Source organism: Dipodomys spectabilis, unplaced genomic scaffold, assembly GCF_019054845.1.
Source record: "Dipodomys spectabilis isolate Male_0828 unplaced genomic scaffold, ASM1905484v1 ptg000096l, whole genome shotgun sequence".
NCBI classification, from domain to species: domain Eukaryota; kingdom Metazoa; phylum Chordata; class Mammalia; order Rodentia; family Heteromyidae; genus Dipodomys; species Dipodomys spectabilis.
The window spans coordinates 28,066,592-28,127,539 of record NW_024870773.1 but is presented as its reverse complement, the minus strand read 5'-3'; the positions used below and the strand labels follow the sequence as shown (position 1 = coordinate 28,127,539).

At 45.2% G+C, this 60,948-nt stretch overlaps 2 protein-coding genes across 2 annotated transcripts; one reads left to right on the top strand and one right to left on the bottom strand.

Annotated features, from left to right (window-relative positions):
• Nucleotides 1–443: 443 nt before the first annotated feature.
• Nucleotides 444–15,362, top strand: Gpr137b (G protein-coupled receptor 137B). Its single transcript, XM_042686181.1, has 7 exons — nucleotides 444–882; nucleotides 7,816–7,865; nucleotides 9,727–9,949; nucleotides 11,458–11,607; nucleotides 12,437–12,565; nucleotides 13,683–13,807; nucleotides 14,876–15,362. Exons 1-7 carry the CDS (start codon nucleotides 514–516, stop codon nucleotides 14,985–14,987), a joined length of 1,158 nt encoding a protein of 385 aa, XP_042542115.1. The 5' UTR covers nucleotides 444–513; the 3' UTR covers nucleotides 14,988–15,362.
• A 6,775-nt stretch (nucleotides 15,363–22,137) lies between these two features.
• Ero1b (endoplasmic reticulum oxidoreductase 1 beta) lies at nucleotides 22,138–58,458 on the bottom strand. Its single transcript, XM_042685908.1, has 16 exons — nucleotides 58,201–58,458; nucleotides 51,608–51,727; nucleotides 47,933–48,016; nucleotides 46,252–46,293; nucleotides 44,477–44,559; nucleotides 41,144–41,217; nucleotides 36,296–36,416; nucleotides 36,145–36,191; nucleotides 34,687–34,698; nucleotides 31,803–31,829; nucleotides 29,258–29,350; nucleotides 28,510–28,756; nucleotides 27,235–27,304; nucleotides 25,552–25,638; nucleotides 23,987–24,120; nucleotides 22,138–22,403 (listed from the first exon to the last, which is right to left on the bottom strand). The coding sequence occupies exons 1-16, from the start codon at nucleotides 58,300–58,302 to the stop codon at nucleotides 22,346–22,348; spliced, it is 1,401 nt and encodes a 466-aa protein (XP_042541842.1). The 5' UTR covers nucleotides 58,303–58,458; the 3' UTR covers nucleotides 22,138–22,345.
• Between the last annotated feature and the right edge of the window lie 2,490 nt (nucleotides 58,459–60,948).

Here is a 60,948-nt window from a genome sequence, read left to right as displayed (position 1 = left end):
GGGGCGACGCTGTGCGCGGGGCGCGCGGGTCTGAAGGGGGCGGGGCGATCTGTGTGCGGGCCCGCAGGGGGCGGGGCGATGCTGTGCGCGGGCGCGCGGGTCTGAAGGGGGCGGGGGCGATGCTGTGCGCGGGCCCGCAGGGGGCGGGGCGATGCTGTGCGCGGGCCCGCAGGGGGCGGGGCGATGCTGTGCGCGGGCCCGCAGGGGGCGGGGCGATGCTGTGCGCGGGCGCGCGGGTCTGCAGCGGGCGGAGCGGGCTTGCGCGGGCACAAGGGCCCGGCTCGCGGGGCGGGGCTGCGCGGGGCGGGCTGCGGCGGGCGCGGGCGCGCGGGCCGGGGGCGCGGCGCTGCCAATCGCAGACAAAGGCCGCCCCGTGCATCATGTGGTGCGGCGGGAGGAAGTGCGGCTTGTTTTCTCTCCTGGGCTGCGGGCGGCGGCGGCAGCGGGCGGATGGCGGGGCGCGGGGATCCCGGCGACGGCGAGCCCCGATGAGGCCCGCGCGCCCCCGGCCCGATGGCGGCGCCGCCCCGGGAGCCGGCGCGCAACGGCTCGCAGCCGCCGACGCTGACGCCGGCCGTGCCCCCCGACGTGACGCTGGGGCTCACGGCCGTCTACACCGCCTTCTACGCGCTGCTCTTCGCCTTCGTGTACGCGCAGCTGTGGCTGGCGCTGCGCCATGGCCACAAGCGGCTGAGCTACCGCAGCGTCTTCCTCTTCCTGTGCCTGCTCTGGGCCTCGCTGCGCACCGTGCTCTTCTCCTTCTACTTCCGGGACTTCGTGGCGGCCAACGCGCTCGGCCCCTTCGTCTTCTGGCTGCTCTACTGCCTGCCCGTGTGCCTGCAGTTCTTCACGCTCACGCTCATGAACCTCTACTTCGCGCAGGTGCGCGGGGGCCCGCGGGCCGGGGGGGGGGCGAGGTCCCCTCCGAGGCCGGGGCCTAGGTCCCGGGGTCCTCCGAGCCCCTTGCGGGCCCGTCTCCCGGGGACCCCCTCGGTCCCCCAGGTGTCAGGGCCGGACACTTGCGGGGCCTCAGCACGGCGCCCCGCTGCGCCCTTTCGCGTTCGGCCTGGATGCCCCGAACGCTCCCGGTTCCTCCGCCTGCCCGGCCCTGGCCCGAGCCCCGGCCTGGGGTGCCGCGCGCCGCCGGTTCCCGGGTGCGGTGGGCTGCGCTGGGCAGCGACCGGCTCGGGTCCGGGGAGAAGTTCCCACGTCTGGCCGTGGGGCCGGCTGTCCTGCCAGCGTCCACCTCCCACCAGGCGCGCCGTGTGCGCGTGCGCGTGGATGTGATGTGTGGGTGCGGGAGTGCATGTATGATGCGTGCATTATGTGGCCCGTGCATGTGTGGTGTATTGCATGTGGTGTGCGCGTGCATGTGGCATGTGTGTGCATGTGTAGTGTATGCGCATGTGGCGCCTGCGCGTGCATGTGTAGTGTGTTGCGTGTGCTGTGCATGGGCATGTGGCGTGCGCGTGTGTGCACAGGCATGGGGTATGTGCACGTGGCGCGGGCATGTGGCGCATGCGTGTGTGCACATATGGGTCGTTACGCGCATGTGGAGCCTGCGCAGGCATGTATAGTGTATCGCATTGTTGTGCGCGTGTACGTGGCGCATACGCGTGTGCACATGCATAGTTATGCACATGTGGCGCGTGCATGTGTAGTGTATCGCATTGTTGTGCGCGTGGTGTGTGAGCATATGCATAGTGCATGCGTGCGCGTGGGGCATACGCAGCTCCCCAGCTGCCGCAGGCGGGGCTGGCCCGAGGAGAGCCGAGAGAACCCGCCAGGGCTCCTCTCCTGCCGGCAGATGCGCTCCCGCGGGGGCGCCCGGCGTTCGTGGGCCGGTGGTGGCGTGGGCCCGTGGACTTAATAAACGAGGTGGTTAAAAGCGTCTCCCCGATGCCTGTCGTGAGCCGGCCCGTCCGCATCAGCGCGGCCTCTCCAGTGGAGTGGGAGCCGCGGCCTGCAAACAGGAGGAAGTGCTTTTGGTGGAAAGATAGCAAGTGTCGTGGCGAGGAGATCAGGGATGTTAAAGGAGTTGATGCGCAGGGAAGACTCTGGGTGGGTGTGCTTTCCAACAGGAGTAACGAGTGTTGTCTGTCTAGTACTACTGTGCACACACACATGCACACGCACATCCACACATGCACGCCAGTCCTGGGACTTAAACTCAGGGCCTGGGCGCTGTCCCTGAGCCTTCTTGCTCAAAGCTGGCATTCTACCACGTGCAGCTTTTTGGTGGTCAGTTGGAGAGGGCTTGGCTCTCCAGTGAGGGCCGCCCCCTGCCCCCCCCCCCCCCCATGAGCCTGATTCTACTTTGATATCTTGCAAACCGCTCTAGGCTGCCTTGTAGGGACCCTGGGCCTTGTCCTGGGGTTGCAGTGGTTGGCTGAGCATGATATAGAAATCTAGTGAGTCCGTGTCACCTCAAGAACTGGCAGTGGTCACGCGTCATGGCTTTGCCCATGTCCCCATTTTGAGGACTCAAAGGACAAATTCAGGGACTGGCATGGCTTTGTGGTTAATCCCATGTAAATCCTGAACTTAGAGCTGGATTAAAGTCTGGTGAGGGTTTTCTGCACCATCTGCTGGTTGGTGTGTAACTGCTGAGCAGGCAGACAGAGCCTCTGGCCTCCGAATGCGGCCCCATCAGCAGGTGCCTCAGCAAACTGCATTTCACCAGAGGAGAGCTTGAGGCTGGCAGAAGTTAGCACGGAACAGTCATTTCTGGCTTACAAGAATTCTGGTTCTTCAGAGGCGTGATTCAGCCCAAAGTGCCATCACCAGGGTTCTGGGCCGCTGGGAGCCCCCAGAATAGGGACCCTCAACAATGACTAACTGCCTGGGCTTGGTCTCAGCCTGAGTAAATTGGAGTTTAGAGGGAGGTAGCACTGCTCTGGGGGATGGGGGTGTAGCTGCTTGAAGGGAGGTCAAGAGTTGACTCAGGCTAGGCACCGGTGGCACATACATATAATTTTGGCTACTCTAGAGGCTGAGATCTGAGGATTGTGGTTCAAAGCTAGCTTGGGCAGGAAAAGACTATGAAACCCTTACCTCCAATTAACCACAAAAAAAAGCCAGAAGTGAGCTGTGGCTCAAGTGGTAGAGCGCTAGCCTTGAGCACAAAAAGCTCAAGGGCAGTGTCCAGGCCTTGAGTTCAAGTTCCAGGACCAAAGAGTGAAGTAAAGGCCAGTTTAGGAGAAGGTACTGAGCCTTTGTTTCAGAAACAAAAAGTAACAGGTTGGGGTCATAGTTCAAGTGGCTGAGTGCAAGGTATGTGAGGGATACATATCTGTAATTCTAGCTCCTTGGGAAGCAGAGGTGGATCTTTGCCTGGGAGCCAGTGGGAGGCCCTATCTGAAAGACAAAGTAAAAGTAACAGTAAGATCTTATCTGGAAAGCCAAGTCTCAGGGTAGAGGCATGTTAGAGCTCTTGGGTTGAGCATACAGATGTCCTTGATCCATATTGCCTGTACCCTGGAGGTGGCTCTGTCTCGATCTCTTCTCTGTCTCTGTCTCTGTCTCTCTCTCTCACACACACATACACACATGCACATTGCATGCTAGGCACCCATCTGAGTGTTTTGTCCTTATGCCTTACAACCTCTGAGGAAGTCCGGAGAACCATCCCATCTTCCAGAGCAGAAAGGAGGCTCTAAGGCGTTGATGACTTGCTCAGGGGCCTGGAGGAGGGAGGATTCACACCCACATTTCAGTGTGAGGCTTGTGTTGATGGAGTCCTATTTGAAATCTCTTACAGTGGGCAAATACACTCAGATCCTAACGCAGTACCTTCTTTTCTGAATTTTAAGATTTGAAAGCCAGCCACCGGTGGCTCACGCCTGTAATCCTAGCTACTCAGGGGGTTGAGGATCTCGGTTCAAAGCCAGCCCAGGCAGGAAAATCCGTGGGACTCTTATCTCCAGAGAAGCAGCAAAAATCTGAAAGTGGAGGTGTGGCTCAAGAGGTAGAATGCCACGAACATAAAAGCTAAGGAAGTGTGAGTCCATGACTTCAAGTCTGTGTGTGTGTGTGTGTGTGTGTGTGTGTGTGTGTGTGTGTGTGTGCACGCACACCCACAAATTTAGAGGGCTACAAGGTACATACAGGACTCAGTGAAGCAGATTTCGGATGCAGTTGGGGAGATGCGGGAGCACAGGGACGTGACTCAGATTCATGTGGGCTGATTCAAAGTGTCCATGGGACAGAGCGTCCACAGGGAGCCATGACTCAGAGGCCTTAGGCCAGGAGGTTAAAGCATTGAGAGACTTGAGCAGGGTTGGGAGCTGTCCAAGAAGTGGGTCCTGAGGCTGGACGTGGGGGAGGAGAAGGGGCAGGAGTTTGGGGGAAGGAGTGAGAGGTGGAGGATACTTTTCTCTGCTGTCACATCCTTTATGCCTGGCACGCCTCCTTGTGCTGTGTGATCTCCCATCCTGTAGGGGGCACCGTGCCCCGGCCCCAGGCCCCACCCTTGGGAAGGTGTGCATGGACTCTGTCTTCCTCCTACCCGGGTATTTTTTACATGAGGCTTCCGTCCTGTCTTTGTAAGTGACCTGTGTCAGAGACACAGTTGTGTCTTTCCACATGTCAGAGTTTGTTGAATGACAAATTCACAAGGCAACTTCAGTTTCATTGGCACTAATCTGCCAGGCACTGCTGATTGTCACCGGTAGCCACAAGCCAATTGGTAATTAGTCCCTCCTTTAACTCTCCGATCACCTGGAGGTATGTACTGCTGACAGACACATGGAGGGAGTCACCCGCCTCAGGTGCTCAGGTAAGGTATTAACAGAAATGAAGCCGGCCACAGCTGCTGGGGTGTGGTGGTGTCAGAATGCAGTGTCAGCATGTGAGGTGGTCAGCCAGTGCAGTGACTCAGGTCTGTAATCCTAGTTATTTGGGTAACTGAGGTTGGGAGGATTATGGATCCTGGCAAGCCTAAGTAGAAAAGTCCTTGAGACCCCATCTCCGTGGAAGGAGCTGGGTTTGGGGCCCAGCCTGTTATCCTAGCTTCAAGGAAGCAAAAATAAATAAAAATAGGATTTCACTCGAGGCACGCGCGTGGACAGGTGGCAAGGCCCCATCTCAAACATAACCCTGTGCTCCTGGGAGGCCGCCCCGAGCCCACGCTGGAGAGTGGGCTTCACGCTGGTGTCCTGAGTCTGGGGGCGGGGCTTGGGAGTCCGGAGCAGCACTGGAGCTTGGACGGGCCGTGTTCCCTTTGTCCTTCCACACATCGGAGCTTCTAGTGTGGACCGGGGTCAGGGGGCACGTAGTTTCCACAGCAGGGGCTGTGGAAGTGGGCAGCGTGGGCAGGGCACGGCCTGGAGTGAGCAGTGAGCTAGGTGGCTTCTCACCTTGGTGCCGGTTGAGTTCCTTTTATGGTCGGCAGGGATCCCGGGCCGGTGGTGCTTGTGTGTATACAACCGAGGTTTGCACGCTTCCCCAGTGAACCTGACCCAGCCCCTACCAGGTGGCAGTGTTTACCTGAGCTGTGGACACACAGGAGATGGCCACTGGCATGTTTTATTGATAGGCACAGAGAGGTCAGGGGGCTACTCCAATGTCACACAGCTGACCATTGGTAGAGGCCAGATTTAAGCCCTAGTGGGGCAGCTCCAGACTCACTTTTTTTTTGTTTTTCTGGTGCTAATATCTTGGGCTTGAACTCAGGGCCTGGGCACCATCCCCTCAGGCTTCTCTGCTCGGGGCTGGCGTTGTACTGCTTGAGGCTCTTTGGTCTTGAGTCTGTGCTTGGTGTTGGCAATTTTGAACTTCACACTTACTGGGAAGGTCTACCAGTTGTCTCAGCCCGCTGGCAGGACCATGCGTGTAGCAGGAGGCTGCTGTGGTGGGGACAGTGTGGTGTTCCCCAGTCTGTCTTCTTCTATGGGGCTTGGAAGGCTGGCACAGCAGTGGCGCCTCCCAGCGGATCATGTTTTGCTAGGGTGTAGGAAGCAGGATGTTACACCAAGTCTGGGTGGGGCAGTAGAGTGCTTCCTGTAGTCGCAGACCTGTATGTACCCGGGGACCACAGGGATTTCTTGTGTGGGGTGGTGAGAGGGATGTTGTGACTCCACAGATTAGTGTGGGATGATTCTGCTCGCAGCAGCCAGTGTGGCATTGGGAAAAACCAGAGCGAGCCTTGGGAACCCAGCTGGAGCTCGAGCTGGGAACAGACCAAGGCCTTGGGAGTTCAGGGGTGGGCAGTGATTTATGGAGGAGGAAGCCGAGGGTTGAGTCATGCTGGCATCAGCCAGGGGTTCTCCTGCGTCACTAGAAGGACCCTGGGTCATGGAGAGGCACCAGGGTTGGGGGATGGTGAGGGTGGGGGGGACCGTGAGGTTCGGGGGAGACGTGGGCCAGGGTCATAGGAGAGACCCAGGGGCAGCTTTAGGTTTTGAACACAAGTTCTTTCCACCTCTGTTGGACATAACTGACAAGAGTTGTGTAGGTTCAAGGTGACTCTGACATTCTGATACCTGGGAGCATCCCCTGCTAATGGACACACCCACCACAGGTGCAGCCACGCCCCTCCATGCTAATGGACACACCCACCACAGGTGCAGCCACGCCCCTCCATGCTAATGGACACACCCACCACAGGTGCAGCCACGCCCCTCCATGCTAATGGACACACCCACCACAGGTGCAGCCACACCCCTTCATGCTAATAGACACACCCACCACAGGCGTAGCCACGCCCCTCCATGCTAATAGACACACCCACCACAGGTGTAGCCACGCCCCTCCATGCTAATAGACACACCCACCACAGGCGTAGCCACGCCCCTCCATGCTAATGGCACACCCACCACAGGTGCAGCCATGCCCTTCCATGCTTATGGACAACCCATGGATTGGGGAGAGGGAAGGGGGCAGCCACGCCCCCGCTTCAAGCACCAGAACCTTTAAGATCCACCCAGCAGATTTCTGAGCTGGACATAGTATTCATTCTCACTGATCTGGAGAATCTTAGGCTAAATAAGCCAGGACAGACAAGTACTAATGTGTAGACCTTTTTTTTTTTTTTTTTTTGATGCAGGTTCTCGGGCTTGAACTCAGAGCCTGGGTACTGTCCCTGAGCTTTTTGTGCTCAAAGCTAGTGTTCAGCCACTTGAGCCACACCAGGCTGCCACATCCACCCACCCCACGCAGGCACTTCCACAGTTGTGCTGAGTTCTGAGGCCGTTGAGAAATTGCCATCTCCAACTTTTTTGGTGTGCCATTCACAGGGCTTGAACTAAGGACCTGGGCACTGCCCCTCAGCTCTTTTTGCTCAAGGCTAGTGCTCTACCACTTGAGCCACAGCTCCAGTTGCTGCTTTTTGCGGGTCAATTGGAGATACAAGTCTATGGGTTGTCCTGCCTGGGCTGGCTTTGATCCTTGATCCTCAGGTCTCCTGAGTAGCTAGGATTACAGGTGTGAATCCCAGCACCTGGCTTCAAAAGCTTTTGATTGTTTTAAATATACTGCAGAGTTTGTGGCTGGCATCGAGGACACGTAACCTTCCAACCCAGTGGGCTTGGTGCCGGTGACAAGCTGGGGACAGAGGTGGGCTATGTGTTGTAGGTTAGTACTCTCGGGTTTTGTTTTCTTTTTAATTCATTTTCAAATACATTTAAACACCCAGCTTAAATAAAACACCCCAAATACAAAAACACCCGTTTGCACAGCACAGAGCTTCCCAGATGTGGCTCTGGAGGAGGAGTGCGGTGCCCAGGGGCCTGGGCAGAGGGATTCCAGATGACCGCAGGGGTGGTGTGCAGGGTCCCCTGCACGGGACCCACCCTGCATGCTTTTCTCTCGTTGCAGGTGATTTTCAAAGCCAAGTCCAAGTATTCTCCAGAATTACTGAAATACCGGTGAGTGCCCGGCACCGTTCTCGCAGGCACCCGCTTCCTCTTCTCCTCTGCGAGCCCCACCATGGTCCTGAGTGCCAGCCTTGTCCCTGTTGCCCGGGAGGGTCAGCTCATTGAAGTACAAGGGGATCCGGGGGTTTTCCTTTTAGAGACAAAAGCTCCAAGCCCATATTAGTTGCTTTTCTTCTCCCTGTGGCCCAGTCCCTGATGTGGGCAGAGTGGAAGGGTTTATTCTGTCTCATGGTTTCAGTGAACCATGATGGACTGGAAGCGGAGAAAGGGACACAAAGGGACCAGGGATAAGTTACTGCACCAAGGAGCTGCCTGCTTCTCTGCTTCCCTCAGTGGGCCGCTTCCCCCCCTATGGGGTAAGGGTTCACAGCCTCACCAGGGAGGAAGAAGATGGGGATAATAGGGTGCATACTGTATCCAAGGGTCTTGGTAGAAGGACGAGGGTTTGGCTGGAGTACTGTGTACGCCGGGTCCCCTCTTGAAGCAGAGAGTTTAGTTGCAGTAGGAGAAGGCTGTTAATGCAGCCCAGTGCTGGTGGCTCACACCTATAATCCTAGCTATTCAGGACTGAGATCTGAGGATCTCCTGTATGAAAGAAAGTATGGGCAAAAAAGTCTGTGAGACTCTTAGCTCCCGTTAACCAACAAAAAGCCAGAAGTGGAGCTATGGTTCCAGTGGTAGAGTGCTAGTCTCGATCAAAAGTGCACATGGGTAGTACCCAGGCCCTGAGGTCAAGAGGGCTGGCATTAAAAAAAAAACAAACAAGACCCTTTTAGTCCATAATTTACTGCTCTCTGATTTGGGTTACAAACATATTCAAGTTAAACCAGTCTAGTCCAGCCTTAAGCTGGCTGTTGAGTGAGGTCTAAGTTAGGTGTAACATGGGACACTTAAGAGGATGAGCTTCCAGGTTAGAAGTCAGAGGAGACTGGGCTGACCACACACAGATGCAGCAGTGCAGGTGGCAAACAGCCAAGTAGGCAGGCAGAGACCACTTCAACCAGTGGACACAAGCTGCCCACCAGCTTGGCCCTCAGCTCTGGGGATCCACATATGGTCCGGGATTTGCAAGTGATGCCTAGATCCCCTGATACAGTGTACATACTGTGGAAAGACTTGCTACACTGTCTCACTTGGAAAATAATGACAAGAAAGAAGTCTGTCTGTTCAGGACTGAGATAATTAGAAATTAGTTTTGGAGCCAGGCACCAGTGGCTCACACCTGTAATCCTAGCTACTCGGGAGACTGAGATCTGAGGATCAGGGTTTGAAGCCAGCCAGGGCAGAAAAAAACTGTGAGCTTGTTTAAGTAGCCACCAAAAAGCCAGAAGTGGAAGTGTGGTTCAAGTGGTAGAGGGCCAGCTTTGGGTAAAATGGCCAAGCGAGAACCCCAATACTAGTACTAGGGAAAAAAAGTTTTAACCCTTAGCTGGTTGGATGTGAGTGGGGTGCAGAGCCCTAATTCTGGGGGTTGCTAACTGCATGACCTCATTCCATCTTATGCTGTTGGGTAAGTCTGTCCTGCAGTCTTACTTTCAGTAATGGAAACACTGGCCTGCACAGACTGATGTCATGGTTCTTGTACTCGGGGCAGTCAGTGTGTTCTCCGGGGAGCTGGCCCACACGTGAGGGCTTAGCACCCCCCCCCCCCCCCCCCCCCCCCCGCCCCGGGAACCTCATGGAGGATGTTCCAAGGCACAATTTGTGGACGGTACCTTGGATCTGTGACCGTCTACCGCTGAAAAGCAGCTCTTACTCTAGTAGTTAACCAAAGCATGTCACAGCTTCCTTCTAGACTACCTGCAAGGAGCATGACATGACCCTTCTCCCCTTCCTTCTCCCCACCGCTCAGGCTGCCCCTCTACCTGGCCTCGATCTTCATCAGCCTCATTTTCCTGCTGGTGAACCTGACCTGCGCGTTGCTGGTGAAGACGGGACACTGGGAGAGGAAGGTGATCGTGTCCGTGCGCGTGGCCATCAATGACACGCTCTTCGTGCTGTGTGCCATCTCGCTCTCCATCTGCCTCTACAAAATCTCCAAGATGTCCTTAGCCAACATCTACTTGGAGTCCAAGGTGAGTGGGAAGGAGGTGAGGTCCCTGCTGCGCCGCCTGCTCTCTCTCCGTCCTCTGCCGGGGGCGTTTTGTGCGTGTTGCATCCTTCGCTGAGCTTCACGTGCAAGACGTGTTCTGATGGCCCCGTGTCGTGTGCAAACCCCTGGCGGGGTTCCATCCTGGTCAGGCGCTGGCTATTTGCCCCGGATTTTAAAGCACCATTGGGGTTGTAGTGGCCACCACGCATCTAGTACTGACTCTGGCCCTGCTTCTTGATCAACTGAGGTAATCTTCATAGACCCGGGGGGGGGGGGGGGGCAGGCAGGGAAACTGAGGCATGGAGAGGTCAAGACACTTGTCACACTGCCATCAGCATCCGTGGTTGTCGATGCTCAGGTTCAAGTTCATGGCCCATGGCTTACCCCACCGTAGCAGCCTCCCAAGCCCGAGGCCTCCTGCACAGGGAGCTAGCAGGAAGCTCATCTGCTCCTCCCACAGCCATGCCCTGGCCTGTGCTCCACGGTCTCCCTTCTCCTCCCCAGAGCCACAGAGAAGGGCAAAGATGCACGCAGAGCTGCGTGGCCGGTCGCCTCCGTCCCTCACCAGCAGGTGGCGACCCGGAGCAGGGCTTGCTGAGCAGTGGGGCGCTGCCTGGCTCTTACCCCTGGGCATGGGTCGCCTCCCTCCCTCTGTGCCCCTGGTCCTCTGTGGCTCTGAAGGAGGATTTCAGGCAGCGGCGCTCAGAGTGTCCACCAGATGAAATCTGTTGAGAGCTTTGGAACCCAGAGCCCACACCGGACACTGGGCTGCAGCCCCAAAGCCCAGGAGTTAGTTGTGCAGAGTTCTTCCTCGAAAATGCTGAGGCTTTGTGCTGGCTTCTGCCTCATCCGTCTCCGAGCCCCACCTCTCCCCTGTAGAGGCCGCGCCAGCTCTTCATGGACCCCAGCTGTTCCCATGGACAGGAGGGTTAAGGCCCACATTGTCAGAATGCCCGCGGCCAGCAGGGAACGGGCAGAGCCAAGCTCCTCGCACTCGGGTAATGACTCCCACCAGCATGACTCAAAGTCCTTTCAGCTTCTTTGGTCAACATCACTATCCGTTTCTAGACAACAGAGGCCTTTCACTGAAATTGACCACTTTTATGAGGAGGGGATGTGAGTCACCAAGTTTCCACAGGCCTCCCTTCCCAAGATAAAGCTCTGGGCGGTGAGGGAGGCCCACACCCACCCGTGTCCCACCCACAGTTCTGCAAATGCACCCCAAGCCACACACCTGGAACGCATGCGCTGGAGGACAGTGGAGTTGACCAGACAAACCCCCTGACTTCCCGGATTAAATCTTGGTCTTGGGCAAAGGGCCCACTTTTTACCTGTAGTAAAGGGGTCTTCTCTAGCACAGTGCCTGCAGGAAGACAGCTGACCCCGAGGAAGGGGCGAGCACGTACGGGCCCTCAGCGCGCAGCACCAAGGGAGGGACAGGGAAGGGCCCGGTGACTTGGAGTGGCCCACCCCTGCCTCCGTCTCTTCCAGGGCTCCTCCGTGTGTCAGGTGACAGCCGTCGGGGTCACCGTCATCCTGCTGTACACCTCGCGAGCCTGCTACAACCTGGTCATCTTGTCCTTCTCTCAAATCAAGAACGCCCACTCCTTTGACTATGACTGGTACAACGTATCCGACCAGGTGAGTGGGGGCCGCGGGGCGCCTGGATGCAACGTTCGCCCCGGGGCATGGTCCATGGCGGAGGGGTAAGCCAAGCACCTTGCTCCCGTGTAGAGGTGCAGGGTGACGGCTGGCTCCATCACCGCCTCGTCAGCTGGGGCCAGGGCGGCTCTCCTTCCTGCTCACCTATTCTAAGAAACCTAGGTGTGTGTGTGCACACAGGCGCATGTGCAAATACCTCACTTCCCCATCCCCTTGAAGCTCTTGTTAAGTAGTACTTAGTGACTTCCAGTGCAGGTGCAATGGCTCATGTCTGTCATCCCAGCTACTTGGGAGGCTGAGATTTGGATCAAGACATTTTTTGGTTGTTGAAGAAAATAAAACTCAGCTTAATTTGGATATTCGGAAGCGTCAGAGGTAGGGTAAAGTAACAACATCCGTCTTTTGAGTATTTTTTCCTCCTTTTGGTTGGACATGGAACTTGAACTCAGTGTTGTCCCTGAGCTTTTGTGCTCAGGTTAGCTAGCACTCTACTACTTGAGCCACAGCTCCACTTCTGTCTTTTTTATAGTTAGAGATAAGGGTGTCTCACGGACTTACCTGTTTGAGCTGGCTTTGAACCCTGATCCTTGGATCTCAGCCTCCTGAGTAGGTGGGATTATAGGTGTGAGCCACCAGGGCCCCGCTCCTATACGGTTCTTAACCCTCCAAGGCCTGGAAAGTTTGTTAGGGGGTTTCAACATGTGCATTTTAGGGGAAAGGGGCTGTGCCATGTTGAAACTGTGTGGGTTACTCGAACATACTTCCTCTGCTCCGGTCCAGCAACTCCCTGTCCCCCTCTGGCCAACAGGCAGACCTGAAGAACCAGCTGGGCGATGCCGGCTATGTGGTGTTTGGAGTGGTGCTCTTTGTGTGGGAACTCTTGCCCACCACCTTGGTCGTTTACTTCTTCCGAGTTAGAAATCCTGCAAAGGACCTTGTAAGTACCCCGTCTCGCGTAGCAGAGGGCTTGCTCTTATCCCTGCTTCTCAGTGGAGCCTCTGCAATTGCATACAGGAACTCAGTACCAAGATGTTTCCTTGACTCCTTTTCAGGGCGATGTGTTTCCCCTTGTTTTAGAAGGAAGGGATGTGAGGTGTCTCTCGTAGTACTTGGGTGTGACTTCAGCAGGGACTCTGAGAGGCAGTCAGTCCCTGCTCCCTGCCCCATCGCTTGACATTTCAACCCAGTTGACATGAAGTGTTCTGTGGGGGGGGAGGGACAGGGTGGAGAATGCAAACCCAGGTGGAATGAGGCAGCGGCCTGAGGGCACAGCTCCACGGATGACCCCCTGCACCCCCCCCCACCCCCGCCCGAGCCAGTGCAGCCAGGACACCCTGATCTGCAGAGGCAGGAAGGCCAGGGGCGCTGGGCCGCGTGTGAACATGTTGTCCTTCCCTTGTCCTGGACCCAGATGGGAACCGACATGCTGTTTCTCCTTAGTCTCTCTGGACAATCTCTAGTGAGCCGGGAACAGCAGATGGCTGGACTGGGGTGGGTGGTGAGTCCTAGGCTGGCCTCTGGCCTTGGTGAGAAAGCTGGCAGTGGCTGGCGCTGCCCTTGCCCCGTTTGGAAGTTCTGAAGTGAGTTCAGACTGGGGGCAGAAGCAGGAGGAAAGGATCACAAGAGGGCAGAGGGTGGAAATGGGAGGAGAATCTCCCCCACACCAGCCTATCTTCTCCTTTATGAACACCCACGGTTACACAATATACCCAATAGAACCCTCTAAGTGGCACTGTAGCTCAAGTGGTAGAGCGCTCGCCTTGAGCTGAAGAGCTGAGGGACAGCGCCCAGGCCCAGAGTTCAAGCCCCACGACTGACAAAAAAAAAAAAAAAAAAAAACATCTAGTTCCAATAGAACCCTCTACTCTGGCTAACTGGGGGCATTCTCAGGGACTAAAAGCAGTCTGACAGATGGTGTCCACGCTGATAAAAGGGTATCTTAGTCCCTCTCAACCCAGAAGTGACTGTGGGGAGGCAGCAGCACCTTCCGGGGTGACCTCCCTTGTGAGGGACGCCTGCATCCCTGCAGCGCACTCACTGACCCGTCTTTGCAGTCCAGCCCAACGATGGTCCCCAGCCACGGATTCAGTCCCCGATCTTACTTCTTTGACAACCCTCGAAGATATGACAGTGACGACGACCTTGCCTGGAACATCGCACCTCAGGGACTTCAGGGAAGGTAGGACAGGCACCATCCCCCCCCCCCGCCATGGGCAGAGAACGGCACCACAACACACGTGTGGGGCTGGGGCAGCAGCCAGTCTCTGTGAAACACTCAGGAAGAAGGGACGGACCTGAGATTCCTAGAGACCTCCGCCAGCACTGTTGTGCAGAAGTGTTTCCTCAACAGTACCACAGCCGTGCCATGCAGACGGTAGTTTAAAAAGCAGTCTTTAACCAGGCACCGGTGGCTCACACCTATCATCCTGGCATCACAGGAGGCTGAGATCTGAGGATTGTGGCTTAAAGCCAGCCAGAGCAGAAAAGCCTGTGAGACTTCCTTACCTTTCGTTACCCAGCAAGAAGCCCAAGTGGAACTGTAGCTCAGGTGGTAGAGTGTACAGGTGTGCACCTTTCCCCCCCACCCCAACTTGGAAAATGTGTGTTAGTCATGGGGCTTGAGCTCAGTCAGAGCGTGGGTGCTGTCCCTGGGCTGTTTTTGCTCAAGGCTAGTTCTCTACCACTTGAGCCACAGCTCCACTTCTGGCTTTTTTTTTTGGTCATTTGTTGGAGGTAAGTCACTTAGACTTTCCTGCCTGGGCTGGCTTTGGACCGTGATCCTCAGATCTCAGCCTCCTGAGGATTACAGGTGTGAGTCACCAGTTCCCAGTCTTTCACTCACCACAGCACTGAATTTCCCATTAGCCATGCTTGCCCCTCTGAAGCAGCCCTTCCTTCACCAGCCAGCAGTGATGTAGAGCTGAGAAGGCCCCCCACGCCCACCCCCTCTGGGGTAGGGAAGGACTGAGAGAACCTTAAGGCACTGAGTGCTGTCTGTTAAAGTACCAGGTGTTCAGGCAGCCCTATACCAGCTACAATGTAGTGTTACAATGTAGTCTGTAGGGAAGAACTGCCCTGCAGAAGCTGGCTTCAGTCCTGCTCACACCACGGCCTGCTGTGGGCATGCTGCAGTCAAGGCGTGGCTGGCCTCAAGAAGCCAGCCTGGAGGACCATGTGGGGTTCACACAGACCTGCCCTCATTCTGAGTGTGCGGCTCTAAGTACTAAACTGCGTTTCTCTTCTCAAGTTTTGCTCCAGACTACTATGACTGGGGACAGCAAGCCCACAACTTCCTGGCGCCAGCAGGGGCTCTGCCACCCGATCCTGGTGCGGATCCTGACAGAGCTGGCCTCGGTTAGCGGCGCGGCAACAGCTGCTCAGAACATTCCTGTGGAGAAACTGCAGAAAGTGGGAGTGACAGCTTAAGTTTTAGGGCATTTTCCTTGAGAAACAGGACTGGTACTTGTTACAGGTTTCTAATGGCTTTATAGGACTAAGCAATACTTTAAATTGAAAATCCTTTATTTTAGTACTAATAAGTGAGCCTATTTCTGTGGGTATAATTTAAACTTTTTAAACAGACTCTGTACTTTTTATAAAGATGTATTTTATATAACTTAAGTAATAATACTAAAGTATACTAAGGTTTTTTTTCCTTCAGAATGTCATGTAGTTTGCACACTTATGCATAATTCACTTTAAAAGTATAGAATATATGGTCTAACTGTTTATTACGGCTTTGGACTCAAGTATTCCTCAAATTCTTACCTCTGAAGGTCACTGAAGGTCAGATTCTGAGCTCCACTCTGGTGGACTTTAGAAGTGGGAGTGATACCTAGAAAGCTAGGCGCACTCCAGTATTGAAAGTTAACTAGCTTGCTTTTTAGAGTTTTAACTTGTGTCAGGGTACTAATGTAGCACTCCAGTGATAACCAGCCGATCCTGTTAAAAGCACAGCTTACACTATTAAACCTCCTGTACTATTAGAGCAATTCTGCAGTTTTTGCAGCCTGGGGAGACTGAATGTGCATTACCTCAGGGCTGTGCAGGACCCTGCCTTTCCCTAATCATTGGGTTGCTACCTCCCGGAGTCCTCAAGAGGCTGAGAGGTTCCCAGAGGGCTTTAGTAGCTCTGGGGTACTAATAGCTTTTTCTGCATTCTTACTCTGTAATGGTTCTGTACCTCCTGTCGGGCTGGACGCTGTCTAGAGGGCTGTAGCACTGGTCTCCATCCGAGGGCATGCTCCACACAGCTGCTTTGTGCTGCGCTTCAGCTAAGCCAAACACAATGTCTCTGACCAGAGCACCATTCTGAAACCTCCCCTGTATAGCCTGCCACGAGGCTGGAAGCCCAGGCTTTCACACAGCAGACAACCAGGGCCTGCAGATGAAGGGTGATTCCAGGCCCCGGGGGCACAAGTCCTGCTCTTGCACTGTAGCCCGCATCACACTGCTCACTCAAGCACAGACTTGTGGACATGAGCTCCCAGGCACAAGTCCACTTGTGTTGTCTGTACCATTTAAAATCAAGATCAAAAGTTCCTTTTTTTGTGTGTGTGCCAGCCCTGGAGCTTGAACTCAGGGGCTGTTTCAGGGTGCTGTCTCTAAGCTTTTTTGCTCAAGGCTAGTGCTCTACCATTTGAGCCACACCTCCACTTCCAGCTTTTGGGTGATTTCTTACCTAGGCTGGCTTTGAACCTTTGTCCACAGATCTCAGCCTCCTGAATAGATAGGATTACAGCAGCAACAGGCTGGAATCTCAAGTTTTAAAAGAGTCATTTATGTAGAAACCTCTGCCCTGCCCAATCCCTTACCATGCCTTGCTTTCAGACCATGGAACTGTCTGGACTGCCTGTCATCTAAAAGTTACCTTTCAAGGACAGGTTTACACTGGTTATTCAGGTGGCCTAAGCAAAGTGTTGTAACATGCTTCTCTAAACTGCTAAGGAGCCCTACCATGATCACACGATCAATGTACACTGCAAGAACTTAGGCCCATGCAGCCTGTGCCAGCCTCCTGCAGCGGCCGAGAACAGCTTTATTTCTGCAGTGCAGTGTCACTGAAGTCACGCCAATTACTGTACTCACCATGTAGTATGTAAACACTATAATTCTGTTGTCTCTAGCTGGAAAACAAATGGCCAACATTAAATATTGAAGCTGCCATCCAGTATTTGTCAACTCCCATATTTTTGCCAGAAAGGATAAACTGTTCTAAGTGCTTCTCTGCCCTCTTTTATAAGAGCAATGCTGAACCCTTGCTGCTGTCCATACATCCCAGAGCCCTGGGGCTGATGTCTCCTGGCATGGGCAACTTCTTCACTCGAGAGGTGCTGCAGGATGAGCCACCTCCCATACCTGCTCTGCCAGGCAAACCAAAGTGCTCCAGTAACCCGGATGATCCTTGTCTTAAAGATTGCTCTTCCAGTAATCTGAAATTGTAAGTGCGTAGGAAAGCACAGTGTCACTCAAGTCTGGAGTTTGTGTGTGATTACTAGAAGATACATTTGTCTCTGAAGCTAAGAGTTCCAGCTGACCTGTGTGGACCACCCACTGGCACTTCTACAGTGGTACACAAGGAGCCTGAGCTGTTGGAGGTTCTATTACAGTGTCCACTGCCATCATACGTGCCAATGCTTCCTTATACCATGCTGTGGATGGCACCCAGGGCCTTATGTGTATAGGACAAGCACTCTATCACTGAGCTACATCCTCCCTTGCCAACTCTAAAATGTACCAGGAGGCATACTCTCCCAATAGTGTTCCTTGAAGGCTTTAATGAAGTATAAAAAGTTGGGCGTGGTGGCTCATGCCTGTAATCCCAGCTGTTTGGGAAGTGGAGATCACAAGACTGTAGTTTGAGGCCAGTCTGAACAAAAAGTTAGTAGGATCCCGTATTAACCCTAAGCTGGGCTCAGTAGCTGGGCTCAGTAGCTGGGCTCAGGTGTGTGGAAGTATAACTGAGAAGACAAGAGTTCCAGGACAGCACTGGTATAAATGTGAGACCCTGTTTAAAAACTAGAAGCAAACAGGTCTACAGGTCTGTAAGTGTGGCTCTGCAGTGTGGTACCAGCCTAGCAAGCACAAGGCCCTGAGTGTAAACCCCAGTGCCCCTCCCCCCACACACACACATGGCGTGGAAAGGAGGCTTTCCCAGAGCCATGAACCATGAGCATTGTACCTCAGTATCTGGTTATTAGGGGACACCAGTGTAAGCTGCATGGTGATGGGTAACTGACTCATTCACAGCTATATTCCTGGCTCCTTAGAGCAGTGTAAGAAAATGTAGACCCTCTTTGGAAGGCATCCTTTCATTTGTACTTTCTCTGCTGCCTATGGCATTACAAGTTTTGTGCTCACTGAAGGACCCCTTACTCATCAGTCTTTGACAGACATGCAACTTCAGGACAAACAAGTCAGTGGGAGAAAGGGAATAAGGATTTTACATGAAATTAAGCCTCAAATAAGTCAGAAGCACTGTGATGGAATTTGGACCACATGGGCAGGGTCAGGTATCTGTTTGACAAAATAATACCAAATTTGCCAGGCAGCATAACAGCATACATATGGAGTGGTTAGAGTGCAGTCCTCAAGAAAACATGGAGCCAGACAATTTTAGCATGCCCCATGTATCATACAAAGACAAGTATGAACAGCTAGGAAAACTGTAGAGGATCCAGATATTACCAAATAAAGCCTGTATACTTAAAGCCACAGTACTGTGCATCTGTAAGTCAACCAGAGAAAAACATGTATGAGATTTAAAAAATGATAAATGTACTCAAGGATAGTGAGGAAAAGTTGAACTGTTTAGATAATGGTATTGTAACAACTGGGGTAGTCATCTGAGAAAAGTGTTTGATCTATAAGCTATGTTATATAAAACCTAACTGTAAAAAAAAATAAAAGCTCTACAAGGCAATAGTGAACTATTCTATTCTAGATTGAGGAAGCCATTCTAAGACTAAAAATCTAGGGTAGAAAAAAAAGCACTAAAAATTGCTACAATAAAAGAAAATTGCATAGTAAAGTCATCATAAGTCCCAATGACAACAAATTGGGGAAAACCTTTTCCACTCATTACAGTTGAGGTATTAGTATCTCTAACAGCTCCTAGAAATCACTTAGAAAATGTAGAAAAATGAACAGATATGAACAAAAGCAAATACAAATGTCTCTTAAACTTTAAAAGTTGACCAATCTTATCTAATAATCATATAAACTAAAAAGCACATTGACCATTTTTCGTCTATCACAATGGCCCAAATCCAACATTTTCTAGCATCTGTGATGGTGACACTGTCACAGATTTCAGATGGCCTGTCTTGTGCAGAGAGCAGTGTATCAGTATCTTTTATTACAAATATACATGACCTTTGACTCCAAAATTCTGGGTAATTCTACAGATATGTATACACAAATGTGCAATGACATATGTTCAAGGCCTGTAAACAACTCAGATGTTAAATGACAGCTTATCAATAGGAAGGAACATTAAGAAGCCACTAAAGAAGGGAGAAGGCTATCTGGCGACATGTGAAGACTACCAAGAATATGATGTTAAATAACAAATATTGGTAGAAGATGTCATTTTGAGTTAAAGTGAGGAGAAAAAAATAAGGCTTTACATTTGTATACGATTTTCTATGTTAAGAAGTATGGATGGAAACAAACTAAGCAATTACACACAGAGCACATGTATGTGCAGGGTGGGAGACAACCAGATACAAAAGACACTCACTGTAGAACTTTTTATATCTTTTGGCTAATTTTAACCATGTAGAATGTATTACCTATTCAAAAATCAAATAAAAACAAGCATTTTAAAAGGTTATGTCTTAATTCAAATAAAAAGATACCAAAACTAGGAAATGCCACAGGTGCCATTAGGCAAAGCAGCTCTGGAGTCTGCTTTTCCTGCCTCACTCAGGTCCCCCCCCCACCTCCCCTGCTCCCCAGGAATGGAGATAGAACAGCACCTACCCTCTGGTGCTCCTGTGCAGAGAAATGAGGTGTGTACAGTCCTTCCTGTAGGGCCTCCACTGCCCACCACAGAGCAGAGAAGAAATCACCACAGTAAAATCCTCATCTCCTCAACCCAACACAAGAAAGAGGAAAACATACCAGAAAAGACTATAAATATGTACTTTAATTCACATTTTCTAGAGTCTGGTGGGTACAACAGTAAATTATTTGGAATTCCGATCAAAATCAAAGCTGTACCTGTAGGTATCACAGAATAGATGGCATAGGTTTGCATGTGGCATTTGTACAAGAAATTCCCACATCCCCATGCACTAAAGTGGATCTCTGGGTGAATAGCGGTGGTTTTTAGCTACTCCCTCCCATTTTGCAAACTGCTGGGTGGTTTCCTGTGAACTGTTCTCATGCTTCCAGCTGAAGACAATGCTGATAATGACCAAAAGGGCTATCTTGCCTTGCATAAAATGATACTAGGCAAAGTTAAAAATATGGCATAGTGCTTCATTGCAAAATTGAGTCACAATGTTCCAAGCATCTGACTGGTCCAATTTCAAAACTCAAATCTATTACTGCTCTGTCCTATCTTCCTCAAAGCCCCAAAATTGACCTAGCTACCACCAGAGAAGCCAATGAAGCATCCATCAAAGCAAAGTATTTCTGTGCTGCGCAGTACAGTTATTTCTGTCAACTACATTGTTAGGTGCATGTGGGATTTTTCATATTAGGTGATGAGACAGACAACATATCCCAAGGCACTCGGCAACCAAGACTTCCCCACAACACAACCTGCTCCAGCAGCGTCGTGCAGCCAGTGAGTGAACAGCAGTGTAATCTCAAGGACACACACTTCACCAAGCATATGCTGGTGTTAGAAATAACAATACCCCAAAGTCTACGCCACTGCCAAACAGTTTTATGGTAAAATAAAGTTAATCAGATGGATTTTAGCTTAATAACACTTCATTTATTTTCTTTGAGAAAAAAAATCCATATCTTCAAAAGAACTGTAAGTAGATTTTCAACCTTTTTTCTTAACTTCAAATTACAGTAAAGAAAAGCAACAAATGGAACTGACCAATTTGCTATCTTCTAGCAAATAGTGTTTCAATAATAATCTTGAACTGTGGGAATGGTGAAGTGACACTACTAAAAAGATCTTTAAATCAGTGAAAATACAGTGCAAAACATTCACATTTTTTTAAAACTCTGGATAAACGCTACATTAATAATTCAATGTACCAACAGCATTAGAGAACACTCGCTTTTTCAACTACTTGCCTTAGGATCACGTGCAACCTAAGAAGACAAAGTGTAGGAAGCTGCAGGTAGCCAGCCTTTTCTACTCAAGCCACGAAAACACTCTCACCAACAACGAGCAAATGCCAAGTTCAGAGAGGTTAGGGATGAGGAAAGGAAATGAAGAGCTCGAGTGAGACCTTCTTCTCCCAGACCCATCCTTGCACAAGGCAGGGAACCAATCAAATACAGCCTCCGATATGCCACGCAACCAGCAATGACACTGCCACAGCCCCCACTACGTCACGTAACCAGCAGTGAAGCACTACAGACTCTTGCACAATTAAGATGTGGTTTAAGGGCACTTATTTACTTGGGAAAAGGTGGAAGTCTAAGAAGACACTAGACTGGGACCTACATCACCTCCACACACATGGAACCCGTCAAGTTAATCCCATTAGATTCACTGACACCCTTCCTAAACATTGTTTAAATCTTGGGTTTTGAAAATGACAATTTAGGACCCAGACTCCAGTCCTCCGCTGCTCTGAGGCACATGAAGCACCACTGGTACAGGATACACTGAAGAGCCAGAGGAGGGGGAGAGGAAGTTTATGATCAGCCTGGCCTGACCCCAGAGAAAAATAATGTGGAGAGGTAGAGGATTGCATAGACTAAATCCCTAAAATTAAAATCCTTTAAAATACTTAAAAACAGCAAATTTTGGATATATGCTTTTAATTGGTATTATAAATTCATATAATCCCATACAGTTTTATTAAAAATCAATTCTTAAATAATGGTTTTTCTCTTAAAAGGATCTCACACTGTCTGCAATAGGAGAGGAAGACAGGGAGGTGATGGCAGAGTTGGGTTTTAGGTTTTAGGTAGAGAGCTGAGCACACTGTAGTGTGCACACGGGCACACATGAGTGGCCCAGCTGAGCGGGCACTAGCAGGGGGAGACACTTATCCACCTTCTCTAATGAAGGTCTTTGGGCCAAACCCAAAACAGCAACAGCAAGGAAACAACTGAGCTGAAGTTGAAGTCTTAGGGAATCTTAAGGAAACCATTGCCGTTCACTGCCAGGGCAGCATCCCAGAGGACGGACAAGCAGGGAACCAGCAGTAATCCTGCCACCCAGGCAACCTTGTGCTCCCTTTCCCACACACACCACCAACAGTGTCATCAGGAGAGAGACAACTACAGATAAAGGTAAGATCAAACCCAGCTCAAAATAGCACAATATGCAACAGATGGAAACACATGAAAATAAACACAGAATTAGTATAACTTACAAGTTTTAAAACCATATACTTCATTTATAAATATCTCTAATCGGTAATCTATTATGGGTCATAAATATTCAAGTGAGCACTGGAATTTTCTCTTAGGAGTTCAGAGTTCTTAACATCTTGGATTAGTCTTTCAGCATGTCCAAGAAGACTAACAGCTTCATAGTCCTTCGTGTCTCCAATTAGACACAGAAAAGCCTGTATTACCTGTGTTGTAGTAAGACTTTAAAATTCTGTAATTCTCTTATACTTGTAGAAAGCCTACAGGAGGAAAAAAATACTGGTAAATATAGCTAATATGTGAACATATTTTCAATTAGTGATATTATATGGCTATAATTTGTACATAAAATCTAAAATTAAAAACCTTAATACCAGACATTGAAGATTCTATTTTTAAACACGTACGTTGTAATTTCTTATTAAAAACTGACAAAGCAGGACAGATGCCAGTGTCTCATACCTATAATCCTAGCTACTTAGAAGGCTGAGATCTAGAGCATGGCCTGGGCAGAAAGGTTGGTGAGGCTCTATTTTTAAAATGCAAAGACTAGGGCTGGAGGTGGTGTAGTTCAAGTGGTGAAGTGCTAGCTGAGCAAGCTCAAGGCCCTGAGTTCAAATCCAAGAACAGTCAAAAAAGAGGCTAGGGATAAATGAGATATAATTAAGCCTGTTACACATTTTCGGTAAACTAACTAATTGATTTCTTTGGGTCTTTCTCTTTAGTCTAGATGGTTTTTCTATACTGGACTTGAACTCAAGACCTTACATTTGCTAAGCAGGTACTCTACTACTTGAATAAAGTTCTCAGTCTACATTTTAGGAAAACAAAGGCTCAAATAAATCAAGTATTCTCCCAGGACCACCCAGCCATTAGATGGCTTCTAAGCAGGAAGCCTCCTCAGTTTACAGACAGGAAGCCAGCTAGCAGAACGGGGGGGTTTGTCTGTGCTGTTCTGCTGCTGAGGGGCAGCCCAGGCCTGCTGTGGATACAGCTCCCTCGTTCTAGTGTTCTAGAGAGGACTGAAGTGACCAGGTACACTTCACAGACACGGGGAAATTGTGGTGGAATGTTTAATTCCATTTTTTTCTTTCTCAATCTCATTTTATTTAAGATTAAATATGCCTAAATAATTTCACATCTTTTTTTCATTTTAGTTCCATTTCAAATCATTTACATTTCATCCAGTTTGTCTTATGTTACCTTCCTACAGGCTGCAAGAGTGAACAAGATATTTTTTCATGAAATACAAATTAACAATGGACCTTCTATATATCCTGTGTCTCAGATTTCAACATACACAGTCATCTTTTAAATACAGGGAAGAAACACGTATAATCTTAGCTATTAAGATGGAATTGTACATACAATTAACCTTTTTTTTTTTTTTTTGGTCAGTCGTGAGGCTTGAACTCTGGGCAAGGGCACTGTCCCTGAGCTCTTCAGCTCAAGGCAAGCACTTGGGCCACAGTGATACTTCCAGTTTTTGAGTGGTTAATTGGAGATAAGAGTCTCCTGGGGACTTTACTGTCTGGGCTGGCTTCAAACCATGAGACTCAGATCTCAGCCTCCTAAGTAGCTAGGATTACAGGAGTAAGCCAAAAGTACCTGGCTTTAAAAACAACAACAACCAAAAAAAAACAACAAACTTTCTATGTAGTCCAGGCTGGCCTTGAATTGGGGGTCCCCTGGTCTCAGCTTCTAAATGCTGGGATTACAGGTGTGTTCCATGACACTGCATAATTTTATCAACAAAACAAAAGGCCTTAGCAGGGAAGGTGGCCCCTGCATCTGTTGAAACTGCAGTAGTCCACCCTTTGCTGTAGAGATAGATGGTTCTTACCTTCCAAAAGCATTTAAGAGAGCAACTATTTCCTGCCGAGTGAGTTGGAAGCCTTTCGATGGACTATTCTCTGGAAGCTTTTGGATTTCTTTTTCGGAGAATAGTATCTTCAAAGCAGTTCCTAAGCCCTGAGTCTAAAGAAAACATGAGTAATTAAGACATCAAATAGCAACTACTGTAAGATTTAAAGGAATACTTAGCCATGTGGTGATAAAGCCAGGAAGTTCACCTGAGCAGACATTCCCCATACACAATGTTAACCACCATACATTAGTGCCCTCTCCCTCACTGGAAAAGCTCCTAAGAAAACATCAATGCTCTAACACCTGTTGAGCATGTACTGTTAACAAATTACTAAAATGCCTTGTTTTAACTTTGAAAATAGCACACCAAGACCACAATGTTCATTTGTAATCTAGAAGTTTTGGCAAGGCTTGGGATCAACCCTCATGCCCCGTGCATACTATGCATACTAGGCAAGTGCTGTATTACTAAGCTGCAGCCATACCCACCCAAGACACGGCTTATAGCTCCTGGCTCTAAACACAGAGATTCCTTTCTCAATTACTAGCATCAAAGAAAAAGAACATTTTGCTTTAGTGTAAATCTATTTTTTGAAGGGGGTGCTATTACCAGTCCTGGGGGCTTAAACTCAAGGCCTGGGCACTGTCCCTGAGCTTTTTTACTCAAGGCTGGTGCTGCTCTGCTACTTAAGCCATATCTCCACTTCACAGTTTTTGGGGGTTTTTTTGGTTGTTAATTGGATGGACTTGACTGCCCGTGCTGCCTTCAAACTGTAGTCTACAGATCTTAGCCTCCCGAGTAACTAAATTGCAGGTTTGAGTCACTGGTGTGTGGCTAGTGTAAATTCTATTGAAGTAATTCTGTCTGGCTGAGTGTGGTGGCATACTGTGGAGATGGAGGCAGGAAGATCTCAAGTTCCAGGCTGGTTTGGGCTATATATCGAGACGCTGTCTCAAAGGCAAACAAAATGTAATTCTGTGTCTTGATTTTCCATAACCAAGTATAATCTAAGAAAGTAAAAGCTGAAGTATCAAATCCTTACACTGAACACTCAGGTAACTGCAGGGCTGCTATGTCTGATAACTAGGTGGCCTTTGACCCCCTAAAACAAACTCAACAGCCAACATTTCATACCGATTTGTGTAATACTTTATCTTTTTGCCATTTTTTTCCACAGAAAGGGCAATGTTCCATTTCCACATTTCTAGTACATTCCAACCTAGTATTTTGTCTTTTATAGACATACATAAAATTTTCTACTCATAACCTCTGATTTCAGAAATGAAGACTGTATAGTCTAAGATTGTACTAACATAGATACAATAAAACTAAAATTAGCACAGAATACAAACAAATCTCTCACCCATGCATCTGCAACACAGCTTAACAATGCTAACCTCTTTAATAAAACAAAAAAACTATACTTTGGATCTGCCCGTTTCTAAACTCCAATAAACAGTGAGGACATTTTTGCAAAAACTGAACTTAGCAGAAGGACTAAAGGTTAATACCAGTTGGAAAGGAAGGCAGTGCACACATACCTGTAGTTTTCCCCACAGCCTGCATTTGTCACATCCTACACAGTCCATAATGCGGGAGATATTCTTGAAATGTAACCGGAATTCCTCCTGGTAGGCAAAAACACCTTAAATCTAGTTAAGACTTTTAAAGTTAAGCTTTTGCTAAACTGTAAGAAGTTTTGAAGTTCATAAATGAATAGCTGTGTTTTTCAATAACAAAGAAAAAAATCTAAATTTGTAGAACACAAAATAGCCTATCTAAGACCATCTAAATTAACATTAGAGCCAAACCTGGTGAATCTGCCAGTAATCCCAGCACAAGGGAGGCTGAGGCAGAAGAGTCACAAGTCTGATGACAGCCTGAACTACATGATGTGATTCTACTTTAAAAATAAAAACAACCAGGGCTGTGAAGGTGGCTCAGTTGTAGCATGCTTGCCCTGCATACATGAAACCCTCGGTTTGATTCCTTGACACCACATAAGCAGAAAAAGCTGGAAGCAGGGCTATGGCTCAAGTGGTAGAGTGCTAGCCTTGAGCTGAAGAGCTAAGGAACAGTGCCCAAGCCCAGAGTTCAAGCCCCATGACCAAAAATAAATAAATGAAAACAACCACACCAGGTGCCGGTGTAATCCTAGCTACTCAGGAGGCTGAGATCTGAGGATCGCAGTTCAAAGCCAGCAGTTCAAAGCCAGCCCGGGCAGGAAAGTCTGTGAGACTCTTATTCCAGTAAACCACTAGAAAACCGGAAGTGGCACTGTGGCTCAAGTGGTAGAGCGCTTGTCTTGAGCTGTAAGAGCTGAGGGACAGCACCCAGGCCCAGAGTTCAAGCCCCACGACCTACCAAAAATAAATAAATACAACCAATATTAATGGAAATTTGTACAATTCATACTGCATGCTAAACTTGTTGAAGGGCTACTTTATGCAAAGCACCAACGAATGCACCATGGGAGCCTAAAAGTAAATTAACATGGTCATTACTTTCTGGTACTGGGGACTGAACTCAGGGCTTCTAACCCCTCAGTACAAGCCACACCCACAGTCCTTTTGCTTTTAGTTTTAGGCTTTGTTTTTTGTTTTGTCAGTCATAGGGCTTGAACTCAGGGTCTGGGCACTGTCCCTGAGCATCTTTTTGCCCAAGGCTAGCATTGTACAGTTTAAGCCACCACACCACTTCTGGTTTTCTGGTAGTTAACTGGCGAAAGGAGTCTCATGCACTTTCCTGCCAGGGCTGGCTTTGGATCATGATCCTCATATCCCAGCCTCCGGAGTAGATAGGATTACAGGCATGAGCCACTATCATCCAGCTTTTTAGTTTTTGATACAGGATCTCAATAGCTACTCTCTGCCTCCAAGTAATTGGGATTAGAAGCATGTCACCACACCCTGGGGCACTGTGGCCTTACTTTTAAGGAACTATTAAGTGCTACTCCAGCAATGGAAATCTATCTGTATACCGTGCCATATACCTCTGTTGGTTTGTTTTCTGTGAGAACTAGAACATTAATCAACCCCCTGTATCCCTCCTTATTGCCATACTTGCTTGTCACAGGTGCTCAGTCAACACTACTGACTACCATTACCATAAAATCCAATTGCACTTATTTGAAAAGTTGGAGAGTCAGGAAGAAAAGGTCCAGATGAGTAAATTAAAACATGACCAATGGTGGCCCCCACCGTGCTCCATCTCAAACTGTTTACCTTTAAAGACTTAGCCCCCTTTTTGTCTCCTGCAAACATGGACTTCTCATCGAAGTGCATAGGAAAGGACCTAGGAAACAACACAGTAAGAGTTATAGTGGAAAAGCCAGTCAGTCTATTACAGTCTTTTTTTTTTTTTTTTTTTTTTTTTTGTCGGTTGTGGGTCTTGAACTCTGGGCCTGGGCACTGTCCCTCAGCTCTTCAGCTCAACACTAGTGCTCTACTAGTTGAGCCACAGTGCCACCTCCGGTTTTCTGATGGTTTATTGGAAATAAAGAGTCTCCCGGACTTTCTTGGCCTTGAGCTGTGATCCTCAGATCTCAGCCTCCTGAATAGCTAGGATTACAGGTGTGAGCCAATGGTGCCTGGCTTCTATTACAGTCTTGATAGTACATTCTATCCCCACAAATATTTAAAATTCATTATTTACTGATAATGTAAGAAGGTGGCAAACAGTTTACATATAAAGGACTAGAGCAAGCTAAGTATGGCTTTGTATTTCCAAGATGGTAATGTTTTAAAGATAATCTAAAACAATCTGTCAAAAATAATACAACAGCCTTAACATTCTTTTAAAACAATACTCAATGTAACTTCCTGACCCAACTTCATGCTCCCGTGAACAAATAGTAAAACTAAGTTTTAGAGTGGGCATTTCCAGAGATTGCGTTCTGATTGGTGAGGTTGATGCTCCCTTACCCATCCATCCCAATGCTAAGCACACTTTAGACACCATCTAAATTCAAAAAACAGGGTGACTATAATCTGCTTAATCAGACTATAAAATTGTTTGAATTCAGGACCTGGGCACTGTCCCTGACCTCTTTACCTCTTTTGTTGAAGGCTAGCACTCTACCACTTTGAGCCATAGCTCCACTTCTGGTTTTTGAATGATTAATTGGAAATAAAGAGTCTCACAGGGATTTTTGGGGAAGCTTATCATGGGGTTGAACCCTGAGCTCCTCAGCTCAAGGCAAGCACTCTACCACTTAAGCCACAATGCCACTTCTGGTTTTCTGGTGGTTAATTGGAGATAAGAGTCTCACAGACTTTCTTGCCCAGGCTGGCTTCAAATTGTGATCCTCAGGTATCAGCCTCATGAGTAGCTAGGATTACAGGCATGAGCACTGATGCCTGGCCTTCAGGAGTATTTTTAACTGCTCTTTTGACACTGAGTCTTCTCAGTTCTGTTCTACCTTTAAATTCCCATCTTTGTTGCATGTCTAGTGCCACCTCATCTAAGCAGACTGCAGATCACTGATGGCCTGCTCTTACTTTGTATCTTGAAAGACACTCAGCAGAAGGATCTTGGTGTCTGCATCTTCTTCTGTGTTTCCAGTGTAAAGATCAACAATTGCACGCTCAAAATAGGGGGCCACTTTTGACAAAGCTCGGAGCTCAATTAGGTATAAGAAGTAAAGGTTCTTCAGTCTTCTGGGGCCTTCCCCCTTGGTTTCCACAGGATCAAAGCGGCGTTTAAATTCTTTTATATTAGGTCCCCAACTAGGTTTACCCCAGGTTTCTACAGAGAAAAAGAATACATCTTTTAGTCAAAAGGATTTTTTTGTTCTTCAGAATATGTATTTCCTAATAATTCTGATGCCATAATAAAAGGCCAATCTCCATTTTCAGATCTGGTTATCCAAATGCAGCAGTGGCACTCACTAGACACTATGTTGAAAATGAACTATACAACTTGTCGGGGAGAATGGGAGGAAAAACCTGGAGAACGCCAGGAAAGGGGTGACATTGTCCAAAAATAAATATACTTCTTTTTAAGTCAAACGAACTTTAATTTGTATCCCTAATTGATCAATAAGGACAAAGGATGAACTAATTCAGCAGTAATACTTTCTAGAAGCTATGTTGAAAATGAACTATACATCTTGGTGGTGAAGGGAGGGGAAAATGAGGAAAATGAGGCAGGGATGACATTGTTCAAAGAAATATACTCTTTACTTGACTTATGAACCCCTCTGTACATTATCTTCATAACAATTTAAAAAAAAAAAGATCTGGTTACCTTCCAAGAGGTAATTTGCACATAGATGTAAGTTGATACTGGCATGGAGACCTGATATAAGCTTATAGAAGACTCTCTTCTCCAGACACAAACCTATGAAGAAAGAAATATTGAGAGAGAGAAAAAATCATGCCCAAAGATAAAAGAAAATTTCAATAAGGAGATTTAGCATTTATATTGAAGATTCAAGAACATTATAAATAAACCCAAAGATAATGTGTGAACATCTAGCTGAAAACAGTAAGTTTCCAGCTTCAAATTGAGCGTGTTAGGTCTAAAGACCCTAGAAGCCAAAATACTATGGATGCAGTCAAAAGCTCCTCTGTTACCCAGAAACACCAGCACAGCTTTCCATGTGCAGAGGAGCACAGAAGCAAATATGGTCCTTACTTTGTCATGTCAGGAGACTTTGCCCCCTCTCTCTTCCCTCTACACATTTTCCTTTGAATCCACTTGTAGCAGAGAAAGGAGGCTATTGTTACCCTTTTGTCTCATTATTCTCTATCTCTATCTGTATGATCTACTTAAAATGATGTAACATTTGAAACACACACTAAGAACTTCCCAAAAAGGTCAAACCCTAGTACAACAAAAAAAAATGTAATAAATACAACATGATTGTTAACTATCTACTAATTAAAATCTTTGATATTTCAGGCTTAAAATTTTAATAAATTAATTTTTAAAGATGAATTTGAATTTTGTGATTATAACTCTGCATCATTCCTTATGATTTTTAGTATTTTACTTGAAAACCTAATGCATGTAAACATTTTGGTATAAACACTAGTTATATCTTTGAAGTTTAATCATTAAAGTTATGCAACTTACACTTAGGAGTTATTTTGAAAAATGGCCTAATGGTATATGCACCACAATCATTCACAGCTCACTTTAATAAGGACCAGTATACACAGAGCTCACTACTATCAATCAAATTAGAACTGTCATTAACTATCTCCACAGTTGTGACGATGAAAAGTCAGTCTCCTCTGTCACTCTGCTCACTTGCCTTCTAACACAACATGGTAAAGTAAAATTTCAAAAGAATCCTACATCCAGTAATACAAATTGTTAAAAATCCATTTCAAAGCCAGGTGCCAGTTGCTTACACCTGTAATCCTACTCAAGAGGGAAAGACCTGAAGATCATGGTTTGAAGCCAACTCAAGCAGGAACATCCATGAGATTCTTTTCTCCAGCAAAAAGCCAGAACTAGAGCTGTGGCTCAAGTGGTAGAGCAAAAAGCTCAGGAACAGTGAGTGCCCAGGCCCTGAGGTCAACCCCAGGACCAGCATACACAGCGATCCATTTCAACTTTCTATCAATAACATTTCACATTTTTAATGCTGGAAATATATAAATGCCAAAGTATCTAATATATTAGGATCTGCATTGGTGTGTTTGTAGTTGTTGTTTGGGTTTTTGCGGTCATGGAGCTTGAACTCTGGGCCTGGGCACTGTCCCTCAGCTCTTCAGCTCAAGGCTAGTTCTCTATCTCTTGAGCCATAGCATCACTTCTGGTTTTCTGAGTGGTTTATTGGAGATAAGAGTCTCACAGACTTTCTTGCCCGGGCTGGCTTTGAACTCCGATCCTCAGATCTCAGCCTCCTGAGTAGCTAGGATTACAGGTGTGAGCCACCAGCGCCCGGCTGGTGTATCTTTTTTTTTTTTGTCAGTCTTGCGGCCTGAACTCTGGGCCTGGGTGCTGTCCCTCAGTTCTTCAGCTCAAGGCTAGCACTCTTACCACTTGAGCCACAGCAACACTTTCAGCTTTTTCTGCTTATGTGGTACTGAGGAATCGAACCCAGGGCCTCATTCATGCAAGGCAAGCATTCTACCACTGAGCCACCTTCCTAGCCCTGGTGTATCTTTTAATTAGTTAAGCCTAGACTAAGTTAACATAAACAAAATGTTTACAATCATTTTAATTTATTCATTATCCCCCATTTCTTATATAAAAAGTAAATTCTTCCAAAGGAACATATCTTTTTACAAACAGACTTGGTTACTAGTCACCAAAAAAGCATTTTGGATGAGCACCACATTTACAATGAAAGACTGAGAACTGGTTAGAAAACCCAAAAACAGCAGTAGCTAGCCAAGTATTTGGATAGCATTGTAATTTTTTTTATTCCTAACGGCTTTATTGTTATTCATATATCCAGTAAATGCCATATGATACATACCATGTAATTCACCAATCTAAAGTATGTAATTCAATCATTCTATGTTCTCCCAACCCATTACCACAATTGATTTGTAGTACTTTCATTCTTCAATACCTGTAAGCAGTCACCACCACCCAACCTCACCCCACCACAAGTGTACTTTCTATGTCTATAGATTTGATGGCACTGGTGTGTGGCTGACCATTGGCCCCAACATTTTCATGCAATTATATCCTAAAATGATCGTCTAAAGTGTGTGTTTTCCTTCAAACATTGTCAAAATTACCTGTCTAGTTAACAAAAATTTACAAAAATATACTAAAAATTTTGTTTTTAAAACATAAAGCAAATAATTTAAGAAGAGAGTAGATTTACCTTCTAGCCATGTATAGAATGATTCTCCTGAGAGAGAGGAGAGAGAAGATGGGTTAAAATATTTTAAATGTTCATTTAAAACTAGAATGAGCTAGGTAAATGAAATATTATGACAAATTAAGCAATCTCTAAAAAAATGCCTTTTGCTTCAGGTGAAATGATCAAATAGGCATACAGCTCTATAAAATAAAGCCCAGAGGTAATATAAGTAATTCTAGAAAATGTTCTTCCAGATGGTATTAAAATATGTGAGGAAACCTTTTAGTCTAAACATTATGTCTTATTCATTGAAGGTTAATATTCAAAAGCAAGGGAGCATACTGTTCATATCTTTGTTTCTAGTAAACCATATACTTCAATTGCCCCAAAGAGCAAATTGACCCTAAAAATTATTTCTTTCATTTTTTTTCACTAAGCCAATAAAACTAGGTGTATTTTCTCAAATACCTAATACTAAATCTCAAAAATTAAATTTAAAAGCCCTTTATTTTGAACAAAATTCTTCAGGAAAGTAAACAAACTAAACAAAAAAAGAAGAAGAAAAAGAACCAGTCCTGCAGTTGAAGGCTGAGGAGGTATACACAGCACACAGCCTGATTTAGGCCTTCCCATGTACATACACCCAAAACACTATGCGGGGTATGATAAACAGAATTTATATTTGCTGATTAATAGACAAAGAAAACTATTACTGGCCCCAGATTGTTCTGAATGAAAAAGAGAATAAAATGGTTACTGTTCTTTCCCGGTTCCTACACTTATCTACCTTTTTCTTTATATTTAAGTAAGTTGCACAGAAGAGTTTCAATTCAACACATCAACTTATTAGTACAACATTATCTTGATCCCTTCTTATCTCTTATTGTAAATGAAGAGAGACAGACAGAACACCTGGCCAGACCCACAGAAAACCCGTAAAAGGCGTCTAGGGCTGAATTCCAGGTGTGAATTCCTTGGCTTCCTTGACTTGTCACATTCTGCAAACAACAGAAACATCTCCAGTCATCATCCAACTTACCCTTGCTAAGGATCCATATTCCCTCACTCTTTAAATACCTCAACTGGGGCTAGGAAGGTGGCTCAGTGGTAGAGCGCTTGCCTTGCATGTAGGAGGCCCTGGGTTTGATTCCTCAGCACCACATAAGCAAAAAGAAAAAAGCCGGAAGTAGCACTGTGGCTCAAGTGGTAGAGCCCTAGCCTTGAGCTGAAGAGCTGAGGGACAGTGCCCAGGCCCAGAGTTCAGGCCCCACAACCGGACTCCCGCCCCCCCCCCAAAAAAAATAACAAAAAAACAAAAAAACCTCAACTGCCAGCTAGTCCCTCTTCAATACTTTGGTCTTCCCCATCCCTTTAAAGGGCCTCTACAGTTTTTCCTATCTCCCAACATGTGTGACTTTTCCTTCCTCAGTCAGAGGCTCATGTTATTTCCTCCAGCAAGTATGCACTACCCGATTCTACTAGCCTGAATCTGCTCCTTTATTCAAAATTCATCTTGAAGGCCACCTCTTCCAGGGAGCTTTCCTAGTCACTCTAGTGCACCATGAGCCATTCCACCACTATTGAGCCAGACCATCTCCTGTGTGTAAGTCACATTAGTTGTGTTACCTTCCCTACGCTGTACTGTTGGCTCACAAGGAAGACCTGTTTTGTGCATCTTCCTCTCCTGCACAATACATATCCCGGGTCCTTGAATACAGATAAATAGGCATCCCACCAAAATAATGTTCGTTTGTTTTGTAGTACCTCTGACACATAGTCATTCAGTCACCCAAAGCAACCAATTGTTGAGAAATTGTTCTTCATCAGATTAAGTACTATATTTGATACTGTAACTTTCAAAGTTACGAATAGTCTCAAATTATCTTAACCTTGCCCCATCCATTTCCACACAATATTCAAGTAGACTATGATAAACAGAAAATTAGGATTTGGAATGTCAATCTAGTTTCTGCCCTGTCAATATATACTTGAAGAAATGCTCATAAAAGAAATAGCCATAAAGGAAGTACAAATCAAAACAACATTGAGAGTCTATCTCACTCCAGTCAGAACATTCATGATGAAGAATATACTAAAAAAATGCTGGCAAGGACACAAGGACACTTATACCCTGTTGGTGGGCCTGTAATTAGGGCAGTTACCATGGAAATCAGTATGGAATTTCATTTGTCCATCGGGAAGAAAGCAATTATGTCATTTGTGGGGAAATGAATGGATCTGGATACCATCACATTAATAAGCAAAGTAAATCAGGCCCCAAGAGACAAAGGGCACGTGTTTTCTTTCATATGTGGATCTCAGACCTAAAATATTTCATGTAAACATGGTCATATGCATATATACATGATCAAGCTGACTAAAGTAATTTTATACAAGAGTCTAAGTCCATAGTATAAACTCTTTGAACAGTTAACACTTAAACAAAAGAAATACTAGGATGTGAGAATTTGCAAGTAAAACAGGGTCTGAACAGAGGGAGGGCAGATGAATGGAGGGAAAAATGGTAGGCAAATACAGGCCTAATACTCAAGGAACAAATGTGAAAACTGACTAGGAAACTTGAGGGGATGAGTGGAGTTAGGACAGATAGGAAAGGAGGATGATGGAAGTGGTAACTCTGACTAGGTTGCATCGTGTTCATCAACTGACATGTTAAACTGTAACACTCGTACAACCATTTGAAAACAATCTTTAAATAGTCTTTATGCTTTTTACATAGAATAACTTTACATTTTAAAAACTAATCTTGTTTTCGGCCACCAGTCACTGGTAGCTATTAAAAAAAAACACACAGGCTAAGCATTTTCTTCTGATTCAAAGAGGAAAAATTAAATTGTCATAGTTGAAATGTTTCTGAAGCTAACACAAATAGAGTTCAACTCACCATCATCTTCACCTAAAAGAGAAAATAAGGAGAGATTTAGGAAACTTTTTATACAGTTCACATTTACACCTTATTAAATTTAAGATTTTACTGCTTGTTGAACTATTCATTAGATCATGAGCCCTGGTTGATATGTAGTCCTCTTACAAACAAGATTTCTTAACAAGCATATAGGCCAAAGAACACAAGACTTGCACACTTTATACAAAGCAGTAAAATCTCAGAAAGCGGGTAAAGCAAACATAGAGACCACTAGTTTCCATAGGTAATGCATACAGGAAGTCACTCCTTTAAGCAAGGTGCACACCATGCTTGGAACACAGCTTCCTCATGTAGGAGTGCATCCCTCTTTTACCCACAAGCCTGAAAGACAGCTGGTTTTGGCAGGCTGGGCTCTGGCCCCCACAGCAGCTCTGTTTTCTTTCAGTGTTGTCTGAAGGATTCTGATAGAACATTTTATGTTTGGAAAAAAGTTCTGCTGGCTTAAAACACGGTTGGGAAAACAGTGCAGAAGCCTAGCTGCTCTGATTCAGGACAGAATCCTTCCTAAACTCTGTACTATGGAACAGAGATGCAATGGTGTGGCACTGCTATTCTACTTTACTTACATAGCTTCTCCACTACTTCAATTCTGATTTTTTAAAATTGTGTATTTTTAAACACTTAAAAAGCTTCATGGCCATTGCTCACACTTGTAATTCTAGCTAGTCCATCAGACTCCAATCAACCAAAATAAACAATAAGAAGCAAACATTAATCCACCTAATTTGAAAAGGAGGAATGGGAGGGCTACACCCAGCGTTTGGCTCCTCACTGACAAAAGAACAAGGGCATCCCAGATAACCAAAGCCATGCCCTGCATACAAGCTGCACAGCAGCCACACGTGGATTGCTTTATAGTTCCTACTTTAAGCTGGATGCTGGTGGCTCACATAGTGGCTTAACCAGTAGAGTACCAGCTGTGGAATCTCAAAGCCCTGCATTCAAGCCCTGGTACCAGCACATAAACATAAAGTTCCTAAGCTTATAGACTGGCACACAGCAGGCATTCAATAGACAGTAATTATGAAAATATATGAAAATCTAGATGTCTAATCAAACCAATCTTATATTCTTTGTTAGTCAAGTTAAACAAAATAAAGTTGAAAACTTTTCCTTATAAAGTTTAATCACACAAAGATACTTTATGAAGTCTCTAAAAGCATGAATATGCATGTATATATTTAAAAACAAGGGCTGGGAAGGTGGCCAGTGGTAGAATGCTTGCCTTGAATGCATGAGGCCCTGGGTTCAATTCCTCAGCACCACATAAGCAGAAAAAGACTAAAGTGGCACTGTGGCTCAAGTGGTAGAGCGCTAGCCTTGAGCTGAAGAGCTGAGGGACAGTGCTCAGGCCCAGAGTTCAAGTCCCACGACCAACAAAATAATTAATTAAATTAATAAATAAACAAAACTCACCTCGGCTGGGTGCCAGAGGGTTCAAAGGACGATACACAGATCGAGGCCTGAAAGAACATACAACCCAAACATGAGACGGTTCAACTTATATATCATCTTTTCTACCAGAAGCAGGCATTCCCTTCCTCCTCCTCCTCCTCTTCCCTGTTACTTGAAACAGTTTTCCTCGTAGATGCTGTTCCACACTCTCCATGCTGAGGGGCCCTTGTAGCCGGTGTAGCGCTCTGGGTTCAGTAGCAAGTCGACGTACTGGGCTGCAGGGGACCGCTCATCTGTACAAGAGACAACCACATACCCAACACTGCTTTTGGTGCTAGAGAAATGCACCCTCCACTTGGAAGGGCAGGCTGCTGAACACAGATGGGACTTGATTCCTAACACCTGGGGTCCTCACACAGAGGGGACCTATCAGAACCATAACCTTTTTTTTTTTTTTTTGGGGTCCGGTCGTGGGGCCTGAACTCTGGGCCTGGGCGCTGTCCCTTAGTTCTTCAGCTCAAGGCTAGCGCTCTACCACTTGAGCACAGTGCCACTTCCGGCTTTTTTTTTTCTGCTTATGTGGTGATGAGGAATCGAACCCAGGGCCTCATGCATGCAAGGCAAGCACTCTACCACTGAGCCACCTTCCCAGCCCCACCATAACCTGTTTTAATAGTGTACTTGACACCCTCTCCACTCTTCTGTCTCTACACACCGGCATGATGCTCTCTCCCCTCCCCTCTTCCTCCTCTCGCTCTCATTTTTCAGAGTCTCACTTTTTCACCTAACAACTATAGATGCATAACACCTGTTTTATTTGGTTGTTTTGTTTTGGGTTGTGTGTTTGGTATATTTTGGCAGTCTTTTTTTGTCATTTCCCTAATACTGAGGTTGAACACAGGGCCTCACACTTGCTAGGCAGGAACTCTACCACTTGAGCCACATCCTCAGCTCTCCTTCCTTTATTTTTCAGGTAGGGTCTCATATTTTTAACCAGGGCTGGCCTCAGATTGGGATCTTAAGTACCTCTGGCATAGTTGAGATTACAAACCATCCTGCCCAGTTTACTGGTTAAGATGGGGTCTTTCAAACTTTTTGCTTGCACTAACCTCAAACCAAGCTCCTCCTATCTATACCTACTGAAGAGCTGGGAGTATGGACATATGTTACCATATTCAGTCCTTATATTTTAAGGGAACTGAAAATACCTTTAAGAGTATAATCAATCATTTCAATTTATATATTTTCTCAAGTAAAATTTACATTCCCAATGCTCTTAATGTTTGTTCCTTTAATTAATGATTTTCTTTAAAAATTTTTAGAATCCTGTAATAATTTTTCAAATCACAAAAAGGGTAGGTTTTGTTAGCCAAAGCTGTCCTATTGCAATACTGGTTCAGAAATGTTCTTGGTACACAGAAGCTTCATTTGCTTAACTGCAGATACACTGCTAGAGCAGACCAGAGTAGTTGTTAACTACACCTGCAGCTTTCACACCCCAATAGCAGGCCAGAGTAGTTGCTAACTATAGCTTCTCTACATAGCTACAGTTTTACGGCTCATTCGGATCATTCTTTTTACATCCCTACTATGCTTCCTCCCAGAGTTTTCTCTTCCTCCTCCCTCTACAAGGTTGTTGTTTCCATGATCATGTTCCTTTACCTAAAGACACAGACTTTGTTATACCTCATTCTGACAATTACTGTGCTAGATGTAGGATTTTCCCTCCACTTCAAATATACAGTTCTCACACTGAATTTCTTTTCACTACCCTGATTTAATGTCAGTGCCATGAGATCACACCACATCTTCTAGTGTGCCCTGCCTTCCTGCCCATGTGTCTCTTACAGCATAATGCAGCATAGCTCAGCTCAGTGTACAGGCTCTGTGCTCATGAGCACAGGTTGAAGATCCTACTTATATCTGCAACGAGCTCACTGCTGAAACATAATCCTCAACGGGGAGAATCTACAGTTTATAAAGTCATAGATGGTTCTGTTACACAACTAGACTTAGAAACTACTTTCTTGTTTTGTTTTGTCAATCATAGGGCTTGAACTCAGGACCTGGGCTTCCCTGAGCTCTTTTGCTCAAGGCCAGCACTCTACCATTTTGAACCACTTCTAGAAACCACAGCTTTAAAAACATTTTAAATGTATTAGTGAATATTCTTTCAGAAGAAAAAATGGAAGTCAAAATCTATCATGTGCTGGCCACTGGTGGATCATGCCTGTAACTAGCTATTCAGGAGGCTGAGATCTGAGGACTGTGATTCAAAGTTAGGCTGGGCAATTAAACACCAAAAAGCCAAAAGTGGAACTGTAACTTAAGTGGTAGAGTGCTAGCTTAGGGATAGGGCTCACACACACACACACACACATCCCAAAACACCCCAAACTTATCATACCATTTGGGCTATTTATGAACCAACTGTTTCATTTAGCAGGTCCTGGTCCTATTCTAAGCACAAAGAATACAGTAGCTATATCCTTTTACCCCCAAAATAAGCCCTTATGTAGCTAAAACCTAGTCAGAAAAAAGACAGTAAACCCACAGTATCAGGCAGGTATTGGCAGGGAAGGGGATGGATACAAAGTCTGTGAGAGTGATATGACTAGGTTTTAGGGGAACACTGGTCATCTCGGATGAGGCAACAGTGAGTGGAAACATGGAGCAAAGGAAGAAGCAAGCCAATCATAAAGGCAAATTTTAACAGAAACAGAACAGCTCACCTTGATGACTATAAACTGCTAAATTATTTAAAACTATTATATCACCTTCCATTCAAATAGAGACAATAACAAAATAGCATGCAATGTAACAGGAGAATCAGATCTTTTCTCTCATGAACTTCAAAGAACATTTAGATTTTAATTTTACCCCGTTGAAATCAGATGAGGAATAACTAAACAATGCTTCTAAACTATCTGATAGTAATGCACATAATTACAGATATACATAATGAAAACACAGATGAACACTACTTCTCAGACCGGAAGTGGTAATCTAATTAGTAAGCAGCAGGATGCATAAATTTTATTTTACAAACACAATTCTATAAATCTTACAGAATAACTATATAAATTGTTATAGGACTGGTCTTTTATAACTTAAGAAACCAATGTTTTAAAAATGGTTGTCACTATTTTATTGGTTGGTCGTGGGGTTGAACTCTGGGCCTGGGTGCTGTCCCCCTACCACTTGAGCCACAGAACCACTTCCAGCCTTTTCTGCTTATGTGGTGCTGAGGAATCGAACCCAGGGCCTCATGCATGCGAGGCAAGCACTCTACCACTGAGCCAACTTCCCAGCCCGGTTGTCACTATTTTATATGACAAATAATCTAGCAATCCATTTGTTTATAACAAGAGAACCCAGAAGTACTAGTATTTTAAGTGAAACACCCATTTTTTTATGAGTAACGCATATATTCTCAGGAATGACTTATTAATGTAAAGGCCTGTTAAAAGAGCATAATCCTCTTTTAACATGCATCAAATAATGAGAAAATAAGAAGTCACAGGGAAATGATTACAGTGTCACTCAACAGAATGAGAATACCAAGGAGAAAATAGAAGGATAAACAGTTCTGCAAGTATTCAGCACAGGTGCAATGACTTGCCCTGATAAACCTCTGGCCATTTTGAAAAATCATGATGCAGATATTTCATTAAATGCCCACTGGCATACCTGCTACTAAGACACCTCATTGGCTGTCCTACAGTAGCTCACAACATTATAATATGGATTAACAGTAAAATTCTACCTGAGAATCCTTTTTAAACCTTTAGAAAGCATTATGATCCTTGAACAGTTCAGAAAAATTCTGCTGCCCATTTTCCAATTGAGTGTGCTCAAATCCCACATTTTTCCCCATAACCCCAAATCTAACAATGCCAAGGTAAAGGTGAAGAGGTCCAGCAAATGATTTCAGCACACAGAGCACAGTTCTTCACAAATATTTTCCCATTGCCTGGTGCTGATGGTTCATGCCTGTAATCCTAGCTATTCAGAAGGCTGAGAACTGAGAATTGAAGTTTGAGGCCAGCCTGGGCAGGAAAAGTTTGAGAGCCCCTTATCTCCAATGAACCATCAAAAAGCCTGAAGTGGAGCTGTAGTTTAAGTGGTAGAGCATTAGCCTTGAGCAAAAGAGCTCATGGATAGCACCTAGGCGCCATGCAGCCCCAGGACCAGCATACATACATACATCCACACACATACAATTTTCATAGATAAAAAATTTTGAGTCAGGGCTGGGAAGGTGGCTCAATGGTAAAGTGCTTGCCTTGCATGCATGAGGTCCTGGGTTCAATTCCCCAGCACACATAAGCAAAAAGAAAAAAAGCTGGAAGTGGTACTGTGGCTCAAGTGGTAGAGCGCTAGCCTTGAGCTGAAGTGCTGAGAGACAGCGCCCAGGCCCAGAGTTCAGACCCCATGACCGGACCCAAAAAAAAAAATTTGAGTCACTGCAATTTTATTCTGTGACAAGTGGTTCTTATCTGCTGGCAATATTCTGCTTCTGTATCCTTCTAGGGGAATGACTCTTGGAAGAGTCAATTCATTCAGGGCATCTTTATACGAATTTGTTGAAAACTTTAGCAAATTCCAGTGCAAGAATTTTTATAGTTATGTTCACAGAGCTTTAGCCACGTGGCTTCAACGGAAGGTCTGCAGGAGACGGCAGATGACGGTGGGAAGAACACACATGTGGACACAGCTCCAGGACTAACACCTGCCTCAGCCTCCTGTTATCATGTGATCTTGAGCAAGTTATTTAGCCTTTTCAGACTCATTTTTCTCAGATATGAATAATACACACCTACCAAGATAGCTGTAAAGACTAGAAATAATTTATTTAAGGCACTTACATAGGGTCTCAAACACAGGCTCTTATTAAATGCTATTATGCACATAAGGTATACATCACAAAATCCAGTGTTAAAGCTGAAACTCAGATTATAATTTCACAGATTTAAGTGTCTTATAAAAGTGTTAAGGTTAAAATAATTATATTTATTACCATCAAGTTCACAAAAGTGATCCTGTGAATCATCGTAGCGTGCCCAGTCAATGAAAGCTTCTTTGCTTTCATTACTGTGGGAAAGAGGAATAAAAAAAGAAATTATTAAATTTGGGGTTGAGACTGTTAACAGTGCATTTTAGTGTAATGAAAATAGATCATTTCAGTAATTGTAACCACTCTGTACAGTATTTTCACAATAATAAAAAAAAGAAAATAGATCATTTGAGGTCACATTCTTATTACATAATGGCTCAAGTTCTATTATTTGTGGTTACATGAAGGAACCATATGAAAAGATATTAATTTCCAGCCAGCGTTGATGGATCACATCTGTAATTCTAGCTATTCAAGAATCTGAGACCTAAGATTTGTGGTTCAAACCCAGCGTAGGCAGGAAAGGCCATGAAACTCTTATCTCCAATTAACCACCAGAAAAACCAGAAGTGGCACCATGGCTAAAAGTGGTACAGCACTAGCCTTGAGCAAAAGAGTCCTTCACCTTGAGCAAAAGAGCTCAGGGACAGCACCTAGGCCCTGAGTTCAAGCTCCACACTGACAACAACAAAAAAAAAGATATTAATTTCCAGTGATTTATATTTCTTAATTAAATTGATTAACTCTGGTTTGGTAATTATTTTGACATTATTTAAACACAAAAATCAAGCGATCTTTTTCAACTGACTTAAATATTGTAACTATTACATTCTTCCTGGAGGAATTCAATTAATTTTAAGAATTTAAATTGCTTCTATTATTAAAGGACCCTAGACAGACAGCAGGAATTGCCTTTAAAAAAAAGTAGTACTGGGCTGGGAAGGTGGCTCAGTGGTAGAGCGCTTGCCTTGCATGCCTGAGGCCCTGGGTTCGATTTCTGAGCACCACATAAGCAAAAAGAAAAAAGCTGGAAATGGCGCTGTGGCTCAAGTGGTAGAGCGCTAGCCTTGAGCTGAAGAGCTGAGGGACAGCACCCAGGCCCAGAGTTCAGGCCCCACAACCGGACCCCCCCCCCAAAAAAAAGTAGTACTATACTACCACTGAGCCTCATACCCTTTTTTTTTTTTTTTTTGTGGTACTGGGGTTTGTACTCAGAGCCTGAGCACTGTTCCTTAAGCTCTGCCACTTGAGCCACTTCTCTACTTCCATATTTTTTTCCTGGTTTATTGGAGATAAGAGTCTTATGGAATTTTCTGCCCAGGCTGGCTTTGAACCACAATCTTCAGATCTCAACCTCCTGAGTAGCTAGGATTATAGGCCTAAGCCACAAGTCCCCAGATTTTTTTTTAGATAGTCTCATTTCCTGTACAAGTGTGTACCTAGACTTCCACCATTCTATTGTAGTCTTCATGTTGTTACTGAGATAATAGGCATATGCCAACTTCCTTTATTAAGATGGACTCATAGACTTTTTGGACAGGCTTGTCTGAACTGTAACCTTCTCAATCTCTACCTCCTGTGTAGCTTTAAATGATACCACACACAACTACAGATTGAGAATGTGTCTTGTGAATTTTTCTGCCTGGGCTGGTCTTGAACCAGTCTTCCCATTCTCAGCCTTCCAAGTAATCAGGGTTATAGGCATGAGCCATAGGTAACATGGCTGCAAACTAGAAATCATCCTACTTCTTCTTGAATATTGGAATTACCTGACAAGAACCTGAAAAGAACTACATTTCTGGAGCATAATCAGCATGAAGTACTTATTTGAACTGTATGTCTGTGATCTCCCAATAATATTTGCTAGTCACATCAAAATCCATTTCTTTTTTTTTTGGTTGGTCGTGGGGCTTGAACTCTGGGCCTGGGCGCTGTCCCTCAGCTCTTCAGCTCAAGGCGAGCGCTCTACCACTTGAGCTACAGCGCCACTTCCGGTTTTGTGATGGTTTATTGGAGGTCTCTCCTGCCCGGGCTGGCTTTGAACCGTGATCCTCAGATCTCAGCCTCCTGAGTAGCTAGGATTACAGGCGTGAGCCACCAGCGCCCGGCCAAAATCCATTTCATCATAGAGTTATCATTTAATCTTGCACTTGACAAAATCTATGACCAAGATCTCTAACTTGAAGAACTGTTAAGAAACAACTATATTCACGATCTATATTTAGGTCTTATGGGATGCATGTACTACTGAGGCCCAAACTCAGGGCCTTGCTCTCACTTGGCTCTTTTGCTCACAGCTGTCACTCTACCACTTGAGAGCCATACCTCCATTTCTGCCTTTTTCCTTGTTAGCTGGAGATAAGAGTTTTGAGGATTTATATGCCTGAGCTGGTTTCAAATCTCAATTCTCAGATCTCAGCCTTCTGAATAGCTAGAATTAAAAGCATGAGCCATCAGTGCCTAGTGTCCAGATGGGCCTTGTGTCTTGGATATAAGACACAAGGAATAAGTATCATGTTGCTACTGTTCTTTATTCATAGCCCAAAAGGAAAGAGGTTTTAAGTATGTGTAATCAAGTAATTCCTAAATGAACTACCATTACACCCAAGATTCTGTATTGAGAAGCTGCTATAGAAAAGAACCACTACAAAGAAGTATATAAAACTGACTGCACTAAATCAAATTAACTTTTTGTTGTTGATCATGGGGCTTTAATTCAGGATTTGGGCCCTGTCTTTAAGCTTTTTTGCTCAAGACTAGGGCTTCTACCACTCTAAGCCACAGCTCTACTTCAAATTTTTAGGTGGTTAATTGGAAACATGAGTCTCACAGACTTTGCTTCCAAGGCTAGCTAGCTTTGAACCATGATTCTTAGATCTCAGCCTCCTGAATAGCTAGGATTAGTAGGTATAAGCCTCCAGTGCCAGGCTTAACTTTTTTGGTAATTTTTTTTTCTGGTCCTAGGGTTTGAACTCTGGTCCTGGGTTCTGTTCCTGAGGTATTGTGCTTAGGGTTAACTAGCGTTCTACAGTTTGAGCCACACTGACACTTTTTTGTAGTTTAGAAGAGATAAGTCTCAAGGCCTTTTCTGAACAGGCTGGCTTTGAACCATGATCCTCAGATCTCAGCGTCCTGAGTAGTAAGGATTACAGATGTGAGCCACCAGCACCAAGCTTCCTGCCTCTTTTTTTTTGAAACAAGAATTAGGAAGAATGGAGCCGTAAACCTTGCCATCTGAGTAATCTTGTAAATCTGTACTTTGTAGACAGATTTACAATTAATGATATACGCTAGAAATTAAAGGACAAATCAGGCAAAGAGGTCAAACTATTACAGATTCTGGATAAATAAAAAATAGCTGATTATTTGAAAATAATGGTTACCAAAATCACAAGAAAAACATTTTTTATACTAACTAAGAACATTTCTTCTTAAAACTACTAAAACAAAACTTGCCTTAATGTGCTGTTAATTGCTCCCAGTTTAGTTGCTTGCTCACAATCTTCTAACTCTTTGGTATTGTTTACCACTTTCAAGTACTGTAAAGAGGTTCATAACAAGCAAGTTTAGTAGTATGATCTTTCTTTTCCAGCTTCCACTAGCAGAAAATCTGTCAATAACAACATACACTAAATATAGATACACCTATTATAAAAATCCTTTGATATGTTTTTACATGGGGACAAGCATCTAACAATTAAAAAATAGTACAAATCTATTTCAGCACAAATAGATCTAGAGAGCAAATTTAGAAAGGAAAAAAGTTACAAAATACAAAAACATTGCACATGTAAGAAAGATTAATAAAAATGAGGCGTAAATAAAGGTATTAAAATTGAATAGTTAAATGTGTCATTAAGAAGAAACTGAGAACACTCTTGGGAAAGAAATTTAAATCTCTGGAGTTATGAAAATGCAAAATCCTTAAACAGGAGACAATATCCCAAGGCAACAACTGTTATTTTAGAAGTTACAACTACCTTAGAAAGGTACTTGGTACTTGAATGCTGAGGTAAGGGAACCCTATGGATCAGCAATCCTACTTGTAAATACACACAGAAAGAAACTTTTATGTGTGCACACTGAAATACAGATAGAACTGCCAGTGCATCATTACATGTAAGAGTGAAAAGCTGGAAACAATTTCAAGTCTTGGACAGCAGTGGCTCTACTGAATCATACAACTGACTACATAACTAAAGAAAACAGGTTACAACTGAACTGAATGAAATTACAAACTAAAAAAAAAATTTTTTTCAATTTGAAATAAAGAATTGTATTATTACAACTTTTAAAGTTTTACATAAGATAATCCTACATTGCTTTACTCTAGGTACATATACTACTTATTGAAAAATGCACATGCAGTAAGAGTAAAACCATGTAAAGACATTATAAAAGTGGGTAGTGGGAGTAGTAAGAAATACAAGAAAGTGAAATAATATATACCAGAGTGAGAACTGAACATGCAGAGGATGCACCAGAGGAAGGCACAAAGAGCATATGAAGACCTTCATTATGTACAAACAATTGTGAAAAACTAGCAATAAACTGCTAACGTAACAGTAGCTGCTCATATGAATAAAAGGGTAATCTTTAATTCAGAAATAATTTAATACCACTTCAAAGCATCTTAATTAAAACATTATTGATAGTTTCTTTTTTTTTTTAATTTTTTTTTTTGGGGGGGGTCCAGTCGTGGAGCCTGAACTCTGGGCCTGGGTGCTGTCCCTCAGCTCTTCAGCTCAAGGCTAGCGCTCTACCACTTGAGCCACAGTGCTACTTCCGGCTTTTTTTTTTCTGCTTATGTGGTGCTGAGGAATCGAACCCAGGGCCTCATGCATGCAAGACAAGCTCTCTACCACTGAGCCACCTTCCCAGCCCCTATTGATAGTTTCTTTACACAATAGAATTCTGAATTTAACAGGGAGACAAGTTCAAACAGAAGGCTAAGAATACATTTGTGCTAAAATGTCTCAGCAGGTGATCTGATACTTTTATAATTACATCTACATTATTCTAAGGATTCCACAAGCAGAAGTAATTTCACAAGAAATTAGGAATGCACAACCTTTGCTTGCTTCAAAAATGAGGGATTTGAAATTCTGAGGCCATATATCTACTCTCCCAAATAATCATTTTTGGTTATCTACTGCAAGCACCATCCAGCATTACAAAGAACAAGTCTAGCTACATAAATCAGAAGCACTCAAGGAAAAAAAGTGACTCACCTTATTAGAATGCCCCGCTTTAATTCCAACTGGAATTTTACTCTAAAAAGAAGTAACAACAAAAACTTCAAAAGTGATCCAGAGTATTTTAGTGGAGGTGGGGGGGGGGGGGACATATATACTCATTTAAATTGAGTTTTCAGTTTCTTAAGGTAAAAGCAGAGTTATTTCATTTCCAGACTTGTAAGTCAAAGTATAGAAAACTGGATGACAAATACAGAATCAAAATCAACTCTAAGAAGTATGAACAGATTAATTTTTTTAATGGGTTGTGGGGCTTGAACTCAGGGCCTGGGCACTGGTCCCTGAGCTTTTGGCTCAAGACTAGCACTCTATAACTTTGAGCCACAGCACTACTTCCAATTTTCTGGTGGTTAACTGGAGATAAGAGACTCACAGACTTTCCTGCCTGGGCTGGCTTTGAACCATAATCCTCACATCTCAGCCTCCTGACAGGTGTGAGCCACTGGCACCCAGCTAGACTTTGCACTCTTGATTGGCCTTGCACTCTTATTTGGCCTTTTCAACTCACTGCTGATGCTGTACCACTTGGACCATATCCCTACTCTCAGCTTTTTGCTAGTTATCTGGAGTATCAAGGGCATCCTGCCCAACCTGGCCACAGTGCAGGGAGGTAGGGAGGGAGAGGGAGGGAGGGAGAGAAACAGAGGGAGACAGAGAGGGACAGACTGGGGGAGAGAGGGAGAGAGGGGTGGGAGAGGGGGAGAGGGGGAGAGAGGGAGAGAGGGGGAGAGGGAGAGAGGGGGAGAGGGAGAGAGAATGTGTAATATTGTTAAGGATAAACACAGCTAAGTTAAAAAAAGTAATATAAAAATCATAACCACTGTTGAGGGCAAAGAATATTAATAACTATGCTACATTTCAAAAGTCAAAGTCTAAGGGCTAGAGGTACAGCTCAGTATAAGAGTGTTTAATTTAGCCAGGCGCCGGTGGCTCATGCCTGTAACCCTAGCTACTCAGGAGGCTGAGGTCTGAGGATCATGGTTCAACCCGGGCAGGAAAGTCTGAGAGACTCTTACCTCCAATAAACCACCAGAAAACCGGAAGTAGCACTGTGGCTCACTCGCCTTGAGCTGAAGAGCTGAGGAACAGTGCCCAGGCCCAGAGTTCAAGCCCCATGACCGACCAAAAAAAAAAGTGTTTAATTTACATGAAAATAAAATCAAAGACTAAAATACAGCATTTTTTTGGAAATCTATTCTTTAATAAACAGCAACAAGACCACTCTGTTGGTAAGTTTAGCATTCTTTTGGAAGTCTATTGTTTAATAAACAGTAACAAACATACCACCATTCTGGTGGTAAGTTTAGCATAAACCTTCAATGACCTGGTCATTACAGAAAGACAGCATATAAATTTGTTGACAAGGCCAAATCTGTTTATATTAACCTAATATTCAGAGTATGCTTATCTAAAAGTCCAAGTGAGGCTGGGTGCAGTGGTATATTTCTGTAATCTCAGGTACACAGGAAGAAGACACAGGAGGATTTCAGTTTGAAACTAATCTGAACATGAGAGGCCCTCTCTAAAGGACAACTAAAAAAAGCAAAAGAACTGAGGGCCTGGCTCAAGTGATAAAGCATGAGGCCTTGAGTTCAATATCAGTATCATTAAAAAGAAATCCTAGAGAAAGCAAGTTTCCCCTTGTTATTTATTATACCTCTGGACACGGTTCCACATGGCAGTCTTTTATTGAACAATGGCCATCTTCGGCCCAGAAAGGACATGGTCGCTTCAGATTAACCTTGAGAAAGAACAAATTGTTAGAAAATAGATTATGATTACAGAACATTTGCAGGTGTGCACCTGTAACATAGTGTGAGAAGGAAAAGCTTCTTATCCCTGTGGTACGTACATAGTTCAGATTTAAATGATCGTGGTTTTTCATATAGCTGAAGGAAATATTATTGGGGGGGGTTGGTTGAGAGGCTTGAACTCTGGGCTTGGGCACTGTCCCTGCACTCTTCAGCTCAAGGTAAACATTCTACCACTTGAGCCACAGAGCCACTTCTGGTTTCCTAGTGATTGATTGGAGGTAAAAGTCTCACACGGACTTTCTTGCCCAGGCTGGCTTTGAACTGTGATCCTCAGATCTCAGCCTCAGGAGTAGATAGGATTGTAGGTGTGAGCCACCAGCGCCCATCAGAAATACTAATTTTTAAAGATAGTATTAGTCCTCTGACACTTGAAAAAAAGTTACATTCACATTCACTGCTCACTTGACACTTTACTGTCACTGGACAAACTCAGGGTGACTTAATGTCCCCAGTCCCCTCACTATGCTCCACAGGACAGCTCTAAGGCAGATGCCTTGCTCATACTGTTCACTGTGCACCTGGGGAGATGACTGCTGAATGTTTACAGGTTTATGGCCCCTTTTGTTTTGAGGAAGGTAACTCTTAGTGCTTAGCCTCTCTGCAAGGAAAGAAGGAACTAGAATATGCCTCTAACACTCCAACTTCAGAGCTGCATTCCTGGTTTCCATCCGGATCGTGGTTCAAAGCCAGCCTGGGCAGAAAAGTCCATGAAACTCTTATCTCCAATAAACCACTAGAAAACCGGAAGTGGTGCTGTAGCTCAAGGGGTAGAGCACTCGGCTTGCGCTGAAGAGCTGAGGGACAGCACTCAGGCCCAGAGTTCAAGCCCCACGACAAAAAAAAAAAAAAAAAAAAAAACGTTCAAATCTGTTATTCTGCCACCCTTTTTCTGGAATGTTTTCCTAGATCTTGTCTTGGTTTTTTTTTTTTAAGTTGGACACCAGAACTCAGACTCAGTATCTGATGCTCTCACTCGCTCTGGCACTCCACCAACGAGGTCAAGCTGCTAATCACTTAGCTTTCTTTTTTGCAGTTAGATCTTTGATCAGATATAACATTACGGGGTTGAAGGTATGGCTCAGGTCATGGAGTACCAGCCAATGAAGGAAAGCAAGCTTCAGTTCTAGTCCAGTCTCAGACAAAAAAAAAAAAAAAGTAATACCAACATTAGATCACTTTCATTACAATAGAGCTATCTACCTCCTTTATCCTCTACCCTCATCACACTGTCTCTTACTTTGCTTTTCTCAACAGCATTTCCTTATAACGATCTGGAATTATATTTTGTTGTTTATTCAGAACAAAAGCTTTGTCTTATTTACTACAATAGCCACATTATGCAGATTATAGGCTAGCACAAAATAATCATTCAATAAATAATTGGTGAAGAAAGGAATAAGCAGTACTAAATAGAAGTTATAAATACCAGCTACAGCAAGCACTGCCCAGCTACCTATATTTCCTTGTTTACTGAGCACATAATATGGATGTGTTCCTTTTACTGTCATTATAGAATGTAGAATATGCTGTGTTGAATTTTATTTATTTTGTTGGTTTTGACAGAACTGAAAAGAGTAGCTCTCACACAACCATGTAGATGTGGGCTGCGTGCATCGCCTTCCTCTAGGAGAGACATGGGCATGTTTGGTTCTATAGGAAATAATTGGACTGTGTTGACTGGAACAATTTTTAAACTGTACATACAGAAGATGCCTTGCATGTTGGGCAGCCAAAGGCCACACAGTTATTTGTCTATTCAACTTTAACTTTTCCTCTTAACAGTCCTCTTATTTCCCTTTGAGAAACAATGACTCTTCTTATAGTCAGAAGGCTAAAACTGTCAATCAGGATGTTCTTCCCTCTTTTGGCCAAGGGGTCATATGACTACCTGGAATAATAATCAAGACTCTCTTCCCCAGAAATCTGACTCTATGTATAAAGTATTGCAAAAATATGGGGGGTGCCTTAAAGAGAATAGCCATTAGTACCTTTCTGTTTTCATCTCTCTCTTTTTTTTTTTTGCTTCTTCAGTTTGGTTCTTAATTTCATAAACAATGTTTTTTTCAAACATGTTTTGTTGCTAGACAACTACATGTAATAGTACCCTACTTAAGATTCCTAAACCATTATTCACTTGAAAAAGGAAAGTAATACTAGCAAAATTTGTATCTAAAAATTAAATGAGGTATTTATATTATTCAACAGAACTAGAAAGAAATCCCCTAAGAGAGGCAGTCAGTGGAGCTGGGACTCCTAGGAAGGTCTGGTCTTAAATAGAATCCGTACTTCCTCTACCGCACTAGACTCAATCATAAGAAAATGTCACCATTAGCCACAGAATCACTTCAGTCACACGTACACGTGATCCATCTAATTGGAAGGAGGCATAAAGTGGTGATAATCAGAAGAAGCACTGTCTTTTATTTGTATGTAAAATGCCTTGATTACAAGTCACTCAACAATTTTAGGAATAAATTCATGGAATCTGTATTCCTAACATTTTGTATGTACAAGAAATATTCTCTCTCGGGCTGGGAAGGTGGCTCAGTGGTAGAGCACTTGCCTTGCATGCCTGAGGCCCTGGGTTAGATTCCTCAGCACCACATAAGCAAAAAGAAAAATGCCAGAAGTGGCGCGGTGGTTCAAGTGGTAGAGCGCTAGCCTTGAGCTGAAGAGCTGAGGGACAGTGCCCAGACCCAGAGTTCAGGCCTCATGACCATGACCAGACCCCCCTCCAAAAAAAAAAAAAAGAAAAAAGAAATATTCTCCCTTTTTGGGGGTATTTTTAGTACTGACAAGGAACGGGTCCCCAAATTTTAATTTTCTAACATATTTTCCTGTATCAGATTAAAAAAATTTTAAACATAGTATTTTATCCTATCTAAAATTAGGATAAAAAGATAATCACTCTTAATTTGTAGAATTAAAAATGAAAATGTAAGAAATATAAACCAACTGAATCCTGCAAATGCAGTTTTTAAAATATTGTTCTATAATTTAAAATAATAGTTGATTTCATTTACGGACACATTTAAAGATTGCAGCTGCCTTTGATTATTGTTGGTGTTTTGTAAGGTGTGCAGCAGACTACGGCTGGATTAAGCAGCAATTCTGCAGAATTACTAGGGTGGGTATTTTACTGCATCCTCAGCCTGTGTGCCAGCCCTTCCAGAGAGCTCCCGGCACAGGGCTGATGCTGAGCCCCTCTGCTGTGCCGAGGGCCACCTCTAAACCTGGGTGGGCATGTCCAGTAGGGCAGAATGTTTAGCCTGTGTTGAAAACTCCTAAATCCTTGCCATCCTTCAGCTTTTGTAAAGGGAGGAGTCTCAGCCTCAAAACCAAAACTAAAAGATGAGGAAGTCCCCAAACACAAGAAGGGGGGGTTCAGAGTCTCAAGGTTTACAAAACTGACACTTTCATTATGATACTTTAATACTTCAAATGATATAAAAGTAACATCTGCAGACAACTATATAAAAATCTTTGCTATCAACAGAATTTAAACATTTTAATCTTACCTTGTAATAACGAAAATAGTCTCTCTCTTGTAATTTTTTTATTTTGGGGAAGATTTTATAGGTGTTGAAGTTATCAATGCTGTCAATATCACATAAGCAATCATCCAGAACGCCAGCCACCTAAAATTGACATGTATATAAAGTATGAATATCCTTCATGCTTTGACATTAACAAATCTGTGTCTTATAAGATACTAATAACTCATTCAAGTTAGTATTTGCAAATTAAGATTCATAACATTAAAGCAGATACTTATTTTTAGCTTCTCCTGAGGCTTGAACTCGGACCTGGGCACTGTTCCTGAGTTTTTTGTTTAAGGCTAGCACACTACCACTTGAGCCACAGTTTGGTGTTGTTTTCTTTTGGTGGGGTGGGGTAAGGAGTTAAGAATTAAGAGTCTCATGGACTCCCTGCCTGAACTGGCTTTGACCTATGATCCTCAGATCTCTGCCTTCTAAATAGCTAGGATGACAGGTGTGAGCCACCAGCACCCTGCAAACACTTTATGCAATGATAAAAGAATGAAAGAACGTTAATCCATTCTGAAATACAAAGCATCTTGGTAAATGCCCAGAATGAAAGGTACTAAATTCTCCTTCCCCTGCATAAATACAGAATGTAACTGGAATACTACATCAGCATCTGTCCAGACTAACCTAGGGATCAAACTAGAATAACAATGTTATAGTATGCCATACCTCTTTTTAAAAATCCCAGGACAGGCCAGACGCTGGTGGCTCACACCTGTAATCCTAGCTACTCAGGAGGCTGAGATCTGAGGATTGCGGTTCAAAGCCAGCCCAGGCAGGAGAGACCGTGAGACTCCTATCTCCAATAAACCACCAGAAAACCGGAAGTGGCACTGTAGCTCAAGGGGTAGAGTGCTCCCCTTGAGCTGAAGAGCTGAGGGACAGCGCCCAGGCCTAGAGTTCAAGCCCCACGACCGACCCAAAAAAAAAAAAAAACCCAGGACTGGGACAGGACTAAGTGCTTTATGTCACTTCATCTATCCTTTAAAAGTATTCTAGAAATAAGCTATTATTATCTTCACTGTATTATAAGATATGAAGGTTTAGCAACTTAAAGTAATATTTCTACAGTAGAAATGGGACTTATTTCCAAATCAGGCTTTAAAATTGTTTTTTACAAAATGAATCAAGAGCCCAAAACTTCCATAAAATTCTTCAGCACAGTTCAATTAAAAATGGGACTTGAAGTCAGGAGGCAGTGGCTCACACCTGTAATCCTAACTACCCAGCAGGCTGAGATCTGAGGATTGTGATTCAAAGCCAGCCAGCCTGGGGAAGAAAGTCCATGAGACTCTTATCTCCAATACCACTCAGAAAACTGGAAGTGACACTGTGGCTCAAGTGGTAGAGTGCCAGCCTTGAGCTGAAGAGCTGAGGGACAGCACCCAGGCCCACAGTTCAAGACCCACGACAGACAAAAAAAAAAAAAAAAGGAGGGAACTTGAGTCTATCACTAGTGGGTTATGTCTATAATTTTAGCTACTCAAGTGACTGCATCTAGAAAATCTCCCAGCCTGGTAGACTCTATCTCCAAAATAACCAGCAAAAAGCAGAGCTAGAGTTGTGGTTCAAGTGGTAGAGCTCCAGTCTAAAAAGCACACAGGCCCTGTGCACACATGCACAAGACACAGGCACACAGACTTGATATGCACAACCTGAATGAATCTTTTGAGAATAATCATGAATGAAAAAAATCTAACTCTAAGTCATCCGTGGGACATTTTTTACATAAAAAAAAAATCTTAGAGATGGAGAAAAGATTATTGGTTACAGAGTTTAGGGACTGTGGCAGGGATAGGAACTAGAGTGGAAAATTTTTCTGTTGAGTAATCTTTTCAATACTGATCTTCCCTATTATATTCTTCTGGACCCCAATCTTCTCACTGCATTCTACATGTCTCTCAAGTTCTCTTTAATATTTATTATCCTGTTGTCCGTCTGAATTTCCTTCTGAATAATTTATTTGCATCTATCTTCTATTTATTTACTCATTAGTTCAACATAAGAAATGTTTTGCCTACAGGGACTGTATGATCAGAATAAAAAGACAAAAATCTGTCTTCAAGGAGCTTACCTTATCATTGGAAGGGAATGAATGGACAGAACAGAGTCTGACAGATGGTAAAGTAGGGAGAAGGAAGAAAAGCAGGAATGGAGATAGAGATTGGGGGGAGGGTACTCTCATTTTAAATGGGGATCTGAAAGGACTCACTGTCTGATCTTGGAGGGAAAGGAGCAAGAATGCAGATTATCTGGGAGAAATATAGTCTAATTAAGAATAGTAAATGCAAAGGTCCTGAGGCAGTGAGCTTGTCCCAATGTTTGGTTATTTTTTTAAAGGAAAAAGGAGGACTGCGCAATGGGCTGAAGAGAATTAAACCATTGTAAGATTTTACCTTTTACAGAGTCCAGTTATTTTCTCACACTAATCAATTCTGCAACTCTCAGATACCAACTAGGAAATGTACGGTTCTGATGATACTCACCATCCAAAATTAGACAAGCCCTACAAGATAGCCCACTTCAGCCATTCTTCCTATTGATGGGCAATAAACTAGAGATTCTCTGGACTCCCCTTTCCAGGTTGAGTCATTTGTTAGAATAGCTTATAGAACTCAGGAAAAAAAATTTTTTTACAATGTATTATAAAAGACTCAGGAACCAAAGGGGAGTGGCACAGAGCAGAATATAGGGTGGAAGGGATACTCCAAGCACCTAGGCTCTCCCTGAGAGCTGCTCTCAGGGTGCTCACAAACTCACCAGCTCTCATCAAATGCAGTTGGTTGTTCAAGAGTTAAATCTTTTGGTTGTCTTGGTGATTCAGCTCATCTGTATAGGAGCATCATTCTAAATCATGGCATTAGTAAACACAGGTGTGACTTTAAAGAGGGGTATTATGAAAAACAAAAGACTATTATCACTTATCACCATTGGCACTTAAAGAGCTCTGGGCCAGGAGTCAGAAACAAAGACCAAATGTAGTTTTCTACAAAATACTCCAGAGACAGAAAACCACTAGTAAATTGCAAGCAAAAGATGAAAGGAATATGGAGTATCAGGCAAAAGAGGGTTTCTTTTTATACTGTTGTATGGTCAGGGACAGAGACATTGTAGATAAGAGGACAAATCAGAAAAGTGACAGCCAAAAACAAAGAAGAGTATGCTAGACAGAGAAAACTGCTAGTATGAAGGCCTCAGGGCAAGAGCAAGGAGGCCACCAGTTTGTATGTATAAAGGAGAGATCTTGGGAAGAGATTTGGGGAAAAGATCAAGAATTTGGTATTAACGCTGGAATTATTTCCTAGCTATTCAACTGGAGATAATGAAAAAATAGTTGGATAATACAGCTCTAGAGCTGAAGATCATAGTCTGGAGAATTAAGCATGAAAGTCAGGTGTATGGACAACTTTTTTTTTTTTTTGGATCAGGTCGTGGGCCTGAATTCTGGGCCTGGGCACTGTCCCTCAGCTCTTCAGCTCAAGGCTAGTGCTCTACCATTTGAGCCACAGCGCCACTTCCGGCTTTTTTTTGCTGCTTATGTGGTGCTGGGGAATCGAACCCGGGGCCTCATGCATGCAAAGGCAAGCGCTCTACCACTGAGCCACCTTCCCAGCCCTATGGACAACATTTAAAGCCAAAGCACTAGACTAAGATGACCAATATCATGCACACAGCACACAGTAGTGTCAGCCACTAAATTAGGATGGCATGGCTCACAGGGAGATGCAGCTTACTGCCACTGCCCAGTATCCCGAGTATGTAGGGGAAAAGATTTAAATTCAAATTATGAAGTAGTTTTCCGTGGAAGTATAGGTTTCTCACGAATGTTCAAATGAAAAAAATGTAATTTGAAGCCCAGCCACTACCAGTAGCTCATATTTATAATCCCAGCTACTCTGGAAGCTGCAACTTGAGGATCAAGGTGTGAAGTCATCAGCCCAGGCAAAAAAGTCCATGAGACTCTAATCTTCATCTAACCATTAAAAAGCTGGAAGCAGAACTGCAGCTCAAGTGCTAGAGCATCACCCTTGAGCAAAACAAGCTCAGAGCTAGCACTCAGGTTCTGAGTTCTTCACTTTACTCTTACTCATACGGGATTTATTTTCCATTCATTCTTACATCAAGGATATCTGACTTTGGAGCCCAGGCTTCATGGACTGATCTCTTCCAGTTTCCTCTCTAAGCTGACACAAGTGTTATTTCCTACCATGGTCATGCAGCATAAGGCAGAAGCTCAAAGTCTTGAGGATGTGGGAGAAACCCTCAAGGTAAGACTGGTACTGTGAGTCCCAAGTTTTTGGATTTCATTTGTTGGGAACTCTATTTCTTGATTTCATGCCACCTCAGAAAGGCAGTTAGGAGGACTACAAATACACTGGACTGAGATTCCTTTTAAAATGAAGGTTGCCCATGTAATTGTAACCCCTCTGTACAGTATTTTCACAATAAACGAAAAGATAAAATAAAAATAAATAAATAAAATAAAATGAAGGTTGCTGTATGCTCTCGTCTTTAGTTCCTGGTGTTTCACCACACTACAAAGATACGTGTGTTTCATTTGTAAGAAAATTGGGCACAAATATGCAAGTGAATATCCTTTTATGTATTCAAAAATGTTTTTGTAGTTTCGTTACAAGAAAAACAAATTAAATGTGTTAAATGACTGCTTTCGTATGAATAGAGATGTTTTTGCAAAAACATCTTTCAAAAGTGAAAGAACGCAGTTCCTCAATTTGATTTCCCTGTTCTCCACTGCTCTTCTAGGCAGAGAAGTCAATATGCTGGTATACTGTACAGAGCAGAGAGGGGTCTGGATCAGGGCTCCAGTTTAATGTCACTCACTTTCTGGTCATTTAATCTCTTGGAACTTCAGTTACCATAGGACTCACTTCTGAGAGATGTCTCAAATAAAACAAGGTAATATGTAATTAAGTTTGTTACAGGTTTGAGTACTGTATTAAATATGACATTACACAGTACCACTGAAACAAAAATATAGACACGTGCTTTTGAAGACTGGCACAGTGCTACTTTGAATATGCATCTTTTAACTGTTGAACTATATACATATGTATTCACTTGATATAGGGAAATCAGATGTAGTGTCAATTATAAAACAATAGTTATTCATAATTAGTGGTATAGGAAGAAAAGCAAACCTTCTAGATTGGTGGTAATATGTACAATAAATATATATGCTGTGTACTGAGAAAATGAGAAATCTCATTTTAAAAAGAATCTAAATGAAAATTCTACTCATAAACAAGCACGCAGCCTAGTAATCAGAAAATCATGTTGCCAAAGACAACTTGGGAAATTTCTTTTTCCTAAGTCTCTGGTGGAGGCTCAGAATGTCATGGCACATCAGTGTTTTTCAAAAGTGCACTTACAGTCATTTGCAAGGCTTGCCTAAAACAAGTTGATACCTGGGTGGGGTCCAAGGCCAGACCACAGGACGTCCTCATCTCGGCAAACCCAGCCAGAAATTCTCCGTGTTTAACATGCTCTCAAATACTCAAAAGTTTGCTTCTGTTATTTTTATCAAATCATTCACTTACTAAGTACTCGAGTTTGGGCACAAAAGTAATATTCGGGCATTCTGGGATTTCGTGCTATGCACCATAAAAAAGCGTGAGAAAAATGAATGAAGTCAGAAAGGAAGAAACAACATGTTTTACACGGTAGCACGGGCAGTTAACCATCCGTTTCTCTTAACCAGGGGCATTAATTGCCTCACTCGGCCTCTCCCCTGGCCTCTCCCCTCGTTATCGGGTCACCTGGGACACTTTCTCTGGCGTTCGGCTCCGCCGCACCGCCGGTCTGCAGCAGGTGCACGGAACTAAGCCGGCGCCACACCTGGCAGTCGGTGCAGCCTCTCAGGATAAAGCGTGCACTCCGTACGGGAAAGGAGGTTTCCAGAACACTTCTCTAACACCCCGGAACACTGCCGTCCTCGGGGGCCAGAGCCTTACACCGCCCAAGCCCGCGCGAGGCTCCCCGCGGCGGGTCCCGCACCCCGGTGCGCACCCCTGGGACGCGGGGCCGACAGGTGGGTGGAGAGCGGGCGGCGCCGCCCGCGGGCGGAGCCCAGGGGTACCCGGGTCCCCCTCCCGCTCCGTTCCTCCCGGACTGACGACGGGGAGCGGTCTGCCGAGTGCCCGAGACCCCCCCATCCCGCCCTCAGCTCCCGAGGGGACCCCGCGTCCCGGACCCCACACAGCTCCCATGGGCCTCCGCGTGCCGGACCCCGCACAGTTCCCAAACCCCGCCCCCCCCCCGGTCTCCGACCCCGCACAACTCCCGAGGGGGACCCCTCAGCGTCCCGGACCCTGCACACCTCCCGAGCCCCCCCCCTCCCGCGTCCCGGACCCCGCACAGCTCCCTAGGTCCCGCTCAACGTCCCGGACCCCGCACAGCCCCGGCGGCTCCAAAACAGCACCAGGATTGAGAACCCGGGCCCCGCGCACGCCCGGGGCGCGGACGTTTCCCGCACCCGCCGCGAGGTCGCCCCCCCACCCCGTCCCGGCGGGCTCCCCGCTGGCGCCGCCGCGGCCCCGGCTCACCTGGGCCTCGACGACGCTCGGAAGGAAGCTCAGGGCGAGCAGCAGCTGCACTGCGGCCGCCGCCCCCCGCCCGGCGCCGGCCCTCAGGAGTCCGCGGCTCATGCTGCCCTGCCCAGCCGCGGCCAGCCGGGCCCGTCGGGGCCGGGGAGCGGCGGGCGACCCGGGCGACGACCCCAGGGGGCAGCGCCCCGCGGTGGAGCGCCTCCAGCAGCGGAGGTCCGTCGGCGCGCCGGCCGGAGGACGAGGACGCTCTCCCGCGCCCAGCAGCCGCGTCTGAGGCGGCAGCGCCGCGTGCCCCCGCTTCATCCCGACAGGCCCCGCCCCCGACGTCCTCGGACTAAGCCCCGCCCATCCGGCGCGCGGCCTTCTGGGAGTTGTAGTCTCGGCTGGCCCCGCGGCGCCGTGGTCCTGCAAATGGCGAACTACTGTGGAGGGGAGCGCTCCGCCTTCTCGGGGTCGGGCTCCGCGGCGGCCAATGAGACGGGACCACGCGGGCTCCAAAACACCGGGGTGCTAGTGGCTGGGGGGGAGCAGAGCGCCCCTTGAGGGGGGCCGTCCAGCCGAGGCCGCGCCCCCTCCGCTGGCCGTGCGGAGCGCGGGAGCGGGCCGGCCTCGGGCCTGAGTCCGCCGCGCGCCGCCGCCGCCGGAGCCGGGCCTCGGCCCCGACCCGCCGTCCCGCCCCAGCCAGGCGGGACCTTTGACCTGGGATGGAGCGGAATCGCTTCGTCTCCGTCCCTTTCCCGACCCCTCCCCTCCGCTGCAGCCGCTTGGAGCCGTCGCCCGCGTCCCCTCCCGGCTTCCCGCCCCGGCCGTGTTTGTCCTCTCTGGGCCCCGTCGCACCCCGCTGCTGTGTGGACACCTGCGTGTGTAACGGACGTGGGGACACTGTAGGTATTACATAGCACGCGCGTGAGGACGCGAAGATTATATATAATGCGCCAGTACATCCCGAAAGCGCGCGACCACCAGGCTGGGACCCCACACCCGGCATATGCCGCACCCTTACCCGGCCCGAACCCCCACCTCGAGTATCGCCCTGGGATTTCCCAGGTGCTGCCTTGCACCTAGGAAGTGTCGGTGAATGCTAAGCTATCTTAGCTTCAGTGATTTCCTCAATTTCTACAAACCTGTATCCATCCCCTTCTGTCTCTGTAGTGGGAAATAGTTTCATGTAACAAATTGCCACAAATTTATTGGCAAAAAAAAAAAAAACCCACCAGTTATGTTACATTCTGGCTGTCAGACGTCCAAAATGGGTCTTCAGGACTGCATTGCTTTTGGAGCCCTAAATGGACCATATATATGTTCCCTGCCTTTTTAAACCAAGAGCCACCTGCCCCCCCCCCTTGATGGCTCCCAACATTGTCACATTCCTTTCACTCTCTTATTGATAGCTGCTTTCTTTTTCTTACCCTAACTCTAATGCTTTCCTTACATTAACACTATTAGGGTTGCATTAAAATCACCCAAGTCAGGGACTCACTCTGTCTCAAAATCCTTCACTTAATCACATCTGCAGTCTCTTTTGTCATTTAGGGTGACAGGCTCCAGATACTAGTGCTAAGCCCACAGCAAAAGGGAAGTGCAGGTCCAAAAGTGAAGAATGTTAAGAAAGACAGTGGCAACAAAGCATTAAGCCCTCAGGATCACACAGGTCCTCTGCCACAGCACCAGAGCTGCTCTTCCCTTAATCTCTTCCTCATTTCTTTCTCCCTTGCCTCCAAATCTGTCCAGAGCTTTCCTTGCTTAAAATCAAGAATTGTGCCAGGCACTGGTGTCTCATGCCTGTAATCATAGACTCTCAGGAGTCTGACATCTGAGGATCATGGTTTGAAGCCAACCCAGGCAGGAAAGTTTGTAAGACTTTTGTTTCCAATTAACCAGTAAAAAGCCAGTATTGGAGCTGTAGCTCAAGCAGTAGAGCACTAACCTTGAGTCAAAAAATTAAGAGACAGTGTCCAGATGATGAGTTCAATCCCCAATAGGGCACAAAACAAAACAACATGTAATAAAACACCAGAATTGTAGCTCTCTTCTTCTTCAGCTACATGTCCATGTCTTCATTTCTCTGACAAACTTGTACTTCCTATCCTACCCTTCTCAACTTCCTCTCATATCAATGTGCTATGGATAAGAGCTTTTAACCAATCCAGTGGACATTCTTCAAGAAAGCTTGCTTGTGCTACATTGACATCCATACTTCATAAAGCTTTGTTATACAATTAAAAAATTGTGTGTGGTAAACGTCCTTTTAAAAATAATCTCATGTTTAGCGGGGCGCCAGTGGCTCACGCCTGTACTCCTAGCTATTCAGGAGGCTGAGATCTGAGGATCACGGTTCAAAGCCAGCCCAGGAGGAAAGTCTGTGAGACTTTTATCTCCAATAAACCACTAGAAAGCTGGAAGTGGCGCTGTGGTTCAAGCCACAAGTGCTCACCTTGAGCTGAAGAGCACAGGAACAGCTCCCAGCCCAGAGTTCAAGCCATACAACTGACAAAAAAAAACATGTTTTTAATGTCTCTTTGATACTAAGGACAGAATTCTTGTGTGTGCTTCAAGATTTAGCTTTAAAGAACAACTTAAGAACTTAAGTGACCAGGTGATAGAAGAAAATAGATAAGAAGTGAAATACAGGGGCCAGATAGACTGTCCTGAACATGACAGCAGCAACCACCCTTCCCATCAGTTTGTGTTCAGCTAAGAAGCCAAACACATATCTTCTGGTTCAGGGGATGTTTTTTTTTTTTC

What these genes read in the sequence shown, in the direction of transcription:
- Gpr137b (XM_042686181.1), top strand. Translation starts at nt 514, where the DNA reads ATGGCGGCGCCGCCCCGGGAGCCGGCGCGCAACGGCTCGCAGCCGCCG. An exon ending in ACATCTACTTGGAGTCCAAG is followed by an intron (nt 9,950 to 11,457) that starts GTGAGTGGGAAG and finishes CGTCTCTTCCAG; the next exon opens with GGCTCCTCCGTGTGTCAGGT. An exon ending in GGTACAACGTATCCGACCAG is followed by an intron (nt 11,608 to 12,436) that starts GTGAGTGGGGGC and finishes TCTGGCCAACAG; the next exon opens with GCAGACCTGAAGAACCAGCT.
- Ero1b (XM_042685908.1), bottom strand. Translation starts at nt 58,302, where the DNA reads ATGAGCCGCGGACTCCTGAGGGCCGGCGCCGGGCGGGGGGCGGCGGCC. An exon ending in ACTATTTTCGTTATTACAAG is followed by an intron (nt 48,017 to 51,607) that starts GTAAGATTAAAA and finishes TTCTTTCTCAAG; the next exon opens with GTTAATCTGAAGCGACCATG. An exon ending in TACGAGGAAAACTGTTTCAA is followed by an intron (nt 36,192 to 36,295) that starts GTAACAGGGAAG and finishes ATGTTCTTTCAG; the next exon opens with GCCTCGATCTGTGTATCGTC.